The sequence below is a fragment of the Saccoglossus kowalevskii genome, chromosome 2 (genome assembly GCF_978046115.1).
Source record: "Saccoglossus kowalevskii chromosome 2, keSacKowa6.1, whole genome shotgun sequence".
NCBI classification, from domain to species: Eukaryota; Metazoa; Hemichordata; class Enteropneusta; family Harrimaniidae; genus Saccoglossus; species Saccoglossus kowalevskii.
In genome coordinates, this window is record NC_140642.1 from 10,530,686 (window position 1) to 10,595,536 (window position 64,851).

Genomic DNA, 64,851 nt, shown 5'->3' on the forward strand with positions numbered 1-64,851 from the left:
GACAAGGACTCTTCTGGCATATGAAGTCAGACCGAAGATAAAATGTTGCAACCAATTACTGGCTGGAACATTTTGTTGTGAGGGCTTTATCAGACTTAAAATCCATTACTCCAAACCATTTATAGATATTTTTCAGAAATTCTCAAACTTTTGAAGGCCTTCAAAGAGTCGTGTGAACTATTTTGCACTATAAAATTTGTAATGGAAAAGGAAGCTATGCCCTCATTTTCAAATAAAAGTCCTTTGTTACACAATGAATTACGGGTGCGTTTATCTTTCGGAATTTGTGGTTATTTTTCTAATACAACTTGCAGGTGGGTCATACACCGTCTTTGCTTCAAGCAGTGTCCATGTGTTTTAGATATTAACCCTTGACTGTATGCATATACCGGTAGTACATGCAGATGAATTGGACAATCCGGTATCCAGTTACTCTGTATTAATAACTTCCTGGTTTTCACATGATTGCTACAGACACAATCAAAGTGGCTATAGCATTCATTTCTTATATTTTTAAAAGTCGGGTAGAGAAAATCCAAATGATATGAGCAGGATTAGACATCTATTGTAGTATTTTGTGAGAATGTCAAACTATAGCAGATTCACATTGGTATATACTGATAATTTCACTCATAATGGTGCTTGGAAATATCATCTTTTTCTTGTATGTTTTATTGTTGGTGTATATGCTAGATTTTTGATATGAAGACACTGAGGTCATGTAAAACATAAGCTTACTTTTTCACATAAATAATTAGTGAAGATTGCTAAAATTGTGAAGAAGTTGCAGTGAACTTGTTATTTTAATTTTTATCGGCTTGCATTAGCCATACAACCTAATGTCATCTATTGGATATTACAAGAGACTTTGAAAGAACTTTTCAGTCATGTAAATAATAGACTTTATTGAATACATCATCAAATTTTGTTGTTACCGGTATCTCAGAATTTACAACAATGAAACAAATTTCCTAGTAAATATTTGTCTCTGGCATTTTTTGTGAAGGATATTTCAAATAAATCACCAGTGAAAGATTTTAAATTTATTATGATATTAAAGTTAACAATGCAAATAAAACAATATATACACATGGGATACATTTATACAATATCAAGTAAATAGTCAACTCAAAACATTTTATCTTCTGATGTACAGCACTCACTGGCAGTCACCAGCTCCATCTGTCTTGACCAAACATGCCCGTTCACCATTACACCCAGAATGCAATTGGCCAAATGGCATTTACTTGGGGCCGTTCTGCTAAATTTTGTTTCCTAAATGGTATTGAGACATTGTGAAACATATAAATGTATAGTGGGGTGTATTTTGCCATTATTTTTGGTATAGAATATAGCTTGACGACAAGGACTCTTCTGGCATATGAAGTCAGACCGAAGATAAAATGTTGCAACCAATTACTGGCTGGAACATTTTGTTGTGAGGGCTTTATCAGACTTAAAATCCATTACTCCAAACCATTTATAGATATTTTTCAGAAATTCTCAAACTTTTGAAGGCCTTCAAAGAGTCGTGTGAACTATTTTGCACTATAAAATTTGTAATGGAAAAGGAAGCTATGCCCTCATTTTCAAATAAAAGTCCTTTGTTACACAATGAATTACGGGTGCGTTTATCTTTCGGAATTTGTGGTTATTTTTCTAATACAACTTGCAGGTGGGTCATACACCGTCTTTGCTTCAAGCAGTGTCCATGTGTTTTAGATATTAACCCTTGACTGTATGCATATACCGGTAGTACATGCAGATGAATTGGACAATCCGGTATCCAGTTACTCTGTATTAATAACTTCCTGGTTTTCACATGATTGCTACAGACACAATCAAAGTGGCTATAGCATTCATTTCTTATATTTTTAAAAGTCGGGTAGAGAAAATCCAAATGATATGAGCAGGATTAGACATCTATTGTAGTATTTTGTGAGAATGTCAAACTATAGCAGATTCACATTGGTATATACTGATAATTTCACTCATAATGGTGCTTGGAAATATCATCTTTTTCTTGTATGTTTTATTGTTGGTGTATATGCTAGATTTTTGATATGAAGACACTGAGGTCATGTAAAACATAAGCTTACTTTTTCACATAAATAATTAGTGAAGATTGCTAAAATTGTGAAGAAGTTGCAGTGAACTTGTTATTTTAATTTTTATCGGCTTGCATTAGCCATACAACCTAATGTCATCTATTGGATATTACAAGAGACTTTGAAAGAACTTTTCAGTCATGTAAATAATAGACTTTATTGAATACATCATCAAATTTTGTTGTTACCGGTATCTCAGAATTTACAACAATGAAACAAATTTCCTAGTAAATATTTGTCTCTGGCATTTTTTGTGAAGGATATTTCAAATAAATCACCAGTGAAAGATTTTAAATTTATTATGATATTAAAGTTAACAATGCAAATAAAACAATATATACACATGGGATACATTTATACAATATCAAGTAAATAGTCAACTCAAAACATTTTATCTTCTGATGTACAGCACTCACTGGCAGTCACCAGCTCCATCTGTCTTGACCAAACCAAGAGTTTCATTCACGCTAGCTGTTTTGAAAAAAAAAGGAAAAGATTTTAATTTTAACATCTGACAATATTCACATCATAATCACTCATAAAACCAAACCAGATCAATAGCTAGAAAGGGAACAATAAGAAATAGCTAACATGTAAAACCAGTCCAAACAAATGAACAGCAACAGTTGCTTATTTAGGTGTTATTATAGTTAGAGTAATATGTATGTAGAAAAAACTGTAAATAGTGTACCGGTACATATAAAAAAAAAATGATTACAAAATACAGACAGCCTTGTTAAAAAAGTACTTTAAATGATTATAATGAATTTATCACAAAATACTGCAATAACACCATTTATAAAATGAGAAATAGCTGGATACAAGTAGTGAGAGAAATGAAGTGGCCTTGCAAGTATAAACCATCTAATTTATAGCAAATGTAATGATTTTTTAACAGTATTTTGGCAAGTCTAGCAATTCAATGGGAAAATGATCACAAGATATTTAGTTTACTACATGTACACCACACAACACTACACAAATTATATTTATATTACAAACATATAATATCACTTAAAACAACTATTACTATTACCCACCTCTACCTACATGTAATTTAGATACCGTTTCTAGTAACATGTAACATTGTAAATGAAGTTAGTAATACAGTATGTACAACAATGCATGAACATCACAACTAGAAATATACTGAATACTGAACACATAGAATATCTGGATTATATTTACATTGATTACAACTTACCTTTTAATTCATCTCTGACCTTCTTTAAATTATCTTTTGATGACTTGTCCAATCTACGGGAATCTAGATAGTCCCTGAAAACTGTTGGGGCATTAGATGCTGTATTGGGTCTGTCACCATGTCTACTTTCTATCAAAGAAAATAAACAAACTCTTTTAGTTTAACAACAACCACATGGCCCAATTTGTTATGCTATGGCTGTCCATGTGCAATTTAATGACAGAAAATCCAATTGATAAGAATCAAGCACTTTGAAACAAGGAGCTATTTGTCAAATGTACTGATCTGATGTTATGATTAATTAATTATTGCTGTGTTTTTTTGGATATCATCCCAATGACTTTAATGCACAAACATGACAATCATGCATCTTCTAACAGGATGAATGAATTTGTAGGAATCCGATCCTTCAAAGTCAAATTAAGTCAGCTTGTTGATTGCTGGAGAGAAAAGTTAGGGTGCCTGATTTCCTTTGTTTATAAAATGTGGATTTTATCAAATTACAAACTCCATAACTATAGTGAGATATTTTTCAAGAATACTTTATCAATGATTTTCTGTTGTGTCAATGATGCACCGGTGAATTGGCACTAGTTGCCTCACAGCAAATCTTTCGTGTGTCAGTGGTATGTGATATCGGCTTAGAGATGAAAGTTAATTAAAACAAATGATAATCAAGACGTTGAAACTGTCATTCAAAGCAGAAGAAAATCTGATAGCTGCAATACTTTTACAGTACATACAGATTTAGCTATAACAGGCCTAATGGTGAATGAAAGCCACTCAATTGTGCAATTCAGGTGAAATATGTCAGTGAATTGTGACCATGTGTTCATCATTTCCTCAATCTGAACCTTGGATCTATTACTTGCAAGTCTAGCAATTAGTTATATATGTATAATATACACTCATCGACATCAGTAGAGTTTACCCCTATCAATTCATCTCATACCTGGCGGACGTCTACTAGCAACATTTTCCAAGAAACTTGCAAGTAGAAATAGTTCATCTTGAAGTTTATCAGTGATATCTGAAACCTTCTGTTCTCTTTCATCAGTCCTCTTCTGTAAATCAGTTATATCATCCAAAAATAACTTATCCCGTTCTGCAAATTCTTTTTCCATTTCCTCATCTTCTCTCCAACCTTCTTCAAGTTTGCCTGAAGCAATAAATTAATCAGAATATATTGCCTTGAAACAAACATTATATATATTTCATGAAGCATGTTGTGTTGAAAACACTGAGGAACCACTTACAAGGAGACATTAATCCTGACATTCTGCCAATCACATGCTGAATGATATAAAAATACCTATAGTTTGTCTGCAGTCAGTAGAACTGATCTAAACTGTGTATTCAGTATTATTTCAGAGTTAGCAAATGAATGAATCAGAATCTATAGTTACTATTTTTTTAAATTACATCAGGAAGAGTGACCTGTAGGTAAAGACATGAAATAAGCAAATCTGAAATAAATCACTCCAACACACCTACCTACCCGGTAATATCAGAGCAATCAGAAGAGCAGAAATAACAGTTTAACATTATATAATGTTTAGAATGTATCATACATATCTCAAAGTGACATAGAGCAGGGAATCTACCGGGTAGGTATAATATTCATCCTTACCCCTTTGTTTAACAACTTCTAGTTGTAAGGCTTCTTTCATAGCTGTATTGAAGAGGATACGTTTCTCAATATTATCACACTCTTCTTCCATTTTCTTAGATGACTATAACACAAGATGAGTTCTTAGAAATGTCATATTGTAATGATATAGATGGGACAGGACAGTAGACATAGTACATAAACAGTATGCACATTGAAGCTACATGTACGTTTCCAGTATTGTAATTGAATATTAAATCATGAACGATAAACTCTGACTAATAAATATTTAAGCAGTTGGTAATATATCATGAGACTGATTGCTTTTTCATATGCAATGTTAGAATTCATTGAGACAAACTGCTTGTCAAGCTATGCATCAACATACATGTACATGTAATAGAATCAAACCAACAAAACACAAGACACAAGACACAATTATCAAGATTTACAACTTTTGCATGGTGAAGTCACACAAGTGAAGTTTGAGTGACAATGTTTGAGCTTACCTTCCTTTGAAAATCCACCATTCTCTCCACAGGGTGGATATTTGAACCACTATGGTTTACCTTCCTTTGAAAATCTACCATTCTCTCCACAGGGTGGATATTTGAACCACTATGGTTTACCTACCTTAGAAAATCTATTATTCTCTTCACAGGGTGTATATATGTAAAACACTACTCTGGTTTACCTACCTTCAGAAATCTACCATTCTCTTCACAGGCTGTATATGTAAAACACTACCCTGGTTTACCTACCTTTGGAAATCTACCATTCTCTTCACAGGGTGTATATGTAAAACACAACTCTGGTTTACCTACCTTTAGAAATCTACCATTCTCTTCACAGGGTGTATATGTAAAACACTATTCTGGTTTACCTACCTTTAGAAATCTACCATTGTCTTCACAGGGTGTATATGTAAAACACAACTCTGGTTTACCTACCTTTAGAAATCTACCATTCTCTTCACAGGGTGTATATGTAAAACACTACTCTGGTTTACCTACCTTTGGAAATCTACCATTCTCTTCACAGGGTGTATATGTAAAACACTACTCTGGTTTACCTACCTTTGGAAATCTACCATTCTTTTCACAGGGTGTATATGTAAAACACAACTCTGATTTACCTACCTTTTGAAATCTACCATTCTCTTCACAGGGTGTATATGTAAAAAACTACTCTGGTTTACCTACCTTTAGAAATCTACCATTCTCTTCACAGGGTGTATATGTAAAACACTATTCTGGTTTACCTACCTTTAGAAATCTACCATTCTCTTCACAGGGTGTATATGTAAAACACTACTCTGGTTTACCTACCTTTAGAAATCTACCATTCTCTTCACAGGGTGTATATGTAAAACACAACTCTGGTTTACCTACCTTTAGAAATCTACCATTCTCTTCACAGGGTGTATATGTAAAACACTATTCTGGTTTACCTACCTTTAGAAATCTACCATTGTCTTCACAGGGTGTATATGTAAAACACAACTCTGGTTTACCTACCTTTAGAAATCTACCATTCTCTTCACAGGGTGTATATGTAAAACACTACTCTGGTTTACCTACCTTTGGAAATCTACCATTCTCTTCACAGGGTGTATATGTAAAACACTACTCTGGTTTACCTACCTTTGGAAATCTACCATTCTTTTCACAGGGTGTATATGTAAAACACAACTCTGATTTACCTACCTTTTGAAATCTACCATTCTCTTCACAGGGTGTATATGTAAAAAACTACTCTGGTTTACCTACCTTTAGAAATCTACCATTCTCTTCACAGGGTGTATATGTAAAACACTATTCTGGTTTACCTACCTTTAGAAATCTACCATTCTCTTCACAGGGTGTATATGTAAAACACTACTCTGGTTTACCTACCTTTAGAAATCTACCATTCTCTTCACAGGGTGTATATGTAAAACACTACTCTGGTTTACCTACCTTTGGAAATCTACCATTCTCTTCACAGGGTGTATATGTAAAACACTACTCTGGTTTACCTACCTTTGGAAATCTACCATTCTTTTCACAGGGTGTATATGTAAAACACAACTCTGATTTACCTACCTTTAGAAATCTACCATTCTCTTCACAGGGTGTATATTTAAACACTACTCTGGTTTACCTACCTTTAGAAATCTACCATTCTCTTCACAGGGTGTATATGTAAAACACTATTCTGGTTTACCTACCGGTACCTTTAGAAATCTACCATTCTCTTCACAGGGTGTATATGTAAAACACAACTCTGGTTTACCTACCTTTAGAAATCTACCATTCTCTTCACAGAGTGTATATGTAAAACACTACTCTGGTTTACCTACCTTTAGAAATCTACCATTCTCTTCACAGGGTGTATATGTAAAACACTACTCTGGTTTACCTACCTTTAGAAATCTACCATTCTCTTCACAGGGTGTATATGTAAAACACTACTCTGGTTTACCTACCTTTAGAAATCTACCATTCTCTTCACAGGGTGTATATGTAAAACACTATTCTGGTTTACCTACATTTAGAAATCTACCATTCTCTTCACAGGGTGTATATGTAAAACACTATTCTGGTTTACCTACATTTAGAAATCTACCATTCTCTTCACAGGGTGTATATGTAAAACACTATTCTGGTTTACCTACCTTTAGAAATCTACCATTCTCTTCACAGGGTGTATATGTAAAATACTATTCTGGTTTACCTACCTTTAGAAATCTACCATTCTCTTCACAGGGTGTATATGTAAAACACTATTCTGGTTTACCTACCTTTAGAAATCTACCATTCTCTTCACAGGGTGTATATGTAAAACACTATTCTGGTTTACCTACCTTTAGAAATCTACCATTCTCTTCAATAACAGCTTTTAATTTCCTGCCTGCATGGTATATATTCTCTTCCATCTCTTTCACTTCCTTCGCTTCTTTTTTCATTTTTAGGAGCGCTGACTTACGTTGATCCCTCAGCTTGTTTGTAAGTTGAACCTATATATAGCATGCATTTGCCAATTTATTGTGTTATTGCATTTTACCGTTGCCCATGCTATGACTACTTAATATATGCTTATGAGTAGCAATAAATAAAGCGGGATCACACACGTCAATACACACATTGAAAAGGTTGAATCGGACACACCTTGTTACCCATCAGTATTGTTAGGATTCTATCAACCACAGGGTGAACTAAGAATTTACACATATTGAATATTATATATATGATCAACAGCAGCTATTTCCACAATTGGAAGACACAATTGAAATGTGTGGTTATTGAAAGTGGTACTTTATTGGGGTCATGGGACTATTTTGTAACCCATTTAATGGTCTGAGTTAGCATGCTTTGCAGGAAAAAAGTGAGGATTTGACATGGTTCAGCCTTGTTTTGAATTACTGCTGCCAGTGGTCAGACATGTTGAAAAACGGTGGAATTTTTACATTTTTTATATAATTCCCATGATTCACATACATGTGCATGTGTAAACTATTTTAATCTAATGTGTATTAGGAGAGAATGCAAGATGTCACATCATATTCCATATGCATATCAATTTAGCACAATCTAATCAGCAATGGGGTCCAGGTACATGATGGTACTCCCATCATACACCTCTGTTATATACCAATCGTTTGTCTTTCTAAGCAGGGAGCTAATCCCTTTATTGCTCACATCAGTGAAATGCATTACGAGAGCGCCACAATGACCAACTTGAGATCTAAACATAATGTTCTTTTATTTATAATTTCAAGATATTAATATTGTAGTGTTGATTTTTCCTTTAACTTAACATGCTTACATGTTAGCAAACAAAATGGTAAACTGAGTGGACAAAGTGATGAAAATAATGACATAGTTTTTTTGGTTTCTACTCAAAAGCCAATTTTGGCCTTTTTGGCAATTCTTAACAAATTCAAGTCAGACGGCCCAGTCATAAAAATCCCTGAAATAATACAATGCACAAAGAGTTCACCCTGTGGTTTAGACACTATAATAAGAAATATGAATACAGGATACAATTTAAAATAATGAGTAACATCAAGACTGAGAATACTGATATAAAGACATATCAAATTATTAGTAATCACCTTAGGTGGTGGTTCATGTGCACTCTGCAATTAGCAAAGGCAAGAATGCAAAGCAAGCAAAAAAGAAAAATAATCAATGCAACTTAATTAGTAAAAAATACAATTAAAATAACATTGTTGTTGTTAGCACAATATAATACATGCCATTAAGTGCGACTTCCTGAAAATATGAATATTCTTAATTTTAATTCTTATTTACAAAATGCAATTTTATTGATTTGTATGCCAATTTAAACATTGTAAAGTTGCAGTAATTACAGTGCATACAAGTCCATACAGCATTACTTGCAACTTTGCTGTCATAGCCTGCTATAGAGCAGTGACTCTAACCAGACATTATAATGTCTAGACTGTCTTATATTAAATGCATGCAATCCTTCATTACTATCAACTATCAAGTATAAATAAGAACTCATCAACAGTTTTATATTTTACCTGTGGCCTTGATATTTTATCAATTTCTTGTTTTGTTCTTCTTATTTGATCTGCAAGTCCATTCTTTTTGTTCTTGAGTTCTGAGGGAACAGACATACAATCAAGGGAAATACAGACTATGACTAGCATGTAATTTATGACAAATCTGTGAAAATAAATTATTTCAGCTAAAATGAAGTAATTTCTCTAAATTATCCTATTATCAGCTATCTGAATATATACCCAAAACTAATGAAAAGATCTATTACTTACTGACAATACACTTTTTCATTTCACCGTAACTCTGAGTTGTTTCATCAAAAGTCTTTTCTCTTTCTTCATAGCCTGGAGTCATCTCTTCAATCTGTTGTTTCTTCTCAGTAAGTTGTGCTTTCATCTGAGATATGCCAGACTAGGAAGATATCGCATAGGGATTATACACATGTCAATTTTTAGTTAGCTGTGCTTGTATCTAAGATATGCCAGACTAGGAAGATATCGCATAGGGATTATACACATGTCAATTTTTAGTTAGTTGTGCTTGTATCTAAGATATGCCAGACTAGGAAGATATCGCATAGGGATAATACACATGTCAATTTTTAGTTAGCTGTGCTTGTATCTAAGATATGCCAGACTAGGAAGATATCGCATAGGGATAATACACATGTCAATTTTTAGTTAGCTGTGCTTGTATCTAAGATATGCCAGACTAGGAAGATATCGCATAGGGATTATACACATGTCAATTTTTAGTTAGCTGTGCTTGTATCTAAGATATGCCAGACTAGGAAGATATCGCATAGGGATAATACACATGTCAATTTTTAGTTAGCTGTGCTTGTATCTAAGATATGCCAGACTATGAAGATATCGCATAGGGATAATACACATGTCAATTTTTAGTTAGCTGTGCTTGTATCTAAGATATGCCAGACTAGGAAGATATCGCATAGGGATTATACACATGTCAATTTTTAGTTAGCTGTGCTTGTATCTAAGATATGCCAGACTAGGAAGATATCGCATAGGGATAATACACATGTCAATTTTTAGTTAGCTGTGCTTGTATCTAAGATATGCCAGACTAGGAAGATATCGCATAGGGATAATACACATGTCAATTTTTAGTTAGCTGTGCTTGTATCTAAGATATGCCAGACTAGGAAGATATCGCATAGGGATTATACACATGTCAATTTTTAGTTAGCTGTGCTTGTATCTAAGATATGCCAGACTAGAAAGGTATCACATAGGGATTATACAAATGTCAATTTTTAGTTAGCTGTGCTTGTATCTAAGATATGCCAGACTAGGAAGATATCGCATAGGGATTATACACATGTCAATTTTTAGTTAGCTGTGCTTGTATCTAAGATATGCCAGACTAGGAAGATATCACATAGGGATTATACAAATGTCAATTTTTAGTTAGCTGTGCTTGTATCTAAGATATGCCAGACTAGGAAGATATCGCATAGGGATAATACACATGTCAATTTTCAGTTAGCTGTGCTTGTATCTAAGATATGCCAGACTAGGAAGATATCGCATAGGGATTATACACAAGTCAATTTTTAGTTAGCTGTGCTTGTATCTGAGATATGCCAGACTAGGAAGATATCGCATAGGGATTATACACATGTCAATTTTTAGTTAGTTGTGCTTGTATCTAAGATATGCCAGACTAGGAAGATATCGCATAGGGATAATACACATGTCAATTTTTAGTTAGCTGTGCTTGTATCTAAGATATGCCAGACTAGAAAGATATCGCATAGGGATAATACACATGTCAATTTTTAGTTAGCTGTGCTTGTATCTAAGATATGCCAGACTAGGAAGATATCGCATAGGGATTATACACATGTCAATTTTTAGTTAGCTGTGCTTGTATCTAAGATATGCCAGACTAGGAAGATATCGCATAGGGATAATACACATGTCAATTTTTAGTTAGCTGTGCTTGTATCTAAGATATGCCAGACTAGGAAGATATCGCATAGGGATAATACACATGTCAATTTTTAGTTAGCTGTGCTTGTATCTAAGATATGCCAGACTAGGAAGATATCGCATAGGGATTATACACATGTCAATTTTTAGTTAGCTGTGCTTGTATCTAAGATATGCCAGACTAGGAAGATATCGCATAGGGATAATACACATGTCAATTTTTAGTTAGCTGTGCTTGTATCTAAGATATGCCAGACTATGAAGATATCGCATAGGGATAATACACATGTCAATTTTTAGTTAGCTGTGCTTGTATCTAAGATATGCCAGACTAGGAAGATATCGCATAGGGATTATACACATGTCAATTTTTAGTTAGCTGTGCTTGTATCTAAGATATGCCAGACTAGGAAGATATCGCATAGGGATAATACACATGTCAATTTTTAGTTAGCTGTGCTTGTATCTAAGATATGCCAGACTAGGAAGATATCGCATAGGGATAATACACATGTCAATTTTTAGTTAGCTGTGCTTGTATCTAAGATATGCCAGACTAGGAAGATATCGCATAGGGATTATACACATGTCAATTTTTAGTTAGCTGTGCTTGTATCTAAGATATGCCAGACTAGAAAGGTATCACATAGGGATTATACAAATGTCAATTTTTAGTTAGCTGTGCTTGTATCTAAGATATGCCAGACTAGGAAGATATCGCATAGGGATTATACACATGTCAATTTTTAGTTAGCTGTGCTTGTATCTAAGATATGCCAGACTAGGAAGATATCACATAGGGATTATACAAATGTCAATTTTTAGTTAGCTGTGCTTGTATCTAAGATATGCCAGACTAGGAAGATATCGCATAGGGATAATACACATGTCAATTTTCAGTTAGCTGTGCTTGTATCTAAGATATGCCAGACTAGGAAGATATCGCATAGGGATTATACACAAGTCAATTTTTAGTTAGCTGTGCTTGTATCTGAGATATGCCAGACTAGGAAGATATCGCATAGGGATTATACACATGTCAATTTTTAGTTAGTTGTGCTTGTATCTAAGATATGCCAGACTAGGAAGATATCGCATAGGGATAATACACATGTCAATTTTTAGTTAGCTGTGCTTGTATCTAAGATATGCCAGACTAGAAAGATATCGCATAGGGATAATACACATGTCAATTTTTAGTTAGCTGTGCTTGTATCTAAGATATGCCAGACTAGGAAGATATCGCATAGGGATTATACACATGTCAATTTTTAGTTAGCTGTGCTTGTATCTAAGATATGCCAGACTAGAAAGATATCGCATAGGGATAATACACATGTCAATTTTTAGTTAGCTGTGCTTGTATCTAAGATATGCCAGACTAGGAAGATATCGCATAGGGATAATACACATGTCAATTTTTAGTTAGCTGTGCTTGTATCTAAGATATGCCAGACTAGGAAGATATCGCATAGGGATTATACAAATGTCAATTTTTAGTTAGCTGTGCTTGTATGTAAGGTATGCCAGACTATAGGAAGAACAGCATTCAGTGACGATACACGTCAAATTTTACACATTATTGGTTACTGGTAACTAAGTTTTCAATTAGACTAAATGACATCAACAGTGAAACATGGATCCTGGAGCTCCATGCATAGACTCACCTCTAATCCTGTCACAACTTCAGTATACTCCTTTTCCATTGCAATGCAGTTCCTTGTGGCTTTCTTCAACTCATCCTCCATCTGTTTAATACGTTCATCACATGTCAAGATGTCCTTGTTGTATTGTGCATTCTGAAAATATTGTGCAAAACAATCAAACTATAGTCTAATACAGCAAAGGAAACACATACATGCAGATTTGCTGGTTTGATAAAACTGGTCAGATCGATCACGAAATGTACAAATACCGGTAATGTGTTTGTTTAGACAAAACTTACTGCCAGTCAGCCATTTTGAATTGAATCACCAAACCACTGCATGTGCATATGTCTCACATAAAGTACTAGGCACATGCAAAGAATGAACAGAATTGGTCCAAGGGATTCTGAATTATGACTCTGGACGGACGCACAGACGGGGACATATCCGTCCGAACAGGGACTAATAATCAGCCACAACAAACCCTGATCTATATTCTGAACCTAGTACAAATAATTAGTATTGAATATCAGTCTGTACACACAGCCACAACAAACCCTGATCTATATTCGGAACCTTGTACCAATAATAAGCATTGAATATCAGTCTGTACACACAGCCACAACAAACTCTGATCTATATTCTGAACCTAGTACCAATAATAAGCATTGAATATCAGTCTGTACACACAGCCACAACAAACCCTGATATATATTCTGAACCTTGTACCAATAATAAGCATTGAATATCAGTCTATACACACAGCCACAACAAACTCTGATCTGTATTCGGAACCTTGTACCAATAATAAGCATTGAATATCAGTCTGTACACACAGCCACAACAAACCCTGATCAATATTCTGAACCTAGTACCAATAATAAGCATTGAATATCAGTCTGTACACACAGCCACAACAAACTCTGATCTGTATTCGGAACCTTGTACCAATAATAAGCATTGAATATCAGTCTGTACACACAGCCACAACAAACCCTGATCAATATTCTGAACCTAGTACAAATAATAAGCATTGAATATCAGTCTGTACACACAGCCACAACAAACCCTGATCTATATTCTGAACCTAGTACCAATAATAAGCATTGAATATCAGTCTGTACACACAGCCACAACAAACCCTGATCAATATTCTGAACCTAGTACAAATAATAAGCATTGAATATCAGTCTGTACACACAGCCACAACAAACCCTGATCAATATTCTGAACCTAGTACAAATAATAAGCATTGAATATCAGTCTGTACACACAGCCACAACAAACCCTGATCTATATTCTGAACCTAGTACAAATAATAAGCATTGAATATCAGTCTGTACACACAGCCACAACAAACCCTGATCTATATTCGGAACCTTGTACCAATAATAAGCATTGAATATCAGTCTGTAAAAACAGCCACAACAAACCCTGATCTATATTCGGAACCTTGTACCAATAATAAGCATTGAATATCAGTCTGTACACACAGCCACAACAAACCCTGATCTATATTCGGAACCTTGTACCAATAATAAGCATTGAATATCAGTCTGTAAAAACAGCCACAACAAACCCTGATCTATATTCGGAACCTTGTACCAATAATAAGCATTGAATATCAGTCTGTACACACAGCCACAACAAACCCTGATCTATATTCGGAACCTTGTACCAATAATAAGCATTGAATATCAGTCTGTACACACAGCCACAACAAACCCTGATCTATATTCTGAACCTAGTACCAATAATTAGCATTAAATATCAGTCTGTACACACAGCCACAACAAACCCTGATATATATTCTGTACCAATAAATAGCATATCAGTGTGACCTAGTAATTAACATAAAGCAATAGATAACAGATGTTACCTCAGTAGAAAGATTAGAATGTTTCTGTTTGTCATCAGCTAATCTTTGATTCATTTGTTTCATGTATTTTGCTAGAGCTGTCTTAAAATCTTCCAGTTCCTTTAGAGCAGCATCTCGTCTATCTTGGAGATCAAACCTTCCTTTGCGTTCTTTGTTTAATGCTTCCCTGTGATCCTGGATTTGTTTACTTAACATAGCCATAGAAGCTCTATTGCAATAACAAAATGACAAATGAGATGTTATTATATGTAATTTAGAATTTTTTGAGAGTAAATAACTGTGCAAAGAGATTAACTGTAATCACTACAATATTGTAGGGTCTGTGATGTAACTAACTATACATGGTAATTACTACAATATTGTAGTGTCTATAAAGTAACTAACTATACATGGTAATTACTACAATATTGTAGGGTCTATAATGTAACTAACTATACATGGTAATTACTACAATATTGTAGGGTCTATAATGTAACTAACTATACATGGTAATTACTACAATATTGTAGGGTCTATAATGTAACTAACTATACATGGTAATTACTACAATATTGTAGGGTCTATAATGTAACTAACTATACATGGTAATTACTACAATATTGTAGGGTCTATAATGTAACTAACTATACATGGTAATTACTACAATATTGTAGGGTCTATAATGTAACTAACTATACATGGTAATTACTACAATATTGTAGAGTCTATAATGTAACTAACTATACATGGTAATTACTACAATATTGTAGTGTCTATAATGTAACTAACTATACATGGTAATTACTACAATATTGTAGGGTCTATAATGTAACTAACTATACATGGTAATTACTACAATATTGTAGGGTCTGTGATGTAACTAACTATACATGGTAATTACTACAATATTGTAGGGTCTAGGGTCTGTAATGTAACTAACTATACATGGTAATTACTACAATATTGTAGGGTCTGTAATGTAACTAACTATACATGGTAATTACTACAATATTGTAGGGTCTATAATGTAACTAACTATACATGGTAATTACTACAATATTGTAGGGTCTGTAATGTAACTAACTATACATGGTAATTACTACAATATTGTAGAGTCTGTAATGTAACTAACTATACATGGTAATTACTACAATATTGTAGAGTCTGTGATGTAACGAACTATACATGGTAATTACTACAATATTGTAGAGTCTATAATGTAACTAACTATACATGGTAATTACTACAATATTGTAGAGTCTGTGATGTAACGAACTATACATGGTAATTACTACAATATTGTAGAGTCTATAATGTAACTAACTATACATGGTAATTACTACAATATTGTAGTGTCTATAATGTAACTAACTATACATGGTAATTACTACAATATTGTAGAGTCTATAATGTAACTAACTATACATGGTAATTACTACAATATTGTAGTGTCTATAATGTAACTAACTATACATGGTAATTACTACAATATTGTAGTGTCTATAATGTAACTAACTATACATGGTAATTACTACAATATTGTAGGGTCTGTGATTTAACTAACTATACATGGTAATTACTACAATATTGTAGGGTCTATAATGTAACTAACTATACATGGTAATTACTACAATATTGTAGTGTCTATAATGTAACTAACTATACATGGTAATTACTACAATATTGTAGGGTCTGTAATGTAACTAACTATACATGGTAATTACTACAATATTGTAGGGTCTGTAATGTAACTAACTATACATGGTAATTACTACAATATTGTAGGGTCTATAATGTAACTAACTATACATGGTAATTACTACAATATTGTAGGGACTGTAATGTAACTAACTATACATGGTAATTACTACAATATTGTAGAGTCTGTAATGTAACTAACTATACATGGTAATTACTACAATATTGTAGGGTCTGTAATGTAACTAACTATACATGGTAATTACTACAATATTGTAGGGTCTGTAATGTAACTAACTATACATGGTAATTACTACAATATTGTAGGGTCTATAATGTAACTAACTATACATGGTAATTACTACAATATTGTAGAGTCTGTAATGTAACTAACTATACATGGTAATTACTACAATATTGTAGGGTCTGTAATGTAACTAACTATACATGGTAATTACTACAATATTGTAGGGTCTGTAATGTAACTAACTATACATGGTAATTACTACAATATTGTAGGGTCTATAATGTAACTAACTATACATGGTAATTACTACAATATTGTAGGGTCTATAATGTAACTAACTATACATGGTAATTACTACAATATTGTAGTGTCTATAATGTAACTAACTATACATGGTAATTACTACAATATTGTAGAGTCTATAATGTAACTAACTATACATGGTAATTACTACAATATTGTAGGGTCTATGATTTAACTAACTATACATGGTAATTACTACAATATTGTAGGGTCTATAATGTAACTAACTATACATGGTAATTACTACAATATTGTAGTGTCTATAATGTAACTAACTATACATGGTAATTACTACAATATTGTAGGGTCTATAATGTAACTAACTATACATGGTAATTACTACAATATTGTAGGGTCTATAATGTAACTAACTATACATGGTAATTACTACAATATTGTAGGGTCTATAATGTAACTAACTATACATGGTAATTACTACAATATTGTAGGGTCTATAATGTAACTAACTATACATGGTAATTACTACAATATTGTAGTGTCTATAATGTAACTAACTATACATGGTAATTACTACAATATTGTAGGGTCTATAATGTAACTAACTATACATGGTAATTACTACAATATTGTAGGGTCTATAATGTAACTAACTATACATGGTAATTACTACAATATTGTAGGGTCTGTGATGTAACTAACTATACATGGTAATTACTACAATATTGTAGGGTCTGTGATGTAACTAACTATACATGGTAATTACTACAATATTGTAGTGTCTATAATGTAACTAACTATACATGGTAATTACTACAATATTGTAGGGTCTATAATGTAACTAACTATACATGGTAATTACTACAATATTGTAGGGTCTGTGATGTAACTAACTATACATGGTAATTACTACAATATTGTAGTGTCTATAATGTAACTAACTATACATGGTAATTACTACAATATTGTAGGGTCTATAATGTAACTAACTATACATGGTAATTACTACAATATTGTAGGGTCTATAATGTAACTAACTATACATGGTAATTACTACAATATTGTAGGGTCTATAATGTAACTAACTATACATGGTAATTACTACAATATTGTAGGGTCTGTGATGTAACTAACTATACATGGTAATTACTACAATATTGTAGGGTCTGTGATGTAACTAACTATACATGGTAATTACTACAATATTGTAGTGTCTATAATGTAACTAACTATACATGGTAATTACTACAATATTGTAGGGTCTATAATGTAACTAACTATACATGGTAATTACTACAATATTGTAGGGTCTGTGATGTAACTAACTATACATGGTAATTACTACAATATTGTAGGGTCTGTGATGTAACTAACTATACATGGTAATTACTACAATATTGTAGTGTCTATAATGTAACTAACTATACATGGTAATTACTACAATATTGTAGGGTCTATAATGTAACTAACTATACATGGTAATTACTACAATATTGTAGTGTCTATAATGTAACTAACTATACATGGTAATTACTACAATATTGTAGTGTCTATAATGTAACTAACTATACATGGTAATTACTACAATATTGTAGTGTCTATAATGTAACTAACTATACATGGTAATTACTACAATATTGTAGGGTCTATAATGTAACTAACTATACATGGTAATTACTACAATATTGTAGTGTCTATAATGTAACTAACTATACATGGTAATTACTACAATATTGTAGGGTCTATAATGTAACTAACTATACATGGTAATTACTACAATATTGTAGGGTCTATAATGTAACTAACTATACATGGTAATTACTACAATATTGTAGGGTCTATGATTTAACTAACTATACATGGTAATTACTACAATATTGTAGGGTCTGTGATGTAACTAACTATACATGGTAATTACTACAATATTGTAGGGTCTATAATGTAACTAACTATACATGGTAATTACTACAATATTGTAGTGTCTATAATGTAACTAACTATACATGGTAATTACTACAATATTGTAGGGTCTATGATTTAACTAACTATACATGGTAATTACTACAATATTGTAGTGTCTATAATGTAACTAACTATACATGGTAATTACTACAATATTGTAGGGTCTATAATGTAACTAACTATACATGGTAATTACTACAATATTGTAGTGTCTATAATGTAACTAACTATACATGGTAATTACTACAATATTGTAGGGTCTATGATTTAACTAACTATACATGGTAATTACTACAATATTGTAGGGTCTGTGATGTAACTAACTATACATGGTAAGTACTACAATATTGTAGGGTCTGTGATGTAAGTAACTATACATGGTAATTACTACAATATTGTAGTGCCTATAATGTAACTAACTATACATGGTAATTACTACAATATTGTAGGGTCTATGATGTAACTAACTATACATGGTAATTACTACAATATTGTAGTGTCTATAATGTAACTATAAACTATACATGGTAATTACTACAATATTGTAGTGTCTATAATGTAACTAACTATACATGGTAATTACTACAATATTGTAGGGTCTATAATGTAACTAACTATACATGGTAATTACTATAATATTGTAGGGTCTGTGATGTAACTAACTATACATGGTAATTACTACAATATTGTAGGGTCTATAATGTAACTATAAACTATACATGGTAATTACTACAATATTGTAGGGTCTATAATGTAACTAACTATACATGGTAATTACTACAATATTGTAGGGTCTGTGATGTAACTAACTATACATGGTAATTACTACAATATTGTAGGGTCTGTGATGTAAGTAACTATACATGGTAATTACTACAATATTGTAGGGTCTGTGATGTAACGAACTATACATGGTAATTACTACAATATTGTAGGGTCTGTGATGTAAGTAACTATACATGGTAATTACTACAATATTGTAGGGTCTGTGATGTAACGAACTATACATGGTAATTACTACAATATTGTAGGGTCTGTGATGTAACTAACTATACATGGTAATTACTACAATATTGTAGGGTCTAGGGTCTATGATGTAAGTAACTATACATGGTAATTACTACAATATTGTAGAGTCTATAATGTAACTAACTATACATGGTAATTACTACAATATTGTAGGGTCTATAATGTAACTAACTATACATGGTAATTACTACAATATTGTAGGGTCTGTGATGTAAGTAACTATACATGGTAATTACTACAATATTGTAGAGTCTGTAATGTAACTAACTATACATGGTAATTACTACAATATTGTAGGGTCTGTAATGTAACTAACTATACATGGTAATTACTACAATATTGTAGAGTCTATGATGTTACTAACTATACATGGTAATTACTACAATATTGTAGAGTCTATGATGTACATGTAACTAACAATACATCTTACTCGTGGTTTTCCTCCAACAGTTCAATTTGTTTTTCCATGTCATCATTTTCTATTTTCATTCTAGCCATGTCATCAGCTTTAAACAACAACTCATCTTTCTTCTGCTGTAATCTACAAAACATAAACTTTCCATGTTGAAATATATAATATATAGCACAGTATCTTACCTTAATATTTTACATACCACTTACAAAAGCACCAGTCTTATATTATTGACTATATTGGATGTCACTTCACTGGGTTAGATTTACACTCTTGTATTGTTTTTACAGATAGTAGTATTATGTCATTATTGGACAACATCAGTTTATTAATTAGTTGTAATAACATGGGATTTGTGATCATTAGCAGTGAAGATAGCAAGTGAATCATGCAATATTTAGCAATACACTTACCAGTTTACCATGGACATACAACTACATGGTAATATTATATAAATGAATAACTCTTGGTTCAAAAGTCTACCTATTTAATCTTTTCTGGTAACAGTGAATAATTATTTTAAATTTACTAATTTAGTGCATGTCTTGCTTTCAGAACCTGAAATTGACAGGGCAGTTCCATATTAAATACAGTGACTATATAAAACAGTTGAAAGATGTAAAAATGTAACCAGTGACACCCATTACTATACAGTATCATGTAAATAGAATAAGAAAATATACTTGTCAGAACGAGTTTTTTTCCTGTAATTCAGATAAAAAAAAATCAGATAAGAAAGAGAAACAAATCTGCATAATATTACACTTGAAGAGAAAATGTTAGCGATAAATCAACAAAAAATAAGGGAAAACAAAGATTGTAAAAAGGAGTAGTAAATGATGAATAAATAGTGCATGTGTTAAAACATCCTGTAAGTTCACTCGGGTTAGTTAGCATGGTGTACTTGATGACACACTGTAAAATGGAATAAATGGAAAATGATTAATGTTATATGAATTGACACAAATGTAGGGGTGACTTAAAGTCTTGGACTTACATGTCATTGAGTTCCTTGACCTTGGAGGAATCATAATTACGTGCCTCCACCGCCTCCTTAATATCTGGAATGTACCCAAAAACAGTTATGGTACATGACCAAAGACAATGGAAGGATGAACACACATAACGATGAGGACTCCGAAGAAAACGAAACTCGGTTAATGATGAATAATAGATGACATGACCAATGGTCTACTACTGTGGATGGGTTGGCATGCAGAATACCATGCAAAATGAAACTGAATTTATTAATATTTGTACCCATCCATAAAGGCTATTTGCATTAAACTGAAAAAAAATTAAATATCACTGAATCAAAACAACATATGATTAATAATAATGTCGTGCATATTGAAACTTTTCTCGAACATAAGATGTCTATTTGTTTACATGCAAAAACATTACCTAACCCCCCGGTATTCTCAATCTCTGTTGCCTTTCAAATGTCCACTTATTAGAAATGACATGCATAAACATTTTATTTATTCTCAATCACTGTTGTCTTTCTAATATCTACTCAATTGAATTGACATGCATTATCCAAAATTTCAAGTGGAATCATAAAAGCCCTCATGAAAACAAATCCTCAATCCAAGATCGTGGCAAAATCATGCGACTGATCAACAATAAACACTTTACCTATTCCCAATGTCTTCTTTAATAATATTTGAACCCATAAGTATTTTCAATCTCTGTTGTCTTTCAAATGTCTACTTATTTGAATTGACATGCATAAACACTTTACCTATTCTCAATCCCTGTTGTCTTTCAAATAGTCTCTCATAATCTTTATCAGCTTGTATTGTTTCCTTTGTCAGCTGCAAAACATAAATGGTATATCAAATATTATCACAGGTTATAAGAGTTTTATATTAGAAGAGTTTACACTAGATTACTGGTGCTATTTGACAATGTGTCCACCATGACAGTCAATGGGGGCTCACATACATGTATGTCATGATATACCGTATTATACACTTAAGCAATACACTCCTCCCACCTCTAGAGTGCATACATGCAGTGAATACATCATGATGCTTATACACTGATATATTATGATATATACTCGTGGAGTCACTCATATCAACGAGCTCTAGAAATAAGTGATATCAGTTGATAAATTGTTATCGCATGACCAACTCTGAGTGCCAACAAAAATTAGAGAAATCATCATTCTACTAAGTTCTCTGCTTACGAATCACATGCTAATTTATGGGACATCTAAGCGTACATTTTTAGTTACTGCCAATGGTTTTCAAAATCAGCAGAAATATTATCATTCATGGAGATATATTTTCAAGATAAATATTCAGTCATCATTATTATGAGTTATTATCCTGTCTGAAATTCATATAATGCAGCATTAAAAAACGACACCGTTGCATGATTTGATTTTCTCAATGTATTGTTCAAGCACACAAAGACTGATAACATTTAGAGTGCATATTGACATGTGATAACATTTATTTCTACTCACCATTTCCATTCTCTGATTTAACTTGGTCTTTTTATCTGCATATCTTTTCTCCAACTCTTCTCTTTCTGTCCTTATTTTATTTCTGTGAAGTAATAACACATGCAATATCTGAATGCTAACTAATTCACCAAAGAGTGAACCCCTTTTGTGACATGTGTGGAAGAAAAGTTAGCTACTGACATCTTTGGAAAACTACTACAGAAAAAAGGTGACTGCAAGGTAAGCCTGGAATGGTATGATTTAATTACATTTGTGTAAGAAAGGTACAACCTTAACAGATAGATATCACAAGTGATATTCATGCAAGTGTCGGGTATACAATGATATTTGAAACATGCAGAGACAAACACAGATCAGGCATGATTTTATGTGACGGAGAAACCATAATAATATTGGTGTAACAGGTAATACAATACCAACCCTTTCTGTCTTAATTCCTCATTTTCAGTATGTTCTAAATCAAGCTGTACTTCAAGTTGTTTTTCTTGTTGTTCAAGCCTGTTACGTGTTGTTTCCAGTCTTCTGATACTCTATAATATAAACAAAATCAGAATCCAGATACAAACATAATATAGAAAAAACAAACACATGATTGTTTGATTAACTGTCATTGTGTTGATCACAAAGTGCACACAAATAGTGATTATGAATAAGAAAAAGCTGAACTCGATTAACGTTTCAGCCACAAAATTACACTGTATACCTTTCTTATGGCATGGAGTTTTCCTTCTGACTCTGTTACTTCTTCTTTCAAAGTATCTAATTCTTTCTTTTTACCAATGTTGGCTTCTTTTTGTTTTTTTGTCTTCTTGGTAGTATCATGCTAATACAAATACAAGGACAAGCAAACCAATGACACACAGAAAACTCAATATCTAGAGAACCAAATATTATATCTTTCCTTTCACAACAGATCTGGCCTATTCTAATATATTGTCACAGGAGGAAGAAAGGTTTTCATATCTCAATAAATTACAGCGAATATTTAATTACCACAGCTTGTTTTAAACGCTTCTTTTCTTGTCTAGCATCAGCTCTTTCTTGAATCATATCTTCTTTTAAGATGACTATACCAGTTTCCAGCTCAACAATCTGTAGAAATATTACATGTCATTATTATAATAGAATATAAATTATGCAAAATTTCATGAACAGCTCATCAAAAGAAGATATGAAATGGTCTTACCTTCTGATTGGTTTCTCGCAGTTTGTCTCTTGTTTCATTCAAGGTAATTTGTTTACTGAAAACAAACACAGAGTGTATAAAGTGTTCGTTAAATTTCCAGGGTTTCCACTGGTTCTACTGTACATTACGGATGTAGAAGACTTTTACAGTGATTTTTTTTATGTATTTTTTTTTAATTTTTTAAACGAACAAGCAGCCTCTTGACTGAGATAGCTCTGCTGTTAGCAATGCACATTTCAGTTAGAGAATTGAAGATATCACGAAATTAGGCAAGGGTTCTCCGAACCCGCCTATTCACATAGTTCATACCCACCACAGACTCCGGTCAGTCAAAATGACTATTTTGAAATGTAGGCATTAATCAGCGATTCTGTCGGTGACGGAGAGATAGAATCCAGGTTAGGGGAAGCCCCATGACCTAAAGATTCTTTTACCCCTTACGTCACGAACCCACGTGACCGAGGCCACCTGGCAGCGCCACAGGTAGCCATCCATCACTCTGGTTCCTTTCTCTCTGCCTCGAGGACTTAGACCAACACGACGGAAAGAGTGGGGAGGTTGGGGGGGGGGCCCAGAGTCTATGGTGGGTATGAACTATGTGAATAGGCGGGTTCGGAGAAGCCTCGCCTAAATTCACTACGTTCAATTACCCACCATAGACTCCGGTCAGTCAAAATGACTATTTTGAACTGTATCGCACGAACCTCATGTTCTCGTACTTGATATCTCTGCAAGGTCTGTGTTGAGGAGGATAGTGTATTATAGACCTCCAGTACACAGTCGCAGTAATCCACCTGGAGATGGAAGTCGGGGAAGCCGGCTTATCCTGTTTGCCAGGGCCGTAACACAAAAACATGTATTTGGTTCCCCGTCTAGAAAACCTGGTACGATTCTCGTAGCAACTCAGCGCTTGGACCGGGCAGAGAAGCAATTCCTCCTGATCCTCCGGACTTAGACCAACACGACGGAAAGAGTGGGGAGGTTGGGGGGGGGGGGGCCCAGAGTCTATGGTGGGTATGAACTATGTGAATAGGCGGGTTCGGAGAAGCCTCGCCTAAATTCACTACGTTCAATTACCCACCATAGACTCCGGTCAGTCAAAATGACTATTTTGAACTGTATCGCACGAACCTCATGTTCTCGTACTTGATATCTCTGCAAGGTCTGTGTTGAGGAGGATAGTGTATTATAGACCTCCAGTACACAGTCGCAGTAATCCACCTGGAGATGGAAGTCGGGGAAGCCGGCTTATCCTGTTTGCCAGGGCCGTAACACAAAAACATGTATTTGGTTCCCCGTCTAGAAAACCTGGTACGATTCTCGTAGCAACTCAGCGCTTGGACCGGGCAGAGAAGCAATTCCTCCTGATCCTCCGGACTGACAATATTTGCCAGCCGGGGGATGACGATCGGTTGAGGATCGTGTCCTGGGATTTGGTTCTTGGCGAGAAACCCGATTCGTGTCTTTAGTACAACTTGATCGTCCATAAAAGCGGCACAACCGTCCGCGAAGGACAGTGCGCGCCTAGTACTGACCGGCGCCTACCTGAGGCGAGGGCCAGTAGGAAGACTATTTTCCACATCAAAAATTTGAGTGGTGCTGACTGGAGAGGCTCAAAGGGCGGTCTGCTTAGAGCAGACAACACAGCCGACGAGTCCCAGTTGGGCGGCTCCCTTGTATGGGGTCTTGGCATCTGGAAAGCAGTAAATAGTCTCCTAATAATAGGACAATCAACTAGTCTTGTTCTCGTACGTTCTGAGTGGTAGGGGACAAGACCGACCTGTAGCCAACGCTCGCTGCGTAGGACAAACCCACTGGGCTGGGCTCGTTGGTAGTGCGCCGTCTGGTTGGGACGGCAGGTCCGGTAAGTCCGGAAGCACTGCTGGCGCTTCGACTAGCATTTCCAACAGAAGTGGAAACTAGGCCTTGCTTGGTCAATTGGGTGCAACCCATGATAATATGCGGGTGTGCACCTGTCAAAGTTTTCTCCGGTGCCCGGTGAACTAGCGGGAAGAGAGGAAAGGCATACACAACTAAGTGGGTTCATGGGGCTAGCAAAGCGACCCTGGCCCAGGCTCCTGGAGTCAGCAGGAGTGTTACGTACGTCGGGAGCTTGGCGTTCCAGGGTGCGGCAAAACGGTCCAACCTTGGACCGTCCCACGGCCGAAACAGCCTAGAGGCTACCCACTAGGGTATCAGCTACTCAGTGTTCTGGAGCCGCCCTGAAAGGGCGTCGCCAGACTGTTCCTCACCCCTGGAAGGTGGTGTGCGGTTAGCTCCACATTGCATTCCAGGCACCAAAGGAGGATTTTGCTCCGCTAGAACTGACAACGATGGGGAATGCGTCCCCCCTCCTTCTTGAAGGAGACCACCGTTGCGTTGCCTGTGCGGAGCAGGACTCTGTGGTCTCGGGTAGAAAGCGCGGTAGTGCTAAGTACACTGCTCTCAGTTCGAGCCGGTTGATATGGTAGTCCCGAAACTAATGCGGGGCCATATCCTTGGGCTTGTTGGCCCAATAGATGTGCTCCCCAACCCTAGGGAGAGGTATCTGTTACCAGAGTCATATCTGCGGCGAGCGAGTCCAAGGGGCTCCCCTGTCCGAGGTTGGCCAGTGACGACCACCAGGGCAGGGCTTCCTTCACTTGGTTCGAGATTGAAACCCGCCTATCTAGTTCCCATAGGAGAGCTCGGCGTTATAACAAGTGTTATACCAGGCGGCTGCGTAGTGCGGCCCTGGGGAACGACCCTTCCAACCGAGGTCATCATTTCGATGATCCGTATTAGTTCACGGAGGGACACCGAGGGAACGCTGACTAGGCATTCGGCTAGGCTGCTTAGCGCTAAGCAATACGCTTGAAATAGCTAAGCCAAGCTTACCTCTGTGTCAAAACTCCAGGGACACCAACTGCACGTTGGGTCGAGGTGGGACTTGTCGATTTACTAATGAGCCCAACCGGTGAAGTAAATCCTGTGTTAGCCTGACGCGTTTGGCTATTACCCCTTGCACGCGTTGTTGTCTGGGTACGGATTGAAGTGTACCGACATCTGGTGAAGCAGCAGCACTACCTGTTTCATCACTCTGGTGAACACGTAGGGCGCTGTGCCTAACCCGAACGGGGGGCACCCGAAATTCAAATACTTGGCCCAGCTGGGCGATTCGAAGGAGATGGCAACTCGCAGGGTGCATCGGTATGTGCAGGTAGGCCCCCGCTTAAGTCTAGCGGGGCTAGCCAGTCAAAACGATGGATGGAGAGAAGAACCCTGAATGGTGTCTCCATGTGGAACCAATCGAGGAGCACGTACTAATTCAGTCTGCCTAGGTCCAAAACTGGACGCCTGCCACTTGTAGATTTGGTACTACGAACACATTTGGGTAGAAGCCTGGCCTTAGTTCCGGCTGATGTACCCTGTGTATGGCGTCTTTCCCCAGCAAACTGCTACTTCCTGTCTGATTGCTTCCGCCTTGCAAGAGTCCCCTGGCAGTGCCCAACAGGGGGGACACTGACGGGGGGAAATGGAGATTTCAGCGGTATCCCGTAAACAGATGTCACCACCTGGAAAGGTCCAGGGATCGATCACCCGCCGTCTACAAAACCGGACTACACCGGCGCAATCTGTGTACGACAGGAATATGTGGCCATGTGTTCAGCAGTTGCGAGGGGGGGTGCTCCCTTCCCCCATGAGGTGAGTTCCCCAAGGCCTGAAGCAGTCACTAAGTTGTGACCTGGCCATTCACCGAACACGTGCCTGTCCCCCCCGGTTGCAGAGGTGAGCGTGCAGAGGTGAGCGTCAAACATGCCTCCCCTGCTGCCGGGTAGATGTCCGCCCAGGGAGGGTGAGGAGCCACCACCTGGCTCTTACCTCCCTGGGGGCGTGCCACTACCCTCCCCTCCCATGGAAGGGTATAAGCGCTTGCCTCCTGGCTGACTCTGGCTAGCGGACGACGCCCTAGGGCGTTGTGTTTTCGTGCTTGGGGTGCCCTCTGTTTGCCCATGGCAGGACCAACTGGCTAGCGGATTCGATCTGAACCCTCTGGTTCATTGCACTTCGAAGCTCCGAGACTGTACCCACCATTCCCTGAACAAAGAGGGTGGAGGATGTCCAGTCTACGTCACTGAGGTGGGGGACGTACCCCGGCTCAGCTTGTCGGAGAAAACACGTGCGTCTAAGACCGCGTCTTGTAGCACGGTAGTGGCCCTGGCCAAGAGAGCCAGGCGACACTAGGGGGTGTCGCATGTAGATGTGCGGTGGCCCACCAGTAAATATGTCGCCTGGTCTAGGAGGCTGGTGCGTTCTGCCTCCAAGGTCTTCAGACTGCTGGTCACGCATAATAATGTGCTCAAGCAACTCTGCCCTCAGGGCTGGATGGGTCGACTTCAATTGGTAAAGACACCCATGGAACGCGGCTATCCCCCTTTGCCCGGTTTGCCAAATTCGTGGTACCGGGGTCTGGGGAAGGAGCCTTGGAATCCGGTTGGGGGCATTTCATCCCACGCTATGGGGTCTGATCCCGAAACCACACCAACCGGGTAGCGTTTTGTCCAGTGGGAAGTGTTGCCTAATGTTATCCCCACCCAGGGGCCTTAAGCATTACATTCTCCGCGGCTGACCAATGCCGCCCATCAACAACGTTTGCGTGCTCTGCGCCCCACTCCGCACTCAGGCGGACAGGGAGAGACTTGCCGATGGGGTTGCTTTGAATCCCGACGCCTGTGATCCCATAAGCTTTGAAGAAACCTTAGGTGGTCGCTTTAGGATCAAGGGTGGGGGTATATACATCGTATCACTGGGATCGATGATACTCCGCTTCACCCCAAAAGCGTGGCTCACCGAGTCATACAGATGGGAGACTTTGAGGGACCGCCCGGAGTACCGGCTGTATCCGACGCGAGTGAACTGCATCTCCTTTCACTTTAAATATGTGAGAGGGAGCGTGTTCGACTGTGCATCTCATGACAGGGTCGGTTCCCTCTGGGGACGCCCATGGGTCGGTAAGAAAGGAGTCAAAACCCACAGCGGGGACTGGACACAAGGAAAAATTCATTACCGTTGTACCGTTACAGCGTGACGAACCCTAGCTGGCTGAAAGTAGGGGGGGTCAACGTGTGCCCTGCCCTGAAAGCCCTGCCTTGAGATAGGAGACTTGGCTGACAGCATTCAGTGCCCGAGGATCCTGAGAAGGACCGGTGCAATTAGCCTGAGCCTAGGCCACCCCCGAAAATAGTGGGAGAGCCGTGCCTGGGAACGGGGGTTCCCCGGAAGAGACGTGTTTGAATACAAACATGCTTTCGTGTCTCTTCCTGCTTGCCCACCGAGGGGACACAGTGGAGACAGCTCACTCCGACTGCGTCTGATCTACCCGGCCTGCCAGGGACGCAATTGCCCCGACAGTCCTTCGACCAAAGCCCTCAACTCGGAGGCAAACCCGGCGCCATGCAAGGAAGGGTCCACAATGAGACCCACAACGGGCCCCATAGGAGGAAAGCCTCCAGGGGCACAGCCTCGCTGCAGCCGGTAAAAACGGGTAAAACACCGCCTGAAAAAACAGACTGTGAGGATGCCCTCCGATCAGCGGGGGAGACCGAGAAAAATATCGGTACCTCCGCCGTCAGGCCTCTTACTCGACGTCCCGGTACATGAAGTACCGGTAGCCGAGCGTGAGGACTTTCCACTCATGCAAAACACGCAACTCACTTTAACCAATTTGTTTACTGGACGCGCGACCTTGCTGTGATGCGGTCAGTTTCAGCGATTCTGATGGCTCTGAAAGAAAATCTCAGGCTTCAGAACTCCAGTGAAAAAAACACGCTTTCACGCAAAAACCCCAAAACCCGCACGTAGCTACGACAAAGTATCTCGGATGCGGGTTCTATGCTGGTAAATTCTGAATATAACCACTGCACGGTCGACTCGAAACACGAGGAGACCGGAAAGAAAACGACAGCGAGCCCTGGCACTGTCATTACATCTATATATTGCTAAATACATTGAAAATAAAAGACGACATGCATGAGGGAAACGAAATACAGTTGTAAAAGGTGCCGCCATGAAAACCAACTGGTTACGTAGTGGCGCCGGATTTTAATTTCTTTGTTGTGAAAAATACTACACACAAAGGGGAAAACGACACAAGGGTAAAAATGACAAGGAAAACTTATCCTACCAGCTACAATTTTGCATGCCGTGCAGCGGCAACAACCCAAGCTATAAATCCGGACAGGAAAAAAAAAGCAGGCGATCCAGCAGAGCTCGCTAGATTTCATCTCCACTCAAGGCGGAAAGAAATTAAGAGTGATGGATGGCTACCTGTGGCGCTGCCAGGTGGCCTCGGTCACGTGGGTTCGTGACGTAAGGGGTAAAAGAATCTTTAGGTCATGGGGCTTCCCCTAACCTGGATTCTATCTCTCTGTCACCGGCAGAATCGCTGATTAATGCCTACAGTTCAAAATAGTCATTTTGACTGACCGGAGTCTATGGTGGGTAATTGAACATAGTGAATTGAACAAATCTAAGAGGACCATCTGAGGTAACGATATGTATAATATCAAAGCAATTGGAATTGTGGTTTTCAACCATAAGTCGAAAATATCACCTTTTACTAAAAAAAAAAAGAAAGAAATGAGGGTATTGAAAAAGAAAAACACTACCCTGATGACCTGCAAATACTGGAAGTTCCTGATTATTAGAAAAAAATTTTAATACAAGCATATCAACAAGTACACAGGTGACGAAGACACTAATCCAAGGTTTTCTTTTTGCATTTTAGGAAACAGCTTTATGTCACTGTTATTGCATGATACATATGATGAAAAGAAATATAGGAACTCACCTAGCTTTATCTGCCATCCTTTGATTAAGCTGTGATATGACTTCTTCATGTTGAGCACGTACCATGTCACGCTCAGGACTGAGAAACAGAAAGTTATACAATTATTAAATTATACCGATAGTGTTAACAAGTTTGTTTTTGATATGACACAAAACTAAGGGTTATCTGAGAATTAGTTGAAGACACATAAAGAGAATCATTAATCATATCATTAAACAAAGGTAAGCCCTTAAACCATAGACCTTAGGTCTAAGCTTAAACAAAAAATGAAAGTGTATTTGAGAAATGATAGAAGAAAAAACAAAACATGTACATGTATACTATTATGACTTGGCATTGTACCAACTTTGAACCAAAGCAGTCCAAGCATGTTAGAGCAATGGCTAGTTATGATCAGTGCACAAAATATTTTGTCTGACATGCGTAAGATTGTTGGCGCAAAAGCAATGACATCACTGCGAGCAAGAACGCTACTTACTGAAGGATGGCATTTTGTTTTTCTAGTGTCTTCAGTCTTTTTTCTAGGTAGTCAATGCTATCATTGAGTGACTGCAGCTGATCCTACAACACACAGCAATAAATTACATAAACATAGAATGATCATAAAGGTAATATATCAATCAGTGTTCTCATTTTAAGTAAAAACCTGTTTTCAAATAAAACATTTGAGTGAACTATTCGACAATGAAGGAAACAAAGAGCTTCATGTCTCTGTCTGAAGTCATTGATAGGTAATTGTCTCATACTTTCTAAACTGATGAAACAATTCTACTCCACATATTTATTTACCTGTGAGAACCCTGAAATATATTGTTTAATTTTACCACATTCACATTTTGATACAAACTTCACATAATGTAAGATGCAACAACAGAAATAATTTTGTGCCCTTAATTTATTTCAATTTAGAAAAAGAATATACTCATATACTCATACCCTAGCATACCATATAACCTCATTATAACATATCCACATATGAAATAATCCATAAAATGTTTGTTTCATATCATGTTACCAAATGTTCTATAAATTTATCATTTTGAGCAATAATAATTGAGTTTCTGCATTCTTATCATCAATCACTATGACATTTGGCAATCTCAATTCAGTTTGATATTTAAACCAGTCTGATTATAAGTTGTCTTGTATGAGATGTCATGTGTAGGTTCAGACTTAAGTATATACTATATTTATGAGTGGCTCAAAAGTGCAGACTTTCCCAGTGTTTGGTATGATGTTACCTGTAATTTCTTCAACTCATCAGCATTTGACTGCCTAGCAGAACTAACAGCTGTTTGCATTTCATTGTTTATCTCATCTGGTGACATAAATAATCTATGTCTCAGTATACTAGAATGAATAGTCTCTGTTTCCAGCAGTTCATGAGTTTTACTTCTTTCACTCTCCTGTAAACACACAGAATAAATCATATACGTCTCTATATTAGGAAAAAACAGGTGATTTCCAGCAGTCCAAGTGTTTTAGTTCTTAAACATGCACAATAATAACTACAATTTCTAACATTACATTGAATGGAAAATGATGACAATGAGGCTGAAACATTTTCTGCCCTCTTACGATAAAATTATGCCATGATTGGTGTTATTGTTGAATGTGTGACACATGTATAATAATAATAATTAATAATAATTTTATTCAACACGAAAATCTACTACAGAGAGTAATTTTATGGTTGTAAAACAAAAACAGGATGTAATATCACAAATAGTACATTAAATACATATATATGACAAATTAATAAATTAGAATTAAGGTTAGTGGAAGGTATGGAACACTGAGTGTTGACAATTTATCTTTTATCTTATTTCTAAATTCCATGCCATGCACGACACCTTCCCCCTGAACATCCGGGTAAATAAATCCGAAATGGGAGTATAGTACGTCCATGCTGATTACATACCAATTTATTGATTGAAGATGTAATGTTTCCCAATATGGAGATATCTTGTTCACTGAATCCATATTCTCCATATTTAGCAAAACGCATACGATCAGCTGCAAGTAATATGAAAATATATGCATGAATGATTTTATTGACACAACACCATATTAAAGTTATACAGCATTGTGCTCACTATAAATACAACTACACAGATCATTCGTATTGCCAGTAGACAATATACAGACGACTGTCAATGCTTTGAGCGGTTTTATCTTAACAACTACACAAAGTTCAAAGTTAAGGAACATACCGAGTTCACTTAGATGATGTAAGGTATTGTTAACACCAAGTGATTCTGTTGTGGTAGACATTTTAGCTTAGTTTCATCCCATAGTAACCATACAGTTCAAAAAGACGCCATTTGTTTGAGGTCGTCGGCCGTCCAAAAACAAAAGTAGCTGACACCCTAGGTCACTAGCCAAACATTGCTAGTCAAAACAAGAAGTTATGACTATGCAGAAACATATATAATATTATACCATACTTTACAAAAATGTTATTAAAAAATTAAATATAATATGAAATACGTAATCGTTGTGTTACAATACTAGTCAATATAGCAAATATGTGTTTGTATGCGTAAGAAATAATATAAACCTGGGTAGTCTTAGTGGCAATATGGCGGCGATCATGTAGTGTAGCTTGGTGTCGATGACAACCACTGAGTTTCGTGATAATGTAGAATATTCAATTAGTTTATTAATATTTTGAATGTTGAGTGCAGAATAAGGATTTTAACACGAATGTTAACATTAACAATGTCGTTCAGGTACACATCAAAAAAGTATGAGCGAGATCTATGTGAAGAACACATTGTGCGGGTAGATGGTGGATCGTGCAATCGAAAAGTTATAGTTGCATGTACTGTCATCATAGGATTTATATTGTATTGGTTGTCGTTGATCTCAGAGGTAAGTGTCAAAGTGAGCTCGTATGTAATAGGTAATGTGTACCACATATAACATATCTACTTGCTACCAAGTTCAGCTGGGCGGTTTCATCGATTTACTAAAAATAGAATAGACGTAATCGATTTGTATGCTAACCCGGAGTTTAATAGCTGCAGTTCTGTAGCTATGGATTTCGCTGGTGTATGTTTTTGCATTTTCTGTTGCATCGGTAGCCTGATTCGTTCGTTTATTGGTAATTACAAAACCCTTTTGATCTCAGCATCCCTAAACACCTTTTTACTTATCAAAGATATTGTTGACTTATCACTATCGTCCCCCCCCCCCCCTGCCACTGCTTACAAGTAGTAAAAACTGTCTAGAGTTGCGCATTACATAGAAGTAAACTAAAACTGGACAGGCAGGTACCCCCAGGCAGCGTTGTGAACACACTCCATACTCTTGTGATGTACTTTTATAATACTGCAGCATTAAACTATAATATTTATATTTCTCAGCCAACATTTTTTGAAACGTTGTATTTTTGGCGGAATAGTGTGAGGATTTATGCGTTCAAAATGTTCCGGAGGTGTAATATCTTTAGACGAAAGTCGTAACATCAATGAGAAAAAGTTGGGATGGACATACCATAGATTTCTATGTGAAACAATTGAATATTGTTTTGTAGAGACCATATAGTTTGAGTTATGTAAGGTAGCAATAACGTGAAGCAAAAACCGATGTGTCGGCTAAACAGGAAATCATGCAGGACTCGAACGCAATTGTTTTTAATTACGCTGCCTGAAAGTTTCTGAATTGTTTTGTGATTGGTGTTGACTTCACACTTCTGTGAACTGCAATTTGATTTGCGTAATAAGTGGGCTGCTAATATATCTATAGAGGGACTGTGGTCCACATAATTACATGTATGACAATCGCGATAACTCAAATCAACATAGAGATCATGGAAAGTTCCATGGCAATAAATGTCGGCACTTCAACTGACTTCATCGAGCACAATATAAGTGATTGTGCAGTACACAGTTGATGAGAAGTTAATGAGGAGTTATTGATGAACAATGTTTTAAAATACATAAAAATAAAATTGGCGTAGATTGGGTTTGAAACCCATTTTACAACTTTTCACTTTTTTTTTGTACTTAATAACAATATTGATGTACCAGTAAACGATTTTGGGCCAGAAAATAGCAGGCATTGCACAGGTACTTTAAAATGAATCCAGATCAGAGCTGCTTGTAATAATTGCATGCACCCGACTAATGGACCTAAAAATACATTCCATGACCCGATACTGAAAACCGATAATAACTGAAATACATAGATTCAAATCCCTTTTTATTCATGCCACCAATCTGGCTTTAACACACATAAATATATTATGGTACTCAGTTTTTAAACTAGTGTTTTTCACATGTCATGGTACTTTTGTCCAAAAATATAGAAAGTTTTATTATTTTTCATATCATAGTAAAAAAAAACAAAATTATGCATCTATCTTGTCTACTTGTCAGTGGAGTTTAAATCAGGTTTAGAATACATTTTAAGTGTGATGACAGCCACGCCCCTTTTTGAGGTCCTAATATTAAGTCTCTAACTGAAGCATTAAATCCCAGCATTACATTCATACATTAACAGTTTATTACACAGACTGGTCGTGTATTCAACTGCAGGTTACATCAGTCTCAAACATCGTGTCAGTCACTGTTTAAAATTAAGCCTAATTTGTGAAGTCCTCCATTGTTTTAATTCTGGATACTGTCACCACACACTTGAAACTGATTTAAAATCAACCAAAACTTTATAGAAGATAAGATAGATGCATGTTTTTTTAACTGTGATATGGAAAATAATAAAACATATATTAGAATGAATGAATAAGTAGAAATCAGATACACTTACCTATTTCTATGGTTCCTACAGTTACAAAATGTAAACAGCTTGCAGCCAAAAACAGTAAAAATAACAGTGGAATTACTGGAAAGTCCAACGATAAAACCATACAATTTAAAAAAAAAAATTACTTGTTTCTTGAAAACAGGAGAGGTTTACAGTTGATGTTTCCCCCAAAACACCCTCTATAGTTCATTTTTCTATTCTACACTTCTTTGCATAATCCAATACACATTTCTTTTCTAATTCAGGAAGAGCTTGTGAATATCTGTACAATAGTTTATAAATGTATTTATTCAAATTTGTAAATATAGATACATGTATTCTGCTTTCATTATTATTCCCATTCTCTTAATCTTTGTAAGTATTTATAAATTACAATGGCAGTTGAGTCCAAACAAGCCAATCAATGAGTACAGTGTGTATTGACGTCATTTGATAATGTTCCAAAGTTATTCCATCGGCTAATAAAAACCTTGTTACACTTGGAATTGTGAAATTTTTAAATATTTATAAAGATGAGTGAAATGTTTTTTGTGTGCCAAGTGTATGACTGTTCATATTATACTAAGTCATTACATTACATTTCAGTCTTGTTCATTTTTCCCTTTCACTTTCAGGATGGCAGTCTTCCAATAGCCATAGCTGCCATATTAGTTTTACTGTGCTGTATTTATTTACATTTCATCCAAGTTTACCAAGGTAAATATTATGGCTTTCAAACTGTTGCACTCATTTTGGATTACTCAACAATGCTGTATTGACTGATTTTTTTTGAATATTCATAAATGTTAATTCAAATTCATCTATACTAGTGATGTCACTGTTGTGATTGGTCAGAAGGTTTTCTACCACCTTTTTGAGTTTTAAAATTTTCTTTAAAAGTTTACAAAATAATTGTCACATCCTGTAATGAGTGAACATTTTTTTTTTCAAATCTGTTAAAATGCTGTCAGCTCTTTTAATCGTTCCATCATTGTTGTTTTACAGAGTCTTTATTAGTTGTGGCATCAACAGGAGTTCAGTTCACAACTACTTATCAAACAGGACGAAAGAAACATTTATTTATTCCAATTAGTTCAATACATGATATAGTGATAAGTGAAGCTGTTACTATGGTAATTATGGATTCCTTCCAAAGATAACACTTTTTACTATCACAAACCATTTTAAGAGTTATGAATTCCCAATTCAGATATTGACTTGAACTTTCACCTGGCTTGTAAGTTGTATCACACAAACTCTAATGTTTCGACCACATTTAAATAATTTTTTTCAAAAAATTGGTCAAGCTTTTAGAATACAAAATTATGTAAAAAAAAATTGATCATGCAATTTTAGATGACATACATAGTGAATCGTTTGTTGTCAGAAAGTAACATTTTTGTCATGCACTGCCATTCAAAGGGTTCCACACCTGCACTACCATTCAAAGGGTTTTACACCTGCACTGCATTCAAAGGGTTCCACACCTGCACTGCATTCAAGAGGTTCCACACCTGCACTGTTATTCAAAAGGTTCCACACCTGCACTACCATTCAAAGGGTTCCACACCTGCACTACCATTCAAAAGGTTCCACACCTGCACTGCCATTCAAAAGGTTCCACACCTGCACTGCAATTCAAAGGGTTCCACACCTGCACTACCATTCAAAAGGTTCCACACCTGCACTGCCATTCAAAGGGTTCCACACCTGCACTGCCATTCAAAGGGTTCCACACCTGCACTACCATTCAAAGGGTTCCACACCTGCACTGCATTCAACGAGTTCCACACCTGCACTGTCATTCAAAAAGTTCCACACCTGCACTGCAATTCAAAGGGTTCCACACCTGCACTGGGTTCCATACCTGCACTGCCATTCAAAGGGTTCCACACCTGCACTACCATTCAAAGGGTTCCACACCTGCACTGCCATTCAAAGGGTTCCACACCTGCACTGCCATTCAAAGGGTTCCACACCTACACTATCATTCAAAGAGTTCCACACCTGCACTACCATTCAAAGGGTTCCACACCTGCACTGCCATTCAAAAGATTCCACACCTGCACTGCCATTCAAAAGGTTCCACACCTGCACTACCATTCAAAGGGTTCCAAATCTGCACTACCATTCAAAGGGTTCCACACCTGCACTGTCATTCCAAGGGTTTCACACCTGCACTGCCATTCAAAGGGTTCCACGCCTGTACTACCATTCAAAGGGTTCCACACCTACACTGCCATTCAAAGGGTTCCACACCTGCACTACCATTCAAAAGGTTCCACACCTGCACTGCCATTCAAAGGGTTCCACACCTGCACTGCCATTCAAAAGGTTCCACACCTGCACTGCCATTCAAAAGGTTCCACACCTGCACTACTATTCAAAGGGTTCCACACCTGCACTGTCATTCCAAGGGTTTCACACCTGCACTGCCATTCAAAGAGTTCCACGCCTGTACTACCATTCAAAGGGTTCCACATCTGCACTACCATTCAAAGGGTTCCACACCTGCACTACCATTCAAAGGGTTCCACACCTGCACTGCCATTCAAAGGGTTCCACCCCTGCACTGCCATTCAAAGGGTTCCACACCTGCACTACCATTCAAAGTGTTCCACACCTGCACTACCATTCAAAGGGTTCCACACCTGCACTACCATTCAAAGGGTTCCACACCTGCACTACCATTCAAAGGGTTCCACACCTGCACTGCCATTCAAAGGGTTCCACACCTGCACTACCATTCAAAGGGTTCCACACCTGCACTGTCATTCAAAGGGTTCCACACCTGCACTACCATTCAAAGGGTTCCACACCTGCACTGCCATTCAAAGGGTTCCACACCTGTATGCCATTCAATGGGTTCCACACTTGCACTGCCATTCAAAGGGTTCCACACCTGCACTACCATTCAAAGGGTTCCACACCTGTACTACCATTCAAAGGGTTCCACACCCGCACTACCATTCAAATGGTTCCACACCTGTATGCCATTCAAAAGGTTCCACACCTGCACTACCATTCAAAGGGTTCCACACCTGTATGCCAATTCACTACGTTCAATTACCCACCATAGACTCCGGTCAGTCAAAATGACTATTTTGAACTGTAGGCATTAATCAGCGATTCTGCCGGTGATGGAGAGATAGAATCCAGGTCAGGGGAAGCCCCATGACCTCAAGATCTTTTACCCCTTACGTCACGAACCCACGTGACCGAGGCCACATGGCAACGCCATAGGCAGCCGTCCATCACTCTTAATTTCTCTCCGCCTCGAGTGGAGATGAAATCTAGCGAGCTCTGCTGGATCGCCTGCTTTTTTTCCTGTCCGGATTTATAGCTTGGGTTGTTGCCGCTGCTCGGCATCCGACATGGTAGCTGGTAGGATAAGTTTTCCTTGTCTCTTTTTATCCTCGTGTCGTTTTCCCCTTTGTGTGTAGTATTTTTCACAGCAAAGAGATCAAAATCCGGCGCCACTATGTAGTCACATGTTGATTTCATGGCGGCACCTTTTACAACTGTAATTCGTCTCCCTCATGCATGTCATCTTTTATTTTTAATGTATTTAGCAATATATCGATGTAATGACAGCTCCAAGGCTCGCTGCCTTTTTCTTCCGGTCTCCTCGTCTTTCGAGCCGACTGTACAGTGGTTTATTCAGAATCTACCAGCATAGAACCCGCATCCGAGATGCTTTGTCGTGGCTACGTGTGGGTTCCGGGGTTTTTTTTTTTTTTGCGTGAAAGCGTGTTTTTTTCACTGGAGTTCTGAGGCCTGAGATTTTCTTTCAGAGCCATCAAAATCGCTGACACTGACCGCGTCACAGCAAGGTCGCGCGTCCAGTAAACAAATCGGTTAAAGTGAGTTGCGTGTTTTGCATGAGTGGAAAGTCCTCACGCTCGGCTACCGGTACTTCATGTACCGGGACGTCGAGTAAGAGGCCCGACGGCGGAGGTACCGATATTTTCTCGGTCTCCCCCGCTGATCGGAGGGCATCCTCACAGTCTGTTTTTTCAGGCGGTGTTTTTTACCCGATTTTACCGGCTGCAGCGAGGCTGTGCCCCTGGAGGCTTTCCTCCTATGGGGCCCGTTGCGGGTCTCTTCGTGGACCCTTCCTCGCACGGCGCCGAGTTTGCCTCCGAGTTGAGGGCTTTGGTCGAAGGACTGTCGGGGCAATTGCGTCCCTGGCAGGCCGGGTAGATCAGATGCAGTCGGAGCAAGCTGTCTCCACTGTGTCCCCTCGGTGGGCAAGCAGGAAGAGACACGAAAGCATGTTTGCATTCAAACACGTCTCTTCCGGGGAACCCCCGTTCCCAGTCACGGCTCTCCCACTATTTTGGGGGGTGGCCGAGGCTCAGGCTAATTACACCAGTCCTTCTCTGGATCGGCGGGCACTGAATGCCAACGGGGTGCTGGCAGCCAAGTCTCTGATCTCGGGGCAGGGCTTTCAGGGCAGGGCACGCGTTGACCCCCCCCCCCCACTTTCAGCCAGCTAGGGTTCATCACGCGGTAACGGTACAACGGTAACGAATTTATCCTTGTGTCCGGTCCCCGCTGTGGGTTTTGACTCCTTTCTTACCGACCCACGGGCGTCCCCAGAGGGAACCGACCCTGTCATGAGACGCACAGTCGAACACGCTCCCTCTCACATATTTTAAGTTAAAGGAGACGCGTTCGCTCGCGTTGGATACAGCCGGTACTCCGGGTGGTCCCTCAGAGTCTTCCATCTGTATGACTCGGTGAGCCACGCTTTTGGGGTGAGGCGGAGTATCATTGTTCCCAGTGATACGATGTATATACCCCCACCCTTGATTCTAAAGCGACCACCTAAGGTTGCTTCAACGCTTATGGGATCACGGGCGTCGGGATCCAAAGCAACCCCGTCGGCACATCTCTCCCCTGTCCATCTGAGTGCGGAGTGGGGCGCAGAGCACGCAAACAGTGTTGATGGGCGGCGTTGGTCAGCCGCGGAGGATGTAATGCTTAAGGCCCCCGGGTGGGGATAACGTTAGGCAACACTTCCCACTGGACCAAACGCTACCCAGTCGGTGTGTTTCGGGATCAGACCCCATAGCGTGGGATGAGACCAAAACGCCCCCAACAGGATTCCAAGGCTCCTTCCCCAGACCCCGGTACCACAAATTTGGCAAACCGGGCAAAGGGGGATAGCTGCGTTCCATGGGTGTCTTTGCCAATTGAGGACGACCCATCTAGCCCTGAGGGCAGAGTTGCTTGAGCGTATTATTATGCGTGCCCAGCACTCTGGTGACCTTGGAGGCAGAACGCACCAGCCTCCTAGACCAGACGACTTTTTTACTGGTGAGCCACCGCACATCTACGTGCGACACCCCCTAGTGTTGCCTGGCTCGCTTGGCCAGGGCCACTACTGGGCTACGAGACGCGGCCTTAGACGCACGTGTTTTCGTCGACAAGCTGAGCTGGGGTACGTCCCCCACCTCAGTGACGCAGACTGGACACCCTCCACCCTCTTTGTTCAGGGAATGGTGGGTACAGTCTCGGGCTTCGGAGTGCAATGAATCAGAGGGTTCAGATTTAATCCGCTTGCCAGTTGGTCCTGCCATGGGCAAGCGGAGGGCACCCCAAGCACAGAAAACACAATGCCCTAAGGCGTTGCCCGCTAGCCAGAGTCAGCCAGGAGGCAAGCGCTTATACCCTTCCATGGGAGGGAAGGGTAGTGGCGTGCCCCCAGGGAGGTAAGAGCCAGGTGGTGGCTCCTCACCCTCTCTGGGTGGATGTCTACCCGGCAGCAGGGGAAGCATGTTTGACGCTCACCTCTGCAACCGGGGGAGACAGGCACGTGTTCGGTGAGTGGCCAGGTCACAACTTAGTGACTACTTCAGGCCTTGGGGAACTCGCCTCATGGGGGAAGGGAGCACCCTTCCCCCTTGCAACTGCCGAACACATGGCCACACATCCCTGTCGTACACAGATTGCGCCGGTGTAGTCCGGTTTGGAGACGGCGGGTGACCGACCCCTGGACCTTCCCAGGTGGTGACATCCGTTTACGGCATACCGCTGAAATCTCCACTTCCCCCCATCAGTGTCTCCCCTGTTGGGCACTGCCAGGGGACTCCCGCAAGGCGGAAGCAATCAGACAGGAAGTAGCAGTTTGCTGGGGAAAGACGCCATACACAGGGTACATCAGCCGGAACTAAGTCCAGGCTTCTACCCAAATGTGTTCGTAGTACCAAATCTACAAGTGGCAGGCGTCCAGTTTTGGACCTAGACAGACTGGATCAGTACGTGCCCCTCGATCGGTTCCACATGGAGACACCATCAGGGTTCTTCTCTCCATCCACCGTTTTGACTGGCTAGCCCCGCTAGATTTAAGCGGGGCCTACCTGCACGTACCGATGCACCTAGCGAGTTGCCATCTCCTTCGAAACGCCCAGCTGGGCCAAGTATTCAAACTTCGGTGCCCCCCCCCCTCCGTTCGGGTTAGGCACAGCGCCCTACGTGTTCACCAGAGGGATGAAACGGGTAGTGCTGCTGCTTCACCAGATGTCGGTACACCTCAATCCGTACCCAGACTACTGGTTACCAACAACCCGGGCAAGGGGTAATAGCCAAACGCATCAGGCTAACACAGGATTTACTTCACCAGTTGGGCTCGTTAGTAAATCGACAAGTCCCACCTCGAGCCAACGCGCAGTTGGTGTCCCTGGGCATGGAGTTTTGACACAGAGGTAAGCTTGGCTTAGCTATTTCAAGCATATTGCTTAGCGCTAAGCAGCCTAGCCGAATGCCTAGTCAGCGTTCCTTCAGTGTCCCTCCGTGAACTAATGCGGATCATCGGAATGATGACCTCGGTTCGAAGGGTCGTTCCCCAGGCCGCACTACGCAGCCGCCCGGTATAACACTTGTTATAACGCCGAGCTCTTCTATGGGAACTAGATAGGCGGGTTTCGATCTCGGACCAAGTGAAGGAAGCCCTGCCCTGGTGGTCGTCACTGACCAACCTCGGGCAGAGGGGCCCCCTTGGACCCGCTCGCCGCAGGTATGACTCTGGTAACAAATGCCTCCCCCAGGGTTGGGGAGCGCATCTATTGGACGAACAAGCCCAAGGATATGGCTCCCGCATAGTTTTGGGACCACCATATCAACCGGCTCGAACTGTGAGCAGTGTACAATTAGCACTACCACGCTTTCTACCCGTAGTTCGAGACCACAGAGTCCTGCTCCGCACAGACAACGCAGCGGTGGTCTCCTTCAAGAAGGAGGGGGGACGCATTCCCCATCGTTGTCAGTCCTAGCGGAGCAAAATCCTCCTTTGGTGCCTGGAATACAATGGGGAGCTAACCGCACACCATCTTCCAGGGGGTGAGGAACAGTCTGGCGACGCCCTTTCAGGGCGACTCCGTCTCCAGAACACGGAGTGGCTGATACCCCAGTGGGTAGCCTCCAGGCTGTTTCGGCTGTGGACGGTCCAAGGTTAGACTGTTTGCCGCACCCCGGAACACCAAGCTCCCGATGTACGTAATACTCCTGCTGACTCCAGGAGCCTGGGCCAGGGTCGCTTTGCTACCCCGCGGATCTACTTAGTTGTGTACGCTTTTCCTCCCTTCCCGCTAGTCCACCGGGCACCGGAGAAGACTTCGACAGGTGCACACCTGCATATTATCATTGGTTGCACCCAATTGGCCGAACAGGGCCTAGTTTCCACTTCTGTCGGAAACGATAGTCGAAACACCAGCAGTGCTTCCGGACTTACCGGACATGCCGTCCCAACCAGACGGCGCACTACCACGAGCCCAGCAGGTATCACTTACCCGCATAGAGGCTCTCATTAGACCCGCCCATACGAAAGCTTTATCTGAGCGGGCTGCCAACGTCCTGGCCAGGGCGAACTGGGATTCCACCAATGCAGCCTACATTTCTAGGCTGCGAGCATACATTGGTTAGTGTAGCGGAAGGGAGATTGATCGATACCATCCCTCTATTGGCCAGGTAGCAGGCTCCTTCGTCCACCTGTTTGACGAAGTGGGTTTGTCCTACGCAGCGATCGTTGGCTACAGGTCGGCCTTGTGCCCCACCATTCAAACGTACGGGAACAAGACTAACCGATTGTCCTACTATTAGGAGACTATTTACTGCTTTCCAGACGCTGAGACCCCATGCAAGGGAACTGCCCAACTGGGACTTGTCGGCTGTGTTGTCCGCTCTAAGCAGACCGCCTTTTGAGCCTCTCCAATCAGCACCACTCAATTTTTTGATGTGGAAAATAGTCTTCCTACTGGCCCTCGCCTCAGGTAGGCGCCGGTCAAAGCTAGGCGCGCACTATCCTTTGCGGACGGTTGTGCCGCTTTTATGGGCGATCAAGTTGTACTAAGACACGAATCGGGTTCTCGCCAAGAACCAAATCCCAGGACACGATCCTCAACCGATCGTCATCCCCCGGCTGGCAAATATTGTCAGTCCGGAAGATCAGGAAGAGTTGCTTCTCTGCCCGGTCCGAGCGCTGAGTTGCTACGAGAACTGTACCAGGTTTTCTAGACGGGGAACCAAACACATGTTTTTGTGTTACGGCGCTGACAAGCGGGATAAGCCGGTTTCCCCGACTTCCATCCCCAGGTGGATTACTGCGACTGTACTGGAGGTCTATAATACACTATCCTCCTCAACACAGACCTTGCAGAGACACCAAGTACAAGAACATGAGGTCTGTGCGATTGCTAACTCACTAGCGCTAGCGTCAGGTGCCCCCCTCAAACACATTCTGAGGGCAGGCTTCTGGAGAACGCAGAACGTCTTCATCAACTACTACCTAGGAGACACCCAATCTATTGAGCAGGGTCTCTTCAGGTTAGGCTCCGTCGTAGCGGGTCAGGCCTTGTTTGCTGACCCAGCCCGAACGACTGCAGGGGCCTCTGCGCATAGGCGATAAGTCAGTCTCTGCATTTTTGCGGGCAGATTGTCTGTTCCACTAGCACTTCCTGGAAGCTCCCAGGTTTCGCTTCTGTCGACCTACGCCCTCATGCGAACTGTTTCGGCCCTACTTCAAGCTTATCACCCCCGAGTTCGGCTTGGGTCTAGCTTTCTCGGGCACACCGAACCCTGTCACCACAGCAGCATTGGCTTCTTGCTTCTGGGACAGCACAGGCAAGGTAAGACACCACCCTTCTTGGGTCTTAACTTAGGTCTTTGGGTTTGTTTTTCATCCCGGACTGGGGGAAAGTCTTTCATCATTCTCCTTTTTTTTCTGTTTGCTCGGAAAACCCGCCACCTATTGGTGTCTGACTCTGCCTACAGTTCAAATAGTCATTTTGACTGACCGGAGTCTATGGTGGGTAATTGAACGTAGTGAATTTAGGCGAGGGTTCTTCGAACCCGCCTATTCACATAGTTCATACCCACCATAGACTCCGGGTCCCCCCCAACCTCCCCACTCTTTCCGTCGCGTTGGTCTAAGTTCTCGAGGTGGAGAGAAAGGAACCAGAGTGATGGACGGCTGCCTATGGCGTTGCCATGTGGCCTCGGTCACGTGGGTTCGTGACGTAAGGGGTAAAAGAATCTTGAGGTCATGGGGCTTCCCCTGACCTGGATTCTATCTCTCCGTCACCGGCAAAATCGCTGATTAATGCCTACAGTTCAAAATAGTCATTTTGACTGACCGGAGTCTATGGTGGGTATGAACTATGTGAATAGGCGGGTTCGAAGAACCCTCGCCTAATTCAAAGGGTTCCACACCTGCACTACCATTCAAAGGGTTCCACACCTGCACTGCCATTCAAAGGGTTTCACACCTGCACTGTCATTCAAAGGGTTCCACACCTGCACTGCCATTCAAAGGGTTCCACACCTATATGCCATTCAAAGGGTTCCACACCTGTACTACCATTCAAAGGGTTCCACACCTGTATGCCATTTAAAGGGTTCCACACCTGCACTTCCATTCAAAGGGTTCCACACCTGCACTGCCATTCAAAGGGTTTCACACCTGCACTGCCATTCAAAAGGTTCCACACTTGCACTGCCATTCAAAGGGTTCCACACCTGCACTACCATTCAAAGGGTTCCACACCTGCACTACCATTCAAAGGGTTCCACACCTGCACTGCCATTCAAAGGGTTCCACACCTGCACTGCCATTCAAAGGGTTCCACACCTGCACTGCCATTCAAAGGGTTCCACACCTGCACTACCATTCAAAGGGTTCCACACTTGCACTACCATTCAAAAGGTTCCACACTTGCACTACCATTCAAAGGGTTCCACACCTGCACTGCCATTCAAAAGGTTCCACACTTGCACTACCATTCAAAGGGTTCCACACCTGCACTGCCATTCAAAAGGTTCCACACCTGCACTGCCATTCAAAAGGTTCCACACTTGCACTACTATTCAAAGGGTTCCACACCTGCACTGCCATTCAAAAGGTTCCACACTTGCACTGCCATTCAAAGGGTTCCACACCTGCACTACCATTCAAAGGGTTCCACACCTGCACTGCCATTCAAATGGTTCCACACCTGTATGCCATTCAAAGGGTTCCACACCTGCATTGCCATTCCAAGGGTTTCACACCTGCACTGCCATTCAAAGGGTTTCACACCTGCACTGCCTTTCAAAGGGTTCCACACCTGCACTACCATTCAAAGGGTTCCACACCTGCACTGCCATTCAAAGGGTTCCACACCTGCACTGCCATTCAAAGGGTTCCACACCTGCACTGCCATTCAAAGGGTTCCACACCTGCACTACCATTCAAAGGGTTCCACACTTGCACTACCATTCAAAAGGTTCCACACTTGCACTACCATTCAAAGGGTTCCACACCTGCACTGCCATTCAAAAGGTTCCACACTTGCACTACCATTCAAAGGGTTCCACACCTGCACTGCCATTCAAAAGGTTCCACACCTGCACTGCCATTCAAAAGGTTCCACACTTGCACTACCATTCAAAGGGTTCCACACCTGCACTGCCATTCAAAGGGTTCCACACTTGCACTGCCATTCAAAGGGTTCCACACCTGCACTACCATTCAAAGGGTTCCACACCTGCACTGCCATTCAAAAGGTTCCACACTTGCACTACCATTGAAAGGGTTCCACACCTGCATTACCATTCAAAAGGTTCCACACTTGCACTACCATTCAAAGGGTTCCACACCTGCACTACCATTCAAAGGGTTCCACATCTGCACTACCATTCAAAGGATTCCACACTTGCACTGCCATTCCAAGAGTTCTGATTCATGTTTTTTTTTTAGATAACCATCATTATGGTAATATAATTTACAATGTATCTTGTTTATTTCAATCCACAGCACAGAATTATTTATTATTTAGTGGTGTTGATAAAATGTGCTGATAACCCAACACAACCACAATCTCTTATTCCTCTTTTTATGGTGAGTGCAAATTTCTTATATAGTTCATATGAATTTTTGTAAACTACTTCAATTTCACAAAAGTAATGTTCAATAACTATATTAGTAGAAACAAGCATTGACAATGCACAGTCCCCGTGTTTTATCCGCAGTTGACCTGAGTGTACAAATCATATACATATCCATGTCTACCAGAGGGCTCTATGCATGTCAATTTTAATGCAATGTGACTGGAATCAGGCGATATATTAGTGAGGAATCTGCATGGAGATGAATAAAACTAAATGGCTACCAGTCTTGAATTTAAAAAAAATTATAACGTGCACTTGTACACATTATGCTTGATTCTGATGCAAAGTTTGAAAATTGCCTTGTTAATCACCAAGAAATGGTTCTGAAAATGTTTAAGTATAAGCATTTAGTAAATTTGGAGACCATTTAGTCATATTTGATTTCAAAATTAGCATGCATATGTAAGTCATTATACATGGGTTTGATGTGAGTGTTTGATTGTGATTGGTCAAAGCCTCTGACGCACACACAGACGCATAGATGGACGGAACACTACGATTCAAATGGAGGCTAATTACTGTAAAGGGGGTAATTATTCACTGGGTTTTAATTTAGCTTATTTCGCTGACTGGAAAATGCGCTAAATTAAAACCCAGTGAATATGTAAAATTTAGCATAGAACACATTATCTAAATGACGAAACCGTGAATTTAAAACCCACTGAATATGCCTGAAATGGTAAATCAGTGAAATTTAAACCCAGTGAAAATTAGTCATTTTACAGTATATTAAATGACAACATTGTCATGAATCTAACCTTGAATTAATAAAGATACAGGGCAGCCATTGTAGCCCAAACTAATTTTGGAAACACTGATGAACATTAAACTTGCTGGTTGTATTTCAGAAAACTTATCCAAGGATTGGCGTCTTAAAAGAAATGTACAGAGGGATTCAACATGTCTTGTGGAAAACTAATTCTATGTGCCACAAGAAAAGCTGACAGTTTGATATCAAATGTAGATGATTTGAAGTATTAACAGAACAATATGACGTCAGTGATGTTTTCAATGTCGACATTGATTGATTTAGGGATTCTACAATGAATACTTATCATATTCACTCCATGTGCAATTTCTAGATTTTTCCTTAATACTAGATGAATTGTTCTGACACTTGGTGTTGCTCGAAACTGTAAAGTTATCTCTATATATTTATATTTATATTAAATTATAAGTACTAGAAGTAATGTTAGTTAAGTTTGAAATATGGGAATAAATTTGACTGTATAGATCTTTTGTTTGCTCTCTTGATTTATCCAAGAGCACCTATGTAGGAACTCCAAGCTGAAAGACTGATGTAACATGTTGTCTCTTGATCTACAATGATTCTTGTTTAAAAGGCCAATTTGAAATTTGGAGGTGAATTTAAATGCATCTTATTTCTAATAAGATGAATACTAATTTTACCAGTCTACAAGATATTACTTTTATAGTCTTTATAGTTAGATTTTTTAAACTTAATACATTGAAATACTTTTGTACTGTTCGTACTGCAGATTTGGTTTTTTGAATTTCATAGACAGTTTTATACATTTCATAATGTACAGTAATGTAAGTTTACTTAGAGGAACAAGTGAATCTTTCACTGTATAATGTACAATACGTTTTTAGAGGCTTCTGAAATTACAATGCCTATTGTTTAGTGCTTGTTCACATCCTAAACATCTGATTACATTGTATATTGTTGTATTAGTAATTAATATTTTAAAAATTGCAAGTTTGTACCAGTAATGAATTAATGATAGCATTTTTGTGTTTGATATGGGTTCCATACAACGTATACAACACATGTAAATTCACACGAATGTTGCACTTTGTAGATCCTCAAAACGCATTGACAATCAACAGATCACACATTCCACCAATATTTAAAGAAGGTATACTGGACATTCAGCTGGTGCAGTCTTGGGTAGATTGGGGTATATTATACCAGGTTTGAACCCAATTTTATACAAGTACATGCATAAGGATTTCACTATACACAAATATACTAGAATGCTGAATAATAATGAAATAATACTGAACTGTATGGCAATTAAAAACAATTTTTTTTTGTATTGAGATGCATGTGCACACTTTTGTTTTGTTAGCTTCCGTTTGTGCAAAGCTCGTGAGGGAGATTTTGAGGGTTTGTGCAAAATCTCAAAAAAACTTTTGAGCAGATTTTTCATCAAATTTGGTACTTTGATTTTATTTCGGTTTCGGCAACATTAATTCCTTATTCCTGACAGACGTGATGTGATTATATTTGCGCATGTGTAACCTACCTGACAATAGCGAGGGTAAGACAGAAATATAAAAAGTTGAAAAAGAACAATAGATATGCTACCCTATAGTGAAGTCAGTGGTGAAGTGAGCATGGGTGGGTACACAAAGGGTCAGCTAGAAGAATAATATCTGAGAAAAGTGAATTGCCAATTGAAAAAGATTTTTTTTCAGAGAAAATGAAGTGAAAAAGATATGGTATGTGTGTGTTTTGCTGAGTAAAAATGACTCAGCACAATTAAATATTTAATTGTGCTGAGACAACAGCACAATTAAATATAATCAACAAAAGCATCTTAAAGAATGACAAAAGCCCCATAAAGAATTTTGACATCATGTGGCTTGCAACAGATAACCTGAAAACCATGTACAGGGCACTTATTATTCTATAAACTATCTGTATATACCGGTATATCACATTGGGCTTCGTGTAGACTTGTTTTTAAAATGTCCTTTTTTTTATTGATAGATCTTAAAGGTTTCACAAAGTACAATGAAAGAAATTTCTCTCTGATGAACACATAATATCTGATATATAAAATAAATAACAAAGTATACAAAGGCAATGAACAGCTTCAAGGAATACAAAAAATTAAATAAACAATGTATGTAAATTGCATGTTGATGCAACGTGAGTAACTTGTGACCTACACTCGTGACACACACTAATCGCTCACTAGTGTTCCAATATTTTATCCCATGTGTAATTATTTTGTAGCACAAATGTTATTTTAGTTCAGCAAAATATTGATACGGAGAGGGGTATATGTTTAAAACTCATATTTAATGCTAAACAAAAAAGTGGATTGCAGTGAGAAAATGGTGAATAATTATTGCATTTACAATCTTGGACTGAATGTGCATGTAAATCTCAACATCTGAGGTATAGTTTAAATTAAATTGCACAAAAAAATGTAACATAATAATTCCGTAATTGTTAATTTAAAACATGATAAAAATACATTACATTTTAAATTATTTCTATAATTTGTATCAGTAATGAAGCATGTGCACTAATACCATAGATATACAGCATGCCACACTACATTAGTCTGTAATGAAGCATGTGCACTAATACCATAGATATACAGCATGCCACACTACATGAGTCTGTAATGAAGCATGTGCACTAATACCATAGATATACAGCATGCCACACTACATGAGTCTGTAATGAAGCATGTGCACTAATACCATAGATATACAGCATGCCACACTACACGAGTATTTAATGAAGCATGTGCACTAATACCATAGATATACAGCATGCCACACTACATGAGTCTGTAATGAAGCATGTGCACTAATACCATAGATATACAGCATGCCACACTAGATGAGTCTGTAATGAAGCATGCGCACTAATACCATAGATATACAGCATGCCACACTACACGAGTATTTAATAAAGCATGTGCACTAATACCATAGATATACAGCATGCCACACTACATGAGTCTGTAATGAAGCATGCGCACTAATACCATAGATATACAGCATGCCACACTACATGAGTCTGTAATGAAGCATGCACACTAATACCATAGATATACAGCATGCCACACTACACGAGTCTGTAATGAAGCATGTGCACTAATACCATAGATATACAGCATGCCACACTACATGAGTCAGTAATGAAGCATGTGCACTAATACCATAGATATACAGCATGCCACACTAGATGAGTCTGTAATGAAGCATGTGCACTAATACCATAGATATACAGCATGCCACACTACACGAGTCTGTAATGAAGCATGTGCACTAATACCATAGATATACAGCATGCTACACTACATGAGTCTGTAATGAAGTATGTGCACTAATGCCATAGATATACAGCATGCCACACTACATGAGTCTGTAATAAAGCATGTGCACTAATACCATAGATATACAGCATGCCACACTACATGAGTCTGTAATGAAGCATGCGCACTAATACCATAGATATACAGCATGCCACACTACATGAGTCTGTAATGAAGCATGCACACTAATACCATAGATATACAGCATGCCACACTACATGAGTCTGTAATGAAGCATGTGCACCAATGTCATAGATATACAGCATGCCACACTACATGAGTCTGTAATGAAGCATGTGCACTAATACCATAGATATACAGCATGCCACACTACACAAGTCTTTAATGAAGCATGTGCACTAATACCATAGATATACAGCATGCCACACTACATGAGTCTGTAATGAAGCATGTGCACTAATACCATAGATATACAGCATGCCACACTACATGAGTCTGTAATGAAGCATGTGCACTAATGCCATAGATATACAGCATGCCACACTACACGAGTCTGTAATGAAGCATGCGCACTAATACCATAGATATACAGCATGCCACACTACATGAGTCTGTAATGAAGCATGTGCACTAATACCATAGATATACAGCATGCCACACTACATGAGTCTGTAATGAAGCATGTGCACTAATACCATAGATATACAGCATGCCACACTACATGAGTCTGTAATGAAGCATGCGCACTAATACCATAGATATACAGCATGCCACACTAGATGAGTCTGTAATGAAGCATGTGCACTAATACCATAGATATACAGCATGCCACACTACATGAGTCTGTAATGAAGTATGTGCACTAATACCATAGATATACAGCATGCCACACTACACGAGTCTGTAATGAAGTATGTGCACTAATACCATAGATATACAGCATGCCACACTACATGAGTCTGTAATGAAGCATGTGCACTAATACCATAGATATACAGCATGCCACACTACACGAGTCTGTAATGAAGTATGTGCACTAATACCATAGATATACAGCATGCCACACTACACGAGTCTGTAATGAAGCATGTGCACTAATACCATAGATATACAGCATGCCACACTACATGAGTCTGTAATGAAGCATGTGCACTAATACCATAGATATACAGCATGCCACACTACACGAGTCTGTAATGAAGTATGTGCACTAATACCATAGATATACAGCATGCCACACTACATTAGTCTGTAATGAAGCATGTGCACTAATACCATAGATATACAGCATGCCACACTAGATGAGTCTGTAATGAAGCATGTGCACTAATACCATAGATATACAGCATGCCACACTACACGAGTCTGTAATGAAGCATGTGCACTAATGCCATAGATATACAGCATGCCACACTACGAGTCTGTAATGAAGTATGTGCACTAATACCATAGATATACAGCATGCCACACTACATGAGTCTGTAATGAAGCATGTGCACTAATACCATAGATATACAGCATGCCACACTACATGAGTCTGTAATGAAGCATGTGCACTAATACCATAGATATACAGCATGCCACACTACATGAGTCTGTAATGAAGCATGTGCACTAATACCATAGATATACAGCATGCCACACTACATGAGTCTGTAATGAAACATGCACACTAATACCATAGATATACAGCATGCCACACTACATGAGTCTGTAATGAAGCATGTGCACTAATACCATAGATATACAGCATGCCACACTACATGAGTCTGTAATGAAGCATGTGCACTAATACCATAGATATACAGCATGCCACACTACGAGTCTGTAATGAAGTATGTGCACTAATGCCATAGATATACAGCATGCCACACTACACGAGTCTGTAATGAAGCATGCGCACTAATACCATAGATATACAGCATGCCACACTACACGAGTCTGTAATGAAGCATGCACACTAATACCATAGATATACAGCATGCCACACTACATGAGTCTGTAATGAAGCATGTGCACTAATGTCATAGATATACAGCATGCCACACTACATGAGTCTGTAATGAAGCATGTGCACTAATACCATAGATATACAGCATGCCACACTACATGAGTCTGTAATGAAGCATGTGCACTTATACCATAGATATACAGCATGCCACACTACATGAGTCTGTAATGAAGCATGTGCACTAATACCATAGATATACAGCATGCCACACTACATGAGTCTGTAATGAAGCATGTGCACTAATACCATAGATATACAGCATGCCACACTACATGAGTCTGTAATGAAGCATGTGCACTAATACCATAGATATACAGCATGCCACACTACATGAGTCTGTAATGAAGCATGCGCACTAATACCATAGATATACAGCATGCCACACTACATGAGTCTGTAATGAAGCATGCACACTAATACCATAGATATACAGCATGCCACACTACATGAGTCTGTAATGAAGCATGTGCACTAATACCATAGATATACAGCATGCCACACTACATGAGTCTGTAATGAAGCATGTGCACTAATACCATAGATATACAGCATGCCACACTACATGAGTCTGTAATGAAGCATGTGCACTAATACCATAGATATACAGCATGCCACACTACATGAGTCTGTAATGAAGCATGTGCACTAATACCATAGATATACAGCATGCCACACTACGAGTCTGTAATGAAGTATGTGCACTAATGCCATAGATATACAGCATGCCACACTACACGAGTCTGTAATGAAGCATGCGCACTAATACCATAGATATACAGCATGCCACACTACATGAGTCTGTAATGAAGCATGTGCACTAATACCATAGATATACAGCATGCCACACTACATGAGTCTGTAATGAAGCATGTGCACTAATACCATAGATATACAGCATGCCACACTACATGAGTCTGTAATAAAGCATGTGCACTAATACCATAGATATACAGCATGCCACACTACATGAGTCTGGATCTGATTTAATCTGACTAAAACCCGATATAGGTACGAGCGAATAGGCTCCAATTTTGTTTTTGCTTATTTATGAATAACCTAACTACTTTTGCGTTAACTATGGCATAGTTACAGCGACCAAGATATGATATATAAAAAAACTTTCAAAACAAATTAAAAAAAAAACACAAAAAAAACATGGAGCCTACACCTACATCAAATGGAAAGAGTATTGTTTATGTTTATAATGTTTATTGGTTTTGTGTTCTTTGCTGCATGTTCAAAGTACATGATTTTTAAAAATATATTTCTCTGAAATTAAGTATTGCACGACAATACAGGAGTAAAACTATTAAGTAAAATGAGTATATATTTTAGTCTCTATAAACCAGAGAATATAAACCATATATATATGTCTGTCATGCTAAAAAGATCAAAATACAGTAAATAACTGTCTATAGGACCCACTGCACCTTTAAATAAACTGGTGCTCCTGTTTACCATTACATTAGATGACAAGAAAGTGGTAATATGGTAAGCTCAAGTGTATACTAGACAAAACACACACCACAAACATCAGGGGTGGACCATTAAAACTCTGGGGGGGGGGGGGCAGAAATCTACACAGCAGCTGTGGCACTTAGATATTAACACAATTTCCATGATTCTGATATTGACACATCAAAGTTTTTTGCTGATATGTCATTTCTAGACTTTTATATTATGACTATACAGGTAAGTAAAAACACAAATATGACAGGCCTGACTTTATAACCTGAATCCAAAGATAAACTGAGCATGCATAAAAGATATTGATCTTTAGAAGCCACCAGAACGGTAATTTGACCTGCTGTGGTTTGATGGTATTGCAGTTCATATTTTGTGTGGGGAATTTCCCAGTTTTGTAGAAATGTAACAGTAATTCTTCCTTCTCCTCAAACCTTTGGTACAACCATCGCATTAAGCCATCTTCATCCACTGGTACATCATTTATTGGATAATATCGATAATGTACAACTGTTTGACAGGGTTCTCTCCAACCACACACCCATGTTTGAACATTCATCGGCTTGATATCTGGATAGCCTGGGTAGCCGATGGTCATATCAATTATCCATTTGACCTGACGTTTAGTGACTGAGAGAAAAATTATATAAAAGGTTGTTATAGTACAAATTTGTTGCTGATCAGAATAAAAACATCCCTTGAATAAAAGTCAAATTGTGATTTTTATGTACACTGATGTTACTGAAATACACATTTTTGACAGCAATGCTACATAACTGGGTCAAATATCATCATCCCAGAAATCTTGTCTGGTCGATATTAGCAACTACCTGATGGTAACTTTCATTGATATTTACAATTTGTTTTCCTCATGAATTATTCATTTATAATATTACAATACACTGAATTCTTGGTTTCCTTCTTGGGTTACAATAGAATTTCAGAATAAAATTGCAAAACAGAACAAAACAGAAATTGGATTCTTGACAAATGGCGTCCACCCACATTATGTCGTAACATCAGCAATTGATGTCAACTGCCACCAATATGTTATTCATGGTAGACATTATGTAAGGTACATGATGCTGAACACACTGTTTTATTAATACTGACCTGTTAACTATGATTCTAATCATGAGGTTATTACAAGAATACAGCAAAGTATGCAAGAATGCAGTACAGTGATGGTATAGACTGACGCATAGCTGAGGTCAATGTGATCCTGCACTGCCTGAGTCCATACTTTTAATTTGTGGTATTCTTGTGATAACCTTTTATTATACATGTTATAATCATCATTTAGTGAGATATAACAGTTCCAAATGCAAATGAAAAGTATTCAGATTGTTTGTGTTCAGTAATGTTATTCTATTTTCGCTGCTATGTAAATTATTGATGTGAACAAAAGTGTTCAAATGTATTATAAATATTACGCAAATTTTCCATATAAAAAAGATATTAGTGTCCAGAACACGTTTGAATATGTCTCAATGAATTTAAATGTTTTTACTGCCAGATGTACAATAATACAATATCTAAATAGTTAAAATAGTCTTACTGTTATCTCGGAATCCATTCTTCTTTGCCATATCGGGATAATGCCTGAGTGTATCCATTATAGTTTTCATAGCACCAAGGCGTGGGAGGGTTACATGCTCAAATACTGGCAAATTGTTTTTCTTTGCATACCTAAAACAATAACATCAAATATAACACATCACCGTCTGACGCCATTGTGTAAATTTCATAAATCAGTTCACATATAAGCAAAGGTCGCCAGTGAATATGGGTTTATTCTTGAGAAAGATGCAATTTCTCTGAAATTTCTCTCTCTTTTTTTAATAATTGAAACTTGGAGAGTGCTTATCCCATAAATAACAGAACATGTCATTTGGTATGAGAAGAAAGACATACACTGATTGGAACTCAGTGATACTGCCTCAAATCAAGTGAAGGAATGCGGCTCTGTAGCAATGAAAAGAAAAATTGTGCATTTTATGACAGCAGTAGATGAGAAGCACACCAGTCGACACACAAAACACCCTAACAATGCTAAATGAACTGATCTATCATCATCTCCTAAGCTTGTAGGCTTGTGCTGTAATTTACCAACATGAAATTATGTATGCAGACTAGAAAAAACTTGAAACTTGAATAATAAAAACTTTATTACACTACCGAACCATCAGCGGTTCAGTATGGTAAATAAAAAAGTATTACAAGATTAAGACAATTACAATCAATACAATACAATAATAGAAAATAAAATAAAATAATATGCATCACTTGCCATACGCCTATACAAGGTCGTTTGTTGAGAGGAACATAACATGGCATCATGAACAGTATCTACCTTTATTATTTTACAATTGTACATAAAAACATGGTCGAGATGATGATGCAAGAGAGGCTTTATACTATGATGTAGCAGTTTTCATGTGACTGGTAAAACATCACTGAGCTTTTGTAACAACGCACTTTACTTACTTTTGGTTGCCTGCTCTTCTTTTTCTTAGAAATCCCCCTTCTGGAAAGAGGATAAGCCATTTTCTATACCTTGTCCAATATGTACTCATTAAATGGTTCCTGAGTAATTTCACTTGCTGATCTCTATATTGTTTACCCTACAAGACATAATTGCATGGACCATCTAAAACAAAGGTGACTAATGTTATTATTACACGGTTATGAAGAAAAGGTTGTTGCTTCCCGATCATGTTTTCCCCTGTAACATTGTCAGCAGTATTTCTTTTTACATTGTTGGAAGTTTGAACGATTTAACAACCTTGTTACAGGGGTTTTAAAAATAGTGTTTCGATTAAGTACTAGGCAGTATACAGAATGAAGTATAGGCTATTGCTACATAACACCATAACTGCCTTATTTATTGCAACATAATACAGCACTTATACATATTGCTACATTGTGACAGTACCTTGGTACAATCAACACTTTCCGCCAAATTCACTCGTATTCCTAGCACTGAACAGCACACATCGAATATTACCCACACAACTACACAGCCTAATAATACACATCGACTAATTCGTGATGTTCTAAGATTTCAATACACGGAGTCCCAATTAACGAATGTCCGTATTTATGATTAGCAACCAAAACATTGAAGCCACTTTCATCCATGTATTTTAAACGATGCAGATCTACAACACGCATTTCATCAATAAATTCTCGAGTGTAAATCATATTTCGTTCGGTGAATCTTTCTGCGGCTGGAGTATTTAATCTCTTCCATGTCCAGTCTCTACCTGTAAATCTGTGGCGAACGGCGTTGAAAAGCGTAAACACACACACATTTGTTGCCGATACTTCTTGAAGTCTCTCCTGCATCTCACGATAAGTGCTTGATGGCCTATCTGCTTTAAGAGGTTCAAAAAATTTTAAATCTCCATGCGGTAATTTGGTGGGTCTCCCCCCTATTCAGGACAGGATTTCAAATGATAATTCTTCAGATTTAGAAGAACAATATGTAATGACAAATACCTGTTGTATAAAGAAGTCCCCATGGATATAGGAAACTGTTCCAAAAGGTGCACATAGAAATAGTTTATCCATTAACCACATAACTTGTGATAAAACTTTTCCTTTGTGTTGTAGACATGTCATCAATGTTAGAACATCACCAGTTGATTGATGATTCACCATAATCACTGCCTCATCATCTTGGATGGCACTAATGTCCATACCAGTCTCAAATACTGTAAATCAAAATAAATAATTATATTATTCAGTTTTGAATTGCTTCAATATTACTGCCCTCACATTTGATATAGTGTGTGATACAGATGTGTGACTGATGTACATTTGTATGTGGATCATTCAATATTGGGGTACCGGTACTACTATTCATTATGTGTATTATATTATATGTATTTTTTTACTAAATACCTGAGTAGATTATATGTATATTCACAAAGCAACCCTCATGTATACATATATAAACTATATATAGACAGATTTATTGTACATGCAATGATCAAAATTGTTTAATTTATACAGGGATTAAAGAGCATTGCTGATGTGTTTAATATTTTACAGGATGCCCAAAAGTAATTAAAGTACAGGTCAAAAACACATAATAATATATGGCATTTTAGACATTGTTATTATTTTTGATATTACAATGCATTTGATAATAAATTGATAATTCATTCAATTGCTAAATTAAAAATTAATGACACCATTAAAAACATCTGTTCAGCAACATCTAAGGAATTCATTTATTTTCATAATTTAATACTTTAAATGATATTATTCTATAATTGTTAATGTACTTGTGGTGGTTACTACCAAAGTTGTTGGTATCATAATTCAGCATTACGAAGTCTTGCTTTGCATTATTGCTATAATTGTTATTTTGATAATACTGAAACTTTACTGAAGTGATTGCTATACCTAAAAGTTTGATTTATGTTTTTAATATTGATATAAATATTAATAATTTCCATCATAACAACAGTGCTAGCCAAAAATTGTTTTCATAATTAGGAAATGTACATGTGTACAATGATATAATAGCAATTGATGAGTTTTCACACAACAGTCTGCATGCTTGGCATGTTAAAATGGTGGACAGAAGTTTTAGCCACAATTTGCCACCCCAGGAGTTTTGGCCACACACTTGTTTAATATCTTATCAATTATATGTATTTACTAATAACTTGAACGTTGCAAGAAAAACCTTTTTCTAATTATTCAGTTTAACATGTAGGTTGCAAGTATTGCTTAACAGGGTTCTCCACGAGGGGTTTTTACAGGGCGCCGCGCCCTGTTATCTGAAATTGGCGCCCTGTTTAAATTGTCAGCGCCCTGTTATATTTCCTGTGCGCCCTGCATGGTCCCAGACAAAGAATTGTTTACAAAACAGGCCAACACTCATTGTCTTCCGAAGATGATTCATTGTGCTCAGGGTAACTGGTTCATTGTTTTAATGTGCAACTGTGAAAATTCCGGTTTGTTATCGTAGCAGGTCACCGTGAGGTGATAACACCACCAAACAAAAAGTTACAATTTTTTTCAACACGATTAAAACTGAACATGTGGCCTAGAAAAGTACATTACCGTACCCATATTTTTACTGCCAGGGTGACGTCAAATATATAAAATCGTTATCGGTAAAACCATTCGTTAAACATAAAGTCTATGGTTAAAACCAAGTTCACGCCGTGACTAGGTAGCGGCAACATCGTCACCGCCGAGTGGAACAAACGACCAACGCAGCCGACGTACCATCACGGACATTGCTGATCACCGAGAAGTCCACACGAATGCTTGCTTGAACATGTAAATGTTTATATTTAAATGTCACTATTTAAAATTGAATTTTCTTTAAATCACGATTTAAAAACCCCAGTAAAACGGCCATGCTTTCAACTCGCATCATAAGTGGAGGAAATAAATTTACTTGTGTTCTTTTGGAACAAATATTCTAATTGGTTGTTTTTCGCGTCAATGCGTGGCTTTGGCCAATCAAAAGCATCGTTACATAGTATCAGGTGCACACAGTAAAATGAACTGTTTCCGGGTCATAGCTGTTTTCAACGAAGCAGACATCAAACTTTCGATTCGAATGAAAATTATTCTTTTAAGTATGTATTTTGTTTTTTTTATACCTAATTCTATTATTTTTGATAGTAACTGTTAACTGCAGATCGAAAATCTTCCATTGTGTACATTTTATTTCGTTGGTTTTTGGTGGCATTCATGCAAGTTTTTTAATGAACCAATTACGAACGTTTGTGCGACATACATTTTATTTTGCTTCGTAAATATAAATCATAAATATAAATTTTTAATAAAAATTAAATAAAGCATGTATGTATCTATTTGGGAAAATAAATTAACAAACTTGTTACGTCTTTTTCTGGACGTGATCGTTACTTGTAAACAACTGATGTCGCCGCTTGAGGAATCGTGCAGCTAAAATCAGCTGATTGTACGTGCCGACATTTACTTAATAATAGCTCTTCAAAATTCCTCTTCATTTTGTAATAATAAATATATATTATGCATATGTAATAATATATGTAGATTAATAGATTTTTTAGTTTCCATTTTTCAACATCCTTGCCAATGATGCACGTTACAAATGTGCCACGCCCACTTCACATTGGCGCGCCCTGTTTAATTTTCAAACCGTGGAGAACCCTGCTTAATTATATTTATTTACTAAAAACTCGTACATTACAGGTACAGTGTTTTTATTTGTTATGTATGCATAAACACATCAATGTTTCAATTTCATATACACATTACATTTTGTAATTGTATCAATTGTTCATACTTATCACTGTCTAGTATTTTATATTACCCCGGTAAATAAAAATGAATATGCTGTACTTGAATCGTATTTAAGTTATTATCATCAGTCACTTTTGCAAAATGTTAAAATTATGATTGTCACAATGTAAATATGGCATACATATAATATACAAGTTATTGAAATAAATATAATTAAGCTGTAGCTGCAACTCATGACTTGTTAGTAAATAAATAAAAATCTGTTGTACTTGTATTGTACGAAAGTAAATTTATATAACGATAAAAACTTAATCAATAAGATAAAACATGTACCGGTATGTAGCCAAAACTATAAAACATTAAAATATAGTAAATACGTGTGTACCAGACTTACAACACCACATGCAATCTCATATGGCTATATTTATTCAAAATTTGAATTTATATATTTGTACTGCAAATTTCATGTTATCTTTAAACATATCGTTGTGTAAGACATTAGTGGCGTTCACATCACAGATCTTGGCATGTGCCAATAATCAAAGCCGAGTTGGCACATACCAAAAAAACTTGATCCCATTTCGAATAAGAAGTTAAGAACTCGACACATGCTGATATTGACATGAATAAACAAAAAATAGGTGTATGAGGGTGCAACTTTGAGTGGGTCCTAATTAATGTGAGTGCAACTTATTAATCTCTCTGCATACACAAATATTGATCACATACCGAGATCCTTTGAATATACATGTAGCTATTGTTTGTAATAAGAAATATTTCATAGACTCTATTGTCAATTTTTGTTGAATTGAGTGACAGTGACTTAGCATATCTGATTACAAGCAACATTACATGTACATCAAAAGAAATGCCTCATAGTTTTTAACTATAGAGTCTATGCAAAATAAAAAAGAATAGATGATGTAATGCCATGTACCAATAAAGAGAATAGATGCTATAATACCATTTATCACATGACCATCCAGGGCCGAAACATCCATGGCCTTAATGTTAAATTAGCATATGATTTGAAAGCATAGTTCTTTTAAATACTGATTTCTCTGACATTTTTACACTCCTTGTTGGTCATGAGATAAAAAGATATCACTTATTTGTGGAGCTGGCTAATACTCGTAACATCATGGGTTTTATTACCCGATTACTGACTAGCCATGGTGTCACTCGTACCAACCTGCTCTATGAACAAGTGATATCATATACTGGCAAGCAATGAAATGAGAGATAGATACCTGTATAATTTGCTGACCATCCCCAAGCTGCCACGTTAGTTAGAAGCCATTTGAAGAGTTTCCCTTCAATCGTCCAATACAGCTTAGGGTGAGACCACCTCAATGGCATTAGTAGTAGTAGATAGCAGAAGTAAGCTAACACATAGATATGTTGTGCAGTGATTAAGGTGCAGCGGATGATAACTTTAATTACCAGCAACAAAGACATAACTAAATGCTGTATTTTAGACATGATTAATGTTTCCTCCACATATATTTTATGAACCAAGTTAATGATGACGATGATAATGAAGAAATGTCTATGTAATCACATCACCTTTGTAACAGTCTCTTCATACATCACTTTTATCACATGTATATCTCAAAAGCTGTTGTACCTAGAATGGAAACATAATTTTGATATTTGTATCTCTTGATTCCAGCAACATTTAGGCAGCCATGACTTGGGATGTGATATTGAACACAATAAAGATTATATTCTATTTTTTTCTATATAACTCTATCAGGTGTGTTTGTGATATATCGATATGAACAGAGAAACACATGGAGGTTAATTAGACTTTACAATTATTTTTCAAGACAACTGCTTCCCGTAATGAAGTCTAGCAACAGAGACTGAGCTGTAAGCAGTTGCTAAGGATAAACGCCAGCAAAGCCCTACCGGTATGGCACATGCTATGGATCACACCCACAAAGAAATACTAAGGTACTGTAGAATACTTTATTTTCGGTTGGAATTTATTTTCGCTATTTTTGGTGAAGGGATGATTCCGTGAAAATAAAATCCAGCGAATATACTTTTTTTTCTATATTTCACATTAAACTCATCAAAAATCAGTGAAAATAAATTCCAAGCAAAACGCCCCAAAAGCCTTTTCAGCGAAAATTAATTCCAGCGAAAATAAAGTATTCCACAGTATAAAACTAGAAAAGCTAGGGACACGCCTGCAATGAAATACAAAAGCATAAACATTTGCTAAGAACACACACACATAATAAAGTATGGTGAATACCTTGACTATCAGTATTTACCGGGCTTCACAGCTAGTATCAGAAGTATTGAGACAGCCAATGTGCAAACTCGCTAGCAAGATTCAAAAGCCAACTGTTTAGTCAAAATCCAGTTAGCCAATTCACTAGTGAGTTTGAAAATTGACTGCCCCAATACTTCTGAGACTGGCTTTAATATCATGCTTTTTCAAAAGTTAAAATAATACGGTATTTGTGTCGTTGGCCTTGTCAATATTTGTGTCGCTGGTATTGACATTGGCTTTGTTAATAGGCCTACCGACATTGTAACTCTTTATTTCCAGCATAACCATATTAATAAATCATATTTAGGCATATCAATGAGGTCACATGACCATACCACGCAAACCTTAACAAGTATATAGGCTAATGACCTATGGCTCAACAGTTCTGCATAAGCTACTGCCAAAACTAATAATGAGCTAATCATATCGCACTGTAAAACAATTTTGCACTGGCACTCAATTCCTCTATTTCGATGCTTTGAGCAATTTCATTGGGTTTTAAGGTCACAAACTAGGCAGGAAAACAACAAGTTCTATTGTTATTTTACACGTTCACGTAGATTTAATTTAGTTATTGGTGAAAATAGTGAAATTAAAACCAGCATATAATTAATGCATTTACAGTAATTAATTTTGTAAAACAACAAAGCATAACAATAGAAAGTACCAATTGCCACTATTGGAGGCTAATTGAGCTCTATTGTTCATTTCAGCCCCAGCTTTTATAGAGAATTATAGAGTAGGAGCCTCTATGCTTTGGGAAGAACCCAGTAATCTTCTTGAAATACACAAATTACCTACAAGAGCAGCAGTACTTACATATCAAATAAATTTTGGCTGATTGAAAAAATAGCATGTTTTGCCATCCTGAATAAACAAATTTGAGAGGTCAATCTTATGTGCATTGGTAACTTTATCACAGCTTTATTGAACAAATACTGGTAATTTTATTTGAGCAGAAATGTACAATATAGTTGAGATGTTTGTCTATGTTCAATTTTTTGCAACTCTCACATAAACATAACAAAATTGTCCCCAAATATCCCGAAACAAAAACAGAATGTATGTGTGCATGTGGGGTGGGATGGGCATTGGTGGGGGTGGTGTATGACCAGTGCAATTTTATTTCAGTGTTGCTCCCTAGAAAGATAGCATGAAATTTACATAACAATATGTTATGTTAATATCCTCTATTGTACTCTGTATAACTATTGTTATGCTAAATTGGTTCTATTAAACAGTTGGAAACCCTATTTGCTCCAGGGAGAAACCTGGTTGTATGTACACATTTTTATTTTTCCTGCATGCCCTTTTTTTTTCTCTCGGCTGTCCAGCTTACAATTTTTTTCTAACAAATCTGGCCTTCCCCCATGATTTTAAATTGTTCACCCCTAATACTACCAGCACATACCATTGGAATTACATTCAACTTGCACAGATGAGATTAAATCTTGTTTTAGATAATTTGTTGTGATTAACACTCATCTTCACTTTCCTACATACAATAAAAATTTTCTATTTAAAACAAAAAATCATTGTTCAGTAAATAACACATTATGCGAGAGTCTATTTAATGCATGTGGGAATCATTTTAGTGCATTACACGAAAACAAATATATTAAAATAT

General features: G+C 38.2%; 3 protein-coding genes across 4 annotated transcripts; 1 reads left to right on the forward strand and 2 right to left on the reverse strand.

The window, feature by feature from the left end:
* Positions 1–878: 878 nt before the first annotated feature.
* On the reverse strand, positions 879–33,344 carry LOC102801944 (uncharacterized). Of its 2 annotated transcripts, XM_085491103.1 has the most exons (23): positions 33,205–33,344; positions 32,913–33,007; positions 32,233–32,397; positions 31,470–31,552; positions 30,992–31,069; positions 24,163–24,217; positions 23,970–24,068; positions 23,680–23,799; positions 23,397–23,506; positions 22,977–23,058; positions 22,245–22,317; positions 21,498–21,561; positions 20,519–20,629; positions 14,913–15,120; positions 13,055–13,186; positions 9,705–9,843; positions 9,453–9,532; positions 9,018–9,041; positions 7,767–7,919; positions 4,943–5,045; positions 4,265–4,471; positions 3,313–3,441; positions 879–2,579 (listed from the first exon to the last, which is right to left on the reverse strand). In XM_085491103.1, exons 1-23 carry the CDS (start codon positions 33,263–33,265, stop codon positions 2,521–2,523), a joined length of 2,430 nt encoding a protein of 809 aa, XP_085347229.1. In that variant the 5' UTR covers positions 33,266–33,344; the 3' UTR covers positions 879–2,520. The 2 variants fall into 2 exon arrangements, with proteins under 2 accessions (XP_085347229.1, XP_085347234.1); XM_085491108.1 differs by lacking the exon at positions 9,018–9,041.
* Positions 33,345–33,569: 225 nt separating this feature from the next.
* LOC102805353 (phosphatidylinositol N-acetylglucosaminyltransferase subunit H-like) lies at positions 33,570–48,884 on the forward strand. Its single transcript, XM_006820418.3, has 5 exons — positions 33,570–33,865; positions 36,373–36,454; positions 36,743–36,870; positions 47,031–47,114; positions 48,013–48,884. The coding sequence occupies exons 1-5, from the start codon at positions 33,698–33,700 to the stop codon at positions 48,106–48,108; spliced, it is 558 nt and encodes a 185-aa protein (XP_006820481.3). The 5' UTR covers positions 33,570–33,697; the 3' UTR covers positions 48,109–48,884.
* A 5,887-nt stretch (positions 48,885–54,771) lies between these two features.
* Positions 54,772–60,001, reverse strand: LOC100378878 (acyl-CoA:lysophosphatidylglycerol acyltransferase 1-like). The gene is made up of 5 exons (XM_085491122.1): positions 59,767–60,001; positions 58,184–58,398; positions 57,170–57,306; positions 56,241–56,371; positions 54,772–55,312 (listed from the first exon to the last, which is right to left on the reverse strand). The coding sequence occupies exons 1-5, from the start codon at positions 59,768–59,770 to the stop codon at positions 54,903–54,905; spliced, it is 897 nt and encodes a 298-aa protein (XP_085347248.1). The 5' UTR covers positions 59,771–60,001; the 3' UTR covers positions 54,772–54,902.
* Positions 60,002–64,851: the final 4,850 nt, after the last annotated feature.

Bases quoted from the DNA above. Each gene is read 5' to 3' on its own strand.
- LOC102801944 (XM_085491103.1), bottom strand. From the start codon at position 33,265: ATGTCTACCACAACAGAATCACTTGGTGTTAACAATACCTTACATCAT. The intron at 23,507-23,679 runs GTATACAGTGTA...TTTATATTATAG, and splicing joins AACTCCATGCCATAAGAAAG to AGTATCAGAAGACTGGAAAC. The intron at 4,472-4,942 runs GTAAGGATGAAT...TTATTGCTTCAG, and splicing joins AGAAGTTGTTAAACAAAGGG to GCAAACTTGAAGAAGGTTGG.
- LOC102805353 (XM_006820418.3), top strand. From the start codon at position 33,698: ATGTTAACATTAACAATGTCGTTCAGGTACACATCAAAAAAGTATGAG. The intron at 33,866-36,372 runs GTAAGTGTCAAA...TTTCACTTTCAG, and splicing joins GGTTGTCGTTGATCTCAGAG to GATGGCAGTCTTCCAATAGC. The intron at 47,115-48,012 runs GTGAGTGCAAAT...GTTGTATTTCAG, and splicing joins CTCTTATTCCTCTTTTTATG to AAAACTTATCCAAGGATTGG.
- LOC100378878 (XM_085491122.1), bottom strand. The intron at 57,307-58,183 runs GTATTTGTCATT...TATGTCTTGTAG, and splicing joins GGGACTTCTTTATACAACAG to GGTAAACAATATAGAGATCA. The intron at 56,372-57,169 runs GTAAGTAAAGTG...TTATTGTTTTAG, and splicing joins AGAAGAGCAGGCAACCAAAA to GTATGCAAAGAAAAACAATT.